This window comes from Salvelinus fontinalis, chromosome 6, assembly GCF_029448725.1.
Source record: "Salvelinus fontinalis isolate EN_2023a chromosome 6, ASM2944872v1, whole genome shotgun sequence".
Lineage (NCBI taxonomy): Eukaryota > Metazoa > Chordata > Actinopteri > Salmoniformes > Salmonidae > Salvelinus > Salvelinus fontinalis.
In genome coordinates this window covers 33737108-33807977 of record NC_074670.1, presented here as the reverse complement: position 1 = coordinate 33807977, position 70870 = coordinate 33737108, and the positions used below count along the sequence as shown (strand labels likewise).

Sequence of the window (70870 nt, the reverse complement as noted above, 5' to 3'; positions counted from 1 at the left end):
TGGTTAGCACAGGTGGCGGGAGTCTGAACGGATCAGAGGTTACCCTCAAAACTGAACCAATGGGTTGGTATTAGAATTTTGTCAATAAGAGGAAAGTGCTTTTAAATAAAAGTAATATGCAGTGTTATTTGAGGACTAGTCTCGCTTGCCAAACTCATGGCGCTCCACCCTATGTGAGGTCAGATACTGTATCAGGAAATTGTCTAAAACATATATCCTAAATCTAAATACATATATTTTCAGATGCCTTTGCTATCATCTTGGGAGTTATTTCCTCTGGTGGTGGGCTGTCATTGCTCATCATTATCTCAGTTCTGGTCTGCTTCTCAACACATGAACGGTGAGAACTCAACATTGACTTCATGTCAGTAAATACTTGTGTGTTTGTGCTATTTAAAAACAATACAAGTTTCTGTTCCCATCTGAAGGTTGAAAATGTGCTTTTGGCCCAAGATCCCTGACCCTGCCAACAGCAGCATCAAGAGGTGGACCGCGTTGGATTCAATACAGGTGCAGTATTAGGATTATCATGACAAAGTATGTATTCAGTGTGTGTTGATAATCCCTAAGTACAAGGTTTACAGTTTTTGGGGGCATTTATGCAGCTATTCTATTTAATGTTTCTGTGGTTTGACCAAGTTGATGCATGTTTATTTTTCTCTTTGAAGGATATTCATGTTGTGTTCATGTTGATCAATATTTTGTCTCTTCTGGTCTGTTGTAAATCAAATAAATGTCTGATCAATACATACAACTCTAAACATATTGTAATTTCTAATGCTAATACAGAAGCACCAATAACTTGTCCTGTACAGTTATTGTATGCTGTTTTCATATACATTCCTTTATGTCTAAGCTTCTAAGGCAGGGATCCCCCAACTTTTATTTGGCTCCTCAAGTTTGAGCAAAAAACGTATTTTTTATTTTTTTAAATTGCATTTTCATTGTTGGACATAAGACAGTAAAAACACCAGAAAATCAGCTCCATGTGATTTTAATTTGGAAATCTTTTCCCAAGTATTCCCATGCACAGGGTTGCAACTTTCACTGGGGACAGGGGGGTCATGTCCCCCCCACATTCTGAAATATAATTTTTGTCCCCCCCAATTCTATAATTGCAATGTGATACAAAAGAGTGGGAAGGCACGTTTTTTCAGTGCAATGTGAGTTTTTTTTAGTTTGGCAATGAAACGTCACTGATCTGTCAGTTTCCCTAGCTAATGATCTACTTTTCACACTGACACAGTAACAAACAGCTCTTGCGTTAAATGCTTCACTGCCATTGTGCACAGTAGAGGTCTGTGGGAACAATCTCGTCATCCCACTCCCACCTGCACCTGCTGGCTTTCAGTCCAATTCCCACCCCCTACCAGAAGAACTGGTCCCAAACCCAGCCATGTTCTCAGCAATTTTGCGCCCTATAGGCATTATCAAATGAGCAAAAATAACTTAAGAAAGAGGTTAAATTAACAGAAGTTCTCACATGGCCCTTATATTGTATTACAGGGCTATATCAGCCAATATGCTACATGAGGTTTGAAGAGAGCAGAGTTGGAGAGACTTGCACTTTCTCTTGAGCTATTTATAAAGCCTACCTTTTAGGAGTGGGAAGATTTTCAGACAAAGAAATATGGGAAATAAATATTTAGGCCTATTTATAGGAAATGGAGTAAACTATAGCCTAATCATAGGCCTATTTAGGAAGTACATTTCCCTGGAAAGATAACTGCTCCGTGCTTATCCACCCATGCATAGGCTATAGCCTACTCTATTTGAGACCACACGCGCACCTGATCTCGCAGGTATGGCTACTGAACTGAAAGCAGCAAGAATGACCGACAGCAACACTTGCTACGTTTTGCATAGGTCTATTGGCCATATTTTAGGAGGCCGATTTGCAGGCAAAGACAAATAAATGGGTAATAAAACTGTATTGAAAATGTTAAGGCACAACGCTCGTTCCCAATAGTAGCCTAACCTATATGCATGTTGTGCTCTTTCCTTTTCAATGATGAATACATTTTTTTAAATTGTACTTCGACTCACATTGGTTGAGCACCCTCCACACCTTTCCATTATCAATATTTATTTACAGACACTGTAGTAGACTACAGTCGAATCGTATTTAAGTTAATTTCATATTCATGTTAACTGCCACGTGATTCTCCGCCCATGTAGGCAGCATATTCTATTTCAGTTAGACCACACGTACTAGGAGCACTTGAACTCTCATGCCCAACTAGAAGAGGTAGGCTACTGAAGTTGAAGCAGCGAATTCTGAGTGTGTGAGTAATGCGAAAAATATGTCCTTTTAATGCAGTAGGTAGACTAACGTTTCCAAATAAGCTTTGGGACAACAACAATATTTTCGTCCCAAAGTCAGCTGTCTGACCGCCCGCTCCTGTCCGCAGCATGAAAAATGCAGACCGCGCCGCAATGATCTCTGTCGGGACCGCAGTTCCCGCAGGATGTAGCCCTCTAGTGCAGTCAGTACACAACACTAACCTCATCATATCTAAGCAGGATCAGACAGCCAGGGAAGACCAGTCTACGGAGCTCAGGAGAATTTTGCAGTATATTAATAATATCAGTGAATGATACAAAGTTCCATCTGGAATTGATGTGTAGACCTACAGCAGCTACAGGACAGCATTTAAAGCTTAAAGCTACACTCTGGGATCTGGTCATTTCAATTATTGAACCATTGATTCTATTCTTGGATAATATAATGTATAAATGTACACCAAGGTCATTGTTTGTCATGCCTCATTTTAAGAAGATCAGATGGTGACAGGAGTCTCAGCAGGGTCAGGCAGCCAGGGAAGACCAGTATGTGACAGAGGTGAGGTACATTTTTGCAGATACAACACTTTATTCTCTCTGTGCAACAAACACTGGACAAGCCAGATGCTATTTTAAGGTAGTCTAACAAACCTCCAACGTTAATTTCCAAACTGTATCAAGGGTTAATAGAGGCTTTTCTCGATGACACTAAACATGTAAAACAAAGATGTGAGGAAAACCTGGTAGAAGCTATTGATGATGATGAATGGATACAGATATGTTTGAATGCCCAATCATGTCCGTATCATCTCAGACATAAATTGCTGCGGTTAACGAATGTACTGTACGTCAGTGAAACTGAATTACATGCACTAAGAAATGTCATTCCTCCGCTGGAGGTGTAAAACACAAAAGGGGACATATTCAGCCAGCCAGCAATATAGGTATGTGTATGTATATATGTGTATATGTATGCATATGTGCATGTACGTGTATGTATATGGATATATATATATTTACCCCCAAGAATATAATGGGGGATTGGAAATGGTGCAGACAATTACATTGATGGAAGTAACAATCTTTCCGCAATAGGTTAAGCTGATCCACCCCTAAAGAAAAAAGTTATGTCCTGAAAGTAACCAGTTAATTTTTGGGTGCGGCGTTCAGACGTTCACAGAAGTAGCAGCAGCATAACACAATCATCCAAACCGGAAAATGTAGGCTACGTTAGTCCTAGAGATAACTGAGGAAAGATTTATTTAACACAAGCGGTCATATTTAGCTAACTCTCAGCTGACAGAAACAACAATATGAATTATCTAATAGCAATTACTATTTACAATTCATCACATCACGGGTGAGCTCCCCATTGATCAAAATAATTGAATAAGTAATCCGCAGATGGGTAGTTGGTGCGAGCCACCATGTTTTTTTTTCTTTGAGTCAACCAAAGATAATAAGAGGAGACAAGATGAGTTCGGTCTGTTTTCCATATGCATGTTGAAGGGGGTGTGTCGTCTATGATCATTCACTTCCCTTCATTCACTTCCGGGAAGTTTACTTGAAAGATGAGTGAACCATTTATTATTTTATTCTCTATGCTGGTTTGGTCGGGGTGTGATTTAAGGGTGGGTTATCTAGGTGAATTATATGTCTGTTGGCCTAGTATGGTTCCCAATCAGAGGCAGCTGTTTATCGTTGTCTCTGATTGGGGATCATATTTTGGTAGCCATTTTCCCATAGTGCTTTGTGGGATCTTGTCTAGGTATAGTTGCCTGTGAGCACTAATCTGAGCTTCACATTTCGTTTGTTCGCTTTATTGTTTTGCTATTTGAGTTTTCTCTTATGAATAAAAGGGATGGAAACATACCACGCTGCATTTTGGTCCACTCCTTATGACGAACGTGACAGTAATATAGTACACTTATCATAATTTGTTGTTAATCCAGAGAGGATAGCAAAAGTATCTAGATCCTCTATGAGGCCGTGGAGAGATTCTAATTGTGGTTTTAAAAGAAAACATGAATCATCAGCGTACAATGACACCTTTTTAAGCCATGGATTTTTAATCCCTAATATTATTGTTGGATCTAATTTTAACAGCTAACATTTCGATGACAATAATAAATAGATATGCTGATAGTGGACAACCTTGTTTTACTCTTCTAGATAGTTTACAACTTTCTGAGATGTAGCCATTATTTACTATTTTACACCTAGGGTTACTATACATAACTTTAACCCATTTTATAAGAGATTCCCCAAAATTGAAATATTTGAGGCATTTATATATAAACTCCAGTCGTACGTTATCAACTGCCTTTTCAAAATTAGCTATGAAAACCAGGCCTGGTGTCCCCGATATTTCATAGCATTCTATTGTTTCCAGTACTTGTCTTATATTACCTCCAATGTATCGTCCATGTAAAAAAAACTGTCTGATTAGGATGAATAATATTTGACAATACTTTTTTAATTCTATGCGCCAAGCATTTTGCTCGGATTTTTGCATCACAACGCTGAAGTGCAAGAGGCCTTTGATTTTTTTAAATGGACTGGATTGTTATATATAACACTTGGGTCCTGTTTCAGTAATAATGATATCAGACCTTCCTGTTGCATGTCCGATAATCTACCATTTATATAGGAGTGGTTAAAACATGCTAATAATGGTCCTCTGAGTATACCAAGAATGATTACACCTGTTTGTTGGTACATGTCAAAGGGTTAAACATATTTAATAATGATCGCTTACCAAGCTTGATGACTGGTGCATTTTTTCTTACTTTTTGTTCTAAATAGAGATGCCATATTGGATTGTGTAGAAATGCAGGAAATTAGCTTTAGATGCACCAAAAACTTCTGGGGGAGGATCCCCAGACCCCCGCCAAGTTAAGTTCCCCCAACTTCTTAAACCTAAGTGGTGCCACTGCCCATGCATAATAGAGAGACACGTAATCGTATAAAAATGTAAGTAAGGTTTGAAATTATTGTTTTTGTCAAACAATATATTAGTTTGGGCTTCTTGTAGTCAATTTTTAGTCTACAAATTATTTGTAATTATGTTCCAGCCCCCGACCATCCGCTCAAGAAAGAAATCGGCAGGCGGCTGAATATAGTTGATCCCTATTCTAAGCCGACTCGGGCTTTACTAATTATTGCGAACAAGTGTATCATTGAACTAACTGTATTCTGTAATTAGTTACAAAACAATAGAAATGCAATTGTGTATTGCTGCTGTTTGTCTGATGTCCAACAATCCATAATCAGCTCTGTTGACCATGAGAGCATTTTGCAGAGAAAATGGGTTGAGGTATACTATTTAGGCTTGGAATTACATGTGGTCTATTGTTTACCTTGTCATCAATGACATGTGGCAACGACCACAAGGGCGTTCAAAGAGCTGCCAGTTTCAATTTTTAATGTCACATGCACAACTACAGTGAAATGCCTTTCTTGCAAACTCAAAACAACAACAATGCAATAATTAATAACAATGTATTACTAGAAAATAAAAATGTTAATAATTGAAATACACAATAAAGTAAGAAAGCATACCATATACAGGAAAAATTTAAAAAGTCCATTCCAATACCATATTTACATGTGCATGGAGGTAGATAAGTATAGGGGTAAGGTGACTAGGCAACAGGATGTAAGATAAACAGAGTAGCATCATCTTGTGGGTGTGTAGAGTCAGTAGAAATGTATGTGCATATTATGTGTGAGTGAGAACATGATGGAGTGACAGTGTGTGTATGTACGGCCCTGTGAGTGTGCATAGAGACAGTGCAAACACTGAAATAAAAGGTCAATAAAGATACAAGGTAAACTCGGTCCATGTAGCTATTTTGTTTGCTATTTATCAGTTGTATTGCTTGGGTATAGAAGCTGTTCAAGAGCCTGTGGGTGTCAGACTTGATGCACTGGTATTTCTTGCCGTGCGGAAGCAGAGAAAATAGTCTATGGCTTGGGTGGTTGGGGTCTTTGACGATTTTCTGGGCAGTCTTTTCACACCGCCAGGTATAGAGGCACACCGCCTAATATAGAGGCGAGTTCATGAATATAATTATAATAAAAATGTATTTCATTTGTATAGCGCTTTTCATTACTGAAAGGTTATCTCAAAGCTCTACTGAGAGAAAAACAACAACATTCATTTAGAATCAAGGCAGGTAAAATAGCAATAGTAGGCTAGATGCTAAATCCATTTTAGATTGAGACTGGGACTAAGAAAAAGACAGTCTGTAGAAGTTGGTTTTAAGGCCCGGTTTAAGTAGGGAGTGGCTGGAGCAGAGAGTGCAAGGTGGCTCGCTAATTGAGATGAGATCACTGATGTAGGTGTAGCTCAATCCATTCAAGGCTTTAAATACAACCATGAGAATTTTTAAGTCGATTATGTAGTTAGTGGTGTTGGGCCAGGATTGGGGTAATGTGGTCTGACTTCTTGGTCCTGGTCAGGACCCTGGATTAGTTGGAGCCTCTGTAGTGATTTGGCTGGGAGGCCCCCGAAAAGCTCAATGCCGTAGTCGTTTCAAGAGAAGATAAAATAATATATATGTTACCTTTATTTAACTAGGCAAGTCAGTTAAGAACAAATTCTTATTTTCAATGACGGCCTAGGAACAGTGGGTTAACTGCCTTGTTCAGGGGCAGAACGACAGATTTTTACCTTGTCAGCTATGGGGATTCGATTTTGCAACCTTTCGGTTACTAGTCCAGCGCTCTAACCACTAGGCGTGAATGAGTTTCTCTGCATCTGGCTGGGAGAGTGACGGTATGACCCGGGCAATGTTTTACATATTTGTTTTATGTGGGCATTGAAGGACGGAGAGGGATCAAACTTGACTCCTAGGTTAGAGATGACAGAGGACAGGTGGATGGCCTGGCCGTTGATTGTAAGGCAGATGTTTCCAGCACACCTTTAGTCTTGCTACTATTCAACTGAAGGAAGTTCTCTTTCATCCCTGCCCTGGTTTCCCCTAGGCATTGTTTTACTAGTGCAGAGATGGTGTCCGGTTTGGTGCTAATGTAGACCTGGGTATCGTCAGTGTAGCATTGGAAGTTGATGTTAGGAAGGAAATGTCCCAGAGGGAGCATGTAAATTAAAAACAGGATAGGCTCCAGCACTTATAGGATGCCGCATGTGACTGCAGACTCCTCCGATCTGGACTCTCCAATAGTGATGTAGTTCTTCCTATTGGATAGGAAGGGAAGGTCGGAGATAGGCCTGTAGTTGGATAGGATGTTCTGGTCAAGGTTGGGTTTCTTCAGTAAGGGGGTGACTGCAGCTTTTTTGAAGATCTATGGTACCTCTCTGGTCAGCAGGGACTTGTTGATCAGGGTAGTGACAAACATAAGATGATGAGCAGCTGTTGAGTAGGGATAGAGTCAAGGGAGCATGTGATGACCCTCATTTTAGAGATTGACTGCACAACGGTGGATGTGACTTCTGTAAAGTTGCTGAAAGTAGGGGCAGTCTGGGCTGGGGGCTCAGGGAGTGGGGTGCAGGCCATCAGAGGCCATGATGTTTGTCCTGATAGTGTAAATCTTTGTCTTGAAAAAATCTGAGAAGCGATTGCACTGCTCAGATGAGGCTGCAGGAGAGCGGTAGAAAACATGGTTCTGGGGTTACATTTTATTGTCAATCGTGACAGAGTAGAAAGCTGGTCGAGCTGCTTTTAAGGAAACAGAGTATATTTACTGGTGGTCTTTATAGGCCAGTAGGTGGACAGTCAGGCCATCCTTCCTCCATGAGTCTTCAGTCTGCACAGTGAACCAAGGAGACGAGCATTGTAATGTTACTTCACATATTTTTTCAGTTGCAAAGGATGCTGTTACACAGATTGACCATGTCATCAAGGGCCAGCTCACTGCAGCTCAGACTCAAAGGTGGACTGGGTGTGTTCCTGAAAGAGTAATGGTTTAAGTTTCCACAGAACAACAGTGAGAGGATTTGTTTGTTTACGTTTAAAAGCAAGGCACTCAAAAGACTGAAAATCAGCAATAGTCAATGGGTTTAAAATAAAGAACTCTCTGTATAAAACAGCAAGGCCTCCACCGCACCTTTTCAAAAAGTGTCAGCCATAGTAGAACAACACCTCTGAAACAAATGAGGGTTAAGGCCCTTGTTCAAAGGCACATCAACAGATTTGTCACCTTGTTGGCTCAGGTATTTAAGCCAGCATTGTTTTGGTTACTGGCCCAACGCTCTAACCACTAGGCTACCTGGCACCCTTTGTATTCAGGCGGAACTGCTTTATTAAGATGGTAAAAGTCACCCTCTCTGTGAAATGTTTCAGTGAGGCAGGTCATGTCTAAGTTATTAATCTGAACAGCAGAAGTGATTGATAATAAATGTTTACGTTTTTTTCAGAAAGCATTATTGTGAAATGGTGTTAATAATGTTAAAAATTCTGAAATAGTGTTAATAGAAGTCACATTACTCTAAAATAATCGCATTTTCAACTGGAGTATAAAAATCGAAAAGCCCCAACTGTTTGCTTTTCTTTAAAAAAAATCATAACCATCCTTCTGGAGCAAGAAGGAAAGGAAAGAGAGAAAGGAGATCCATCATGCATCCAGTACATCAAGAGAGTTTAATTCTACTATTAATCAATCATTCACTACTATTATAATTTGATAGTCAGTAATTGAGTTAATCAGTTCCTTTATGTCCTCACCTCTGCGCTGCTCTCTCCTCTGACTTCAACTTTCTGGCCAATGTTAGATAGCTAGCTAGCTACATACAAAGCTTGAGACTAACTATTTACATCACTGTCCCAGAATCGTCCCAAAGTGCAATTTAAACCGTCCCAAACTGAATATGAACCAACCATTAAAATATATATTTTTTGATATGCCAACATGGGTCAACTCATAGGACCTAGGTCATTCACAGTGATGTAAAAATCTAATAAGAGTAGCCTACTACTGAAATATATACATGGGGCTGTCAACTGAGCCAGAAATTCACATTTAAAAAAATAAAATCCTTTAAAATAGCCAACAATGGAATAATATTTAAATCTATTTTGCATGAATGTGCATCAATAATTTGTCTACGTTTAAAAAAGTGTAATCTAGGTTATATGCATATTGGCTACAGCCTCTCATGTCCACACCGATGCTGACTGACATGAGGGAGCCGCTGGAAAATGTAGCAAAACTTTGATAATACTTTTAGTTACATCAATAGGCTAAACAACAGTCATGTTCGACAATTATAATGCAGGATAACTAATATTAAAGTCTAAAGGCTTGATTCTTTTGACAAACTCGAGGCACAGGTTTTTCAGATCAAATGGTCAGAAGAGCGAGAGAAAGGCCAATGCTGTTGTGCACCGCATACATCACACACCTTACAATCTGAGCGGAGGCAGACAGCATTTTGAAACTATTTAACCATAAACTGAATTGTTTAAAACCTGGATGCTTTATTTTGCTTTATGAGGCATGTCTTACCTTGTTTCAAAGTAGCCTAGCCAAAATCAGACCATATGTTGAGGGAACTTCCTCATGCCATTGCAACTGGCATTTTCTATTGTTCTATTGGTTTTCAGATGAACTTTCTTTCATTGTCCAGCAGGCAAAGACACAATCCTAGTCATATCAGCAACCAATGCTAGTTGCTGCATCTTTAGATCTCCCCTTTTTTTAGATTTCGAGCATATATTTTCATATCTGTCACATGAAACCACTAGCATATGTGGTGCACTTTTTAGAACGATGTGTTCTTTTTAGAACGATTGCATTTTGGAACATTTGAGCGTAGCCTACTGCCGTGTGCGCATTGTTACGATTAATGCGCCTATAATGTAAAGAAATAATAGTTTATCAACATGTTAAGCTAAACGTTCTGATCTGTTGCATTAGCCTCATTGCTTGAAAATGGTATGTACAGTACGCCTAGTATGAATTTTGGATTTATCCTCCCAGAACTGTCCCAGTCTGTTTGAACCCTACCAGACACAATGTGGTGCCCTTAAAGGGATACTTTGGGATTTCTCAGTTTCTCTCCCTTGCTGTGATGGCTCTAGTAAAGATGTCACGTTCCTGACCTGTTTTCTGTTGTTTGGTATGTGTTTAATTGGTGCGCCTTGGTCCGTTCATGCACCACAAGACGAACGTTACAAAAGATTGGTACACTCTTAGAAAAAAAGGTTCCTTAAAGAACCCAAAGGGTGCTATCGCTTGCTTCATGTATGGAAACCCTGATGTCTTTATGGAACATTACAGTGTGGGTTGTTTAAGCTGGTTCCTGAGAAGAAGAAAAAATGAGTTAATCTTCCAAAATGAAGACGAAATTCTATGCAGACATACATTGCCTTTGGAAAGCATTCAGACCACTTGACTTTTTCCACATTTTGTTACGTTACAGCCTTATTCTAAAATTGATTAAATAAATAAACATAATCCGCAATCTACACAGAATACTCCATAATGACAAAGTAAAAACAGGTTTTTAGACATTTTTGTAAATGTATTAAAAATAAAAACAGACATACCTCAGACCATTTGCTTTGCAGATGCCTCACAAGTCCTCAACTGGCAGCTTCATTAAATAGTACACGCTAAACACGAATCTCAACGTCAACAGTGAACTCAACAGTGGACTCCGGGATGCTGGCCTTCTAGGCAGAATTCCTCTGTCCAGTGTCTGTGTTCTTTTGCCAATCTTAATCCTTTCTTTTTATTGGCCAGTCTGAGATATGGCTTTTTCTTTGCAACTCTGCCTCGAAGGCCAGCATCCCAGAGTCGCCTCTTCACTGTTGAAGTTGAGAATGGTGTTTGCGGGTACTATTTAATGAAGCTGCCAGTTGAGGACTTGTGAGGCGTCTGTTTCTCAAACTAGACACTCTAATGTACTTGTCCTCTTGCTCAGTTGTGCACCGGGGCCTCCCACTCTTCTTTCTATTCTGGTTAGAGCCAGTTTGCGCTGTTCTGTGAAGGGAGTAGTACACAGTGTTGTACGAGATCTTCAGTTTCTTGGCAATTTCTCGCACGGAATAGCCTTCATTTCTCAGAACAAGAATAGACTGACGAGTTTCAGAAGAAAGTGCTTTGTGGCCATTTTGAGCCTGTAATCAAACCCACAAATGCTGATGCTCCAGATACTCAAATAGTCTAAATATGGGCTGTTTTATTGCTTCTTTAAGCAGAACAACAGATTTCAGCTGTGCTAACATAATTGCAAAAGGGTTTTCTAATGATCAATTAGCCTTTTAAAATGATAAACTTGGATTAGCTAACGCAATGTGCCATTGTAACACAGGAGTGATTGTTGCTGATAATGGGCCTATGTAGATATTCCATTAAAAAAATCACCCGTTTCCAGCTACAATAGTAATTTACAACATTAACAATGTCTACACTGTATTTCTGATCGATTTTATGTTATTTTAATGGACCAAAAATGTACATTTCTTTCAAAAACAAGGACATTTCTAAGTGACCCCAAACTTTTGAACATTAGTATATATATATGAATTAGCAAACATTTATAAAAACCTGTTTTTGCTTTGTCATTATGGGGTATTGTTTGTAGATTGATGAGGGGAAAAAAACAATTTAATACATTTTAGAATAAGGCTGTAACGTAACCAAATTTGAAAAAGGTCAAGGGGTCTGAATACTTTCCGAAGGCACTGCAATTTTTATGGTGTAGAAGAACAACTTACATGCTGTTGTTGTCAGCAGCAGCCAAAAGAGAGATCCTCTGCCTATGATAGTTGGTTACTGCCAGATTGAGCAAAACATACTGTGGATAGCATGCTAAAAGTCATGCAATGATTAAGTAGGCTATTGAATCACCAAGACTTATTATACATAATGTATTATAAATAATTTAGATGCATACCTCCTCTCAGTCAGCCCACTGCCCATCATGTACATTCAACAGAGGTCAGCAACAGTCTTCTAATGGCTTCATGAAACATAGTCCCCTCATCTGACTCCATACTGAAATCCCGAAATAAAAGTAAAAAGCTAATAGTCAATGTCAGGCTGGGTCTGTAGCTCTATTTGGCATATTCCATAATAAAAAAGTATGTTTATTTGTAAGAGTTGGCAGCTAGCTTGTAAAGTGACTAATTAAAGTCGCCTAGCTTTTTCCTGTGTAGCTAGCTAGCTATGGTAGCGTACAAACGGTGCTCAAATTCTAATAAACTTTATATATCTAGCCTAGCTCTAGTTTATCATATGACTTTGACTGCATATATTTGAATTAAACAATAAACTTTGCTTACCTTAATAATTTCAGAATTTGCTTATTGGTAGGCTATTTTCAACTTCAACCACCATCCTCTTGCATCATCATGCTGGAATGGCAGTTGATTTTTGAAACAGAATGGCAGTTAAAATTTTAATTGACCAAAATATTCTATATAGAACCCCTCAGAGTGCACTCTGGCCGTTCATAAATTCAGAGCGTTGTTTTACAGCTGCACCATCGAGAGCATCCTGACGGGTTGCATCACTGCCTGGTATGGCAACTGCTCAGCCTCCGACTGCAAGGCACTACAGAGGGTAGTGCATACGGCCCAGTACATCACAGGGCCAAGCTTCCTGCCATCCAGGACCTCTATATCAGGGGGTATCAGAGGAAGGCCCTAAAAATAGTCAAAGACTCCAGCCACCCTAGTCATAGACTGTTCTCTCTGCTACCACACGGCAAGCAGTACCAGAGCGCCAAACCTAGGTCCAAGAGGCTCCTAAATAGCTTCTACCCCGAAGACATAAGACTCCCGAACAGCTAATAAAGTGTCTACTCAGACTATCTGCATCTGCATCCCTATTTTACACTGCTGCTACTCTCTGTTATTATCTATGCATAGTCACTTTAATAACTCTACCTACCTGTACATATTACCTCGACACCGGTACCCCCGCGCATTGATTCTGTACTGGTACCCCCTGTAGCCCTGCTATTGTTATTTACTGCTGCTCTTTAATCATTTGTTGTTCTTATCTCTTACTTTTTTTGTTGTATTTTCTTACAACTGCATTGTTGGTTAAGGGCTTGTAAGTAAGCGTTTCACTGTAATGCTTACTTACAAGCCCTTAACCAACAATGCAGCTGTTGTACACCTGTTGTATTCGACGCATGTGACAAATAAAATATGATTTGATTTGATTGTCTGTTCATAAATTCAGAGCATTTTGCTCTCGGAGTGTACAGTCGTGGCCAAAAGTTTTGAGAATTACACAAATATAAATTTTCACAAAGTCTGCTGCCTCAGTTTGTATGATGGCAATTTTCATATACTCCAGAATGTTATAAAGAGTGATCAGATGAATTGCAATTAATTGCAAAGTCCCTCTTTGCCAAGCAAATGAACTGAATCGCCCAAAAACATATCCACTGCATTTCAGCGCTGCCACAAAAGTACAAGCTGACATCATGTCAGAGATTCTCTCGTTAACACAGGTGTGAGTTTTGACGAGGACAAGGCTGGAGATCACTCTGTCATGCTGATTGAGATCGAATAACAGACTGGAAACTTCAAAAGGAGGGTGGTGCTTGGAAACATTGTTCTTCCTCTGTCAAACCTGCAAGGAAACACGTGCCGTCATCATTGCTTTGCACAAAAAGGTCTTCACAGGCAAGGATATTGCTGCCAGTAAGATTGCACCTAAATCAACCATATATCGGATCATCAAGAACTTAAAGGAGAGAGGTTCAATTGTTGTGAAGAAGGCTTCAGGGCGCCCAAGAAAGTCCAGCAAGCGCCAGGACCGTCTCCTAAAGTTGATTCAGCTGTGGGATCGGGGCACCACCAGTACAGAGCTTGCTTAGGAATGGCAGAAGGCAGGTGTGAGTGCATCTGCAAGCACAGTGAGACGAAGACTTTTGGAGGATTGCCTGGTGTCAAGAAGGGCAGCAAAGAAGCCACTTCTCTCCAGGAAAAACATCAGGGACAGACTGATATTCTGCAAAAGGTACAGGGATTGGACTGCTGAGGACTGGGGTAAAGTCATTTTCTCTGATGAATCCCCTTTCCGATTGTTTGGGGCATCCGGAAAAAAGCTTGTCCGGGAGAAGAGAAGGTGAGCGCTACCAACAGTCCTGTGTCATGCCAACAGTAAAGCATCTTGAGACCATTCATGTGTGGGGTTGCTTCTCAGCCAAATCAAATCAAATGTATTTATATAGCCCTTCTTACATCAGCTGATATCTCAAAGTGCTGTACAGAAACCCAGCCTAAAACCTCAAACAGAAAGCAATGCAGGTGTAGAAGCACGGTGGCTAGGAAAAACTCCCATGAAAGGCCAAAACCTAGGAAGAAACCTAGAGAGGAACCAGGCTATGAAGGGTGGCCAGTCTTCTTCTGGCTTTGCCGGGTGGAGATTATAACAGAACATGGCCAAGATGTTCAAATGTTCATAAATGACCAGCATGGTCAAATAATAATAATCACAGTGGTTGTCGAGGGTGCAACAAGTCAGCACCTTAGGAGTAAATGTCAGTTGGCTTTTAATAGCCGATCATTAAGAGTATCTCTACTGCTCCTGCTGTCTCTAGAGAGTTGAAAACAGCAGGTCTGGGACAGGTAGCACGTCCGGTGAACAGGTCAGGGTAGCCGCAGGCAGAACAGTTGAAACTGGAGCAGCAGCACAGTCAGGTGGACTGGGGACAGCAAGGAGTCATCATGCCAGGAAGTCCTGAGGCATGGTCCTAGGGCTCAGGTCCTCCGAGAGAGAGAAAGAAAGAGAGAAAGAGAGAATTAGAGAGAGCATAGTTAAATTCACACAGGACACCGGATAAGACAGGAGAAGTACTCCAGATATAACAGACTGACCCTAGCCCCCCGACACATAAACTACTGCAGCATAAATACTGGAGGCTGAGACAGGAGGGGTCAGGAGACACTGTGGCCCCATCTGATGATACCCCCGGACAGGGACAAACAGGCAGGATATAACCCCATCCACTTTGCCAAAGCACAGTCCCCACACCACTAGAGGGATAACTTCAAACACCAACTTACCATCCTGAGACAAGGCCGAGTATAGCCCACAAATATCTCCGCCACGGCACAACCCAAAGGGGGGGGCGCCAAACCAGACAAGAAGATCACATCAGTGACTCAACCCACTCAAGTGACGCACCCCTCCTAGGGACAGCATGGAAGAGCACCAGTAAGCCAGTGACTCAGCCCCTGTAATAGGGTTAGAGGCAGAGAATCCCAGTGGAGAGAAGGGAACCGGCCAGGCAGAGACAGCAAGGGCGGTTCATTGCTCCAGAGCCTTTCCGTTCACCTTCACACTCCTGGGCCAGACTACACTCAATCATATGACCTACTGAAGAGATGAGTCTTCAGTAAAGACTTAAAGGTTAAAACCGAGTCTGCGTCTCTCACATGGGTAGGCAGACCATTCCATAAAAATGGAGCTCTATAGGAGAAAGCCCTGCCTCCAGCTGTTTGCTTAAAAATTCTAGGGACAATTAGGAGGCCTGCGTCTTGTGACCGTAGCGTACGTGTAGGTATGTACGGCAGGACCAAATCGGAAAGATAGGTAGGAGCAAGCCCATGTAATGCTTTGTAGGTTAGCAGTAAAACCTTGAAATAAGCCCTTGCCTTAACAGGAAGCCAGTGTACGGAGGCTAGCACTGGAGTAATATGATAAAAATGTTGGGTCCTAGTCAGGATTCTAGCAGCCGTATTTAGCACTAACTGAAGTTTATTTAGTGCTTTATCCGGGTAGCCGGAAAGTATAGCATTGCAGTAGTCTAACCTAGAAGTAACAAAAGCATGGATTAATTTTTCTGCATCATTTTTGGACAGAAAGTTTCTGATTTTTGCAATGTTACGTAGATGGAAAAAAACTGTCCTTGAAACAGTCTTGATACTGTATGCTCGTCAAAAGAGAGATCAGGGTCCAGAGTAACGCCGAGGACCTTCACAGTTTTATTTGAGACAACTGTACAACCATCAAGATTAATTGTCAGATTCAACAGAAGATCTCTTTGTTTCTTGGGACCTAGAACAAGCATCTCTGTTTTGTCGGAGTTTAAAAGTAGAAAGTTTGCAGCCATCCACTTCCTTGTCTGAAACACAGGCTTCTAGCGAGGGCAATTTTGGGGCTTCACCGTGTTTCATTGAAATGTACAGCTGTGTGTCATCCGCATAGCAGTGAAAGTTAACATTATGTTTTCGAATGACATCCCCAAGAGGTAAAATATATAGTGAAAACAATAGTTGTCCTCCCCAGCCAAGGGAGTGGGCTCACTCACAATTTTGCCTAAGAACACAGCCATGAATAAAGAATGGTACCAACACATCCTCATCATTGGTGATGAACAATGCCTTTTCCAGCATGATGGAGCACCTTGCCATAAGGCAAAAGTGATAATAAAGTGGCTCGGTGAACAAAACATCGATATTTTGGGTCCATGGCCAGGAAACTCCCCAGACCTTAATCCCATTGAGAACTTGTGGTCAATCCTCAAGAGGCGGGTGGACAAACAAAAACCCACAAATTCTGACAAACTCCAAGCATTGATTATGCAAGAATGGGCTGCCATCAGTCAGGATGTGGCCCAGAAGTTAATTGACAGCATGCCAGGGTGGATTGCAGAGGTCTTGAAAAAGAAGGGTCAATTGACTCTTTGCATCAACTTCATGTAATTGTCAATAATCAAGACAATAAAAGCCTTATGAAATGCTTGTAATTATACTTCAGTATTCCATAGTAACATCTGACAGAAATATCTAAAGACACTGAGGCAGCAAACTTTGTGGAAATTCATATTTGTGTCATTCTCAAAACTTTTGGCCACGACTGTACACTGGAAGCTAGGCGTACAGTAGGGTTAATCCAAGTGTTCTGACCTCACAAAGGTAGTCAAGCACCCAAGCTAACTGGCTAAAGTTGGCTACCTCGCTAGCTACTTCCATACACAAACGAGAGAACACCTCACTCTGACCATTTTACTTCCCCTAGCAGAGCTGGTTGGTCTATTTGTATGTTATGTAGAGCGTTGGTGACTAACTGTGCTGCTGGCAACAAATTAATTGTGTTTTTTTGACTACGTTTACTGATAACGGTCATATTCAACGGGTGTTGTGCGTTCGTAAATTCATCAGTTATTCTGCACTCAAGCAAACTCAGATGAGAGTGCTCTGAATCGGAGTAGATAGCCAGAGTGAATTTACAAACGCACCCTAAGAGTGTAAACTTGTCAACACATTATTTCCTCTTGCTTCTAGCTAGCATTTAGTTTGCAACAGCACAGGTTTATATGAACCTTGCTGTTTGCCACTGACCTCGGCAACAATGTTGCAAAATGCGAATTCGATCTCCCTCCTGCCATAGATTTGAAATGTCGAACGTCAACTAGCCACTTTAATGACCAGGCGAAATCATGCAACAGCCTCATTATTATAGATATGAATGTCAATGCAAAATCGCTAAAAGAAATTAAAAGGGAGCTAGTTCGCTGTCATTTCAGAGTTTGGTGTGACTGTGTTAGCTTAGCTGTTGTTTGCTAAAATCCACATTACACTCTGGGGTGGGGATATAACCTTCAAGGTTCTTTGCCTTCACTGGGTATATAGCACATTTTTAGTGGTGTTCTTTAATGTCGTCCAAAGAAGCAAAAGGATTATATATGTTACCCCAAATAACTCTTTTTCTAAGAGTGTAGGACTGGGGGGCGGTCAGGATACAACGAATGAGGCAAACAACAATTATGAGGGGAAAGTATGTAGCTAGCTAGTTAATTAGTTAGTTGTTCTCACATCACGTGTCATGTCTGATTGCTGCAGCGCTATCTCAACACAAACGAATGTGCTTAAAACACACACCCGTTCGGCCCTCCCTGACTCAGTAGCAGCCTGCCTCATTGCATGATAGTAAGCAGTAGCAGTGTGAAATTAATAAAAACAAAAATGTAAAGAGATGCCATGGTGGCCACGGTGCAATTTAGAAGTAGCCCAAAAACCTGCAACCCGCGACCAATACATTTTCACCCGCTGCAGTTTTCAAAGTAGCCCATTTTCGGGAAAACTGCAGCCATGGCAACCCTGCTCACTCAGCCTGTTCTTTCAGGCTTCCTGATAGTTTGAGATGAGAGAAAATGTACAATTTCTTAAATTCTGAGCATTTTAATAGCATGAAAATATTATGGGTGATGTTTTGATCATTCAAATGCTATTTTTACTAGGGAAATAGGATGCGTGTGCAGGACCTCGAAAGATTATTCAAGCATCCTTCTCATTTCCCGAATCGACTTCTCCGTCTGATTAGTTCTGTCTAATCAAAATGGCGATCCTCGTGTAGGGGACAAATGTTGTTTACTCGTTACATTTTGACCATTAATAGCTGACATACATATCAAATAATCTCTGAATCAGCCATGTTATCAAGTATGGCTTTAAGAAGTGCTCTTAAATCGACATCTGTCGTTCTGCGAGAATGTGGTGTTTTATCCAGGCTGAAAGGAACCTGTGCGTCTCTCCCATTGAGACATGGGACGTCAACCTCTGTCATCACAGGGCCTTCACACAGCAACAATGAGACGGTATTGACAGGTAAATAAATATATATATATATACCGGAATGAAACGTCTTGTCGATGCGCGCGCCTGTTCATTTTCTGCACTTGCTCGCATGCATGTCAACTAGCTAGCTGCACATGCGGAGCAAGAATCAATGAACCATTACTGAAAAATACGGAATGGGTAGATTTTGTGTGAAAACCCACTTATCATCTTAACACCTCGTAAAAAAGTGCTTTTCCATTAGTCATGTAACGAGTACAGTTCTTCCTTGGATGGGCCAGGAGAGGGCACTGCAGCAATTATCTAGGATATCTAGTGTACAGATAGCTAATCACAACAAGGACAACAACATTTATAGACAGGTACACAATTGTTATTCTCTTTGTGTATACAGTGACACAGGCTTTGTATAGGGACATCAATCACTACTCCATTGTACTTATCATCCTGTGTATACTAACTAGGCTAGCTATATGGTTTCATAAAAATAGATTACATAAAAATAGATCATTGTTGTATACTAATGTAGTGATAACGTTAGCTAGTAGCTACCTGTCTAAACAGCTGAAATGAATGGAATCATTTGTAACCAGACTGGTGCGAAGGTAATGCCATTTTAACCCAGACATATGACTAATACGTTTCTCATCATGTAATCAGTCAGTCTGCTAGTAAGTGGTTTTTATGAAGAGGATGTGGGAGCCAGAGTTATTTTCCCCACAGGCCCCCTGCAATGTGTCTGCAGCAGCTTTTCTCACTCTACCACTCTTGATCATGTATACAGAACATGACACTCCACTCTTCGTTTCTATGATCTCTGTACGACAGTTTACAAAATGTAGGCCAACATCAAAACAAGTACCTTTACAGTAAGACATCCTAACTCTTACTGCAAACCATGTTGCTGCTGAACATGCTTACAGACACTTTCTCATGCAGGCACATACACTGAGTGTACAAAACATTAAGAACATCTTCCTAATATTGAGCTGCACTACCTCCGCCCCTTTTGCCCTCAGAATAGCCTCAATTCGTTTGGGGCGTAGACTGTGTCTAAAAGCGTTCCACAGGAATGCTGGTCCAGGTTGAGTCCAATGCTTCCCACAGTTGTGTCAAGTTGTCTGGATGTTTTTGGGGTGGTGGACCATTCTACACACAGAAAACTGTTGAGCATGAAAAACCCAGCAGCATTGCAGTTCTTGACACAAACCATTGCACATACTACCATACCTCATTCAAAGGCACTTAAATATTTTGTCGTGCCCATTCACCCTCCAAATGGTACACATACACAATCCATGTCTCAATCGTTTCAAGGCTTACAAATCATTTTTTAACCTGTCTCCTCCCCTTCATCTACACTGATTGAATTGAATTTAACAAGTGACATCAATAAGGGATCATAGCATTCACCTGGTCAGTCTATGCCATGGAAAGAGCAGGTGTTCTTAATGTTTTGTGCACTCAGTGTAGTTGCAGGCATATATCTGGCACCATCCTATGGTTCATAAAGCAATGGACTAAGAGTAATTATGTATTGTTTGATCATTTGTTTAATTCTTACCAGGTATTGGGAGTTTCACCATTCAGCCTGGGAGAAACTATACCCGTGCCATAAGAAAGAAGAAGCCAGGTATGGAGGACCTAGGTCAACTATTTGATCTAAGACCACTTGGATGTTTGATATTTACTGTCTAAGTTTATTTCCATCAGTGATGCAAAGTCAGTTGAGTGATCTTCCTCCGACAATGCTGAAAATGGAATATGCCGCTGTTCCACTCGCTCAAACGTATGTACATTTCATTTGTCCAGACTTAAATTAAGTGTATTTTATGTCATGCAGACATGGCTCATGTATGTTCAACTCTCCCATGTCCAAACAACTACAGCAATGAGATGCTGTTTAAAATAGTTATTCTATGTCTTTATTTGTACAATATATAGGCATACTCAGCGTTTGTACTATACCTCTACTATACAGTACATCTCTTACTAATGCTGATCTGTTATGTGTTTACAGAGCTGATGACCTGGTCAAAAGACTTCTGACACTGGAACTAGCAAGCCATGTATGTTCTTTTCACCTTTCTCATTGTGCTCATAAGAATAACTACATAAGAGTATAACTACCGTTTGTGTATACCTCTGTTAGTTGCTATAGTTTACGTTATGATACGACCATTTTTCTATACCTATGCTGGATATTGCATAATCAAACCACCATGTTTTGTGTCACCAGAGCGAAAAGTTGAGATTGAAAATGGAGCAGCTGATTGCAAAAGTCCGGAGGGATGAAGCTGACCGCAGCTCTACAGAAGTCAAGGGTGGGTTCCTGTTTTGGACCTAGTGAACAACCGTGCTTTTCCTCTGAGGAACCACCTGTTCACTTCTTAACCCCTTTCTTGACCTTTTTAGTGGCCATTTTGACCTCCAAAATCCGAAACTACCAGGAGCACCTGCACAAACATACTAAGGTGTGTATGGTTGAAGGCTAAATGCAAGACTATGTCATTTTAAGTCCCTATAGTAACCATGACGTGAATGCATATTATTTCCACACGTTTAATTTCCGGTCCCCTCCCTGTCTGGTGTGAGGTTTGTCAACAGGATTTCCTGTGTAGTGCGTACACCCACCATGACATTTGACAGAGTAGTAGTGGTGCTGCTGCATGCTGGGAATTTACTGTCACAACGTATACACGTAACATTGTATCCAACATTTTTGCAGACATATTGCAAAATATAACTATCCTTTAGCAATGTTAAAATGTTAAAGCCAAGGTTTGGCAGTCTGTCACTATACTGTATCTCACTTTTAGACAGTTTGGTTTTGACAGTCTCAAAATCACTATGCTATTTTTAACAAGAAAAGCAACTCCTCTATTATGTAAAAGACATGTTCCCAGACTAGGTGTTCGATTCAATCTGTAGTCCTGAAGAGCTGCGTTACAGCACAATAGAAATGTAAAGGCAATGTTCCCGTGTTTGCGGAGATTTCATTCACAGTGAACACTGCATTAGTTAGCTCAATCGGAAATTACCTTTACATTTCAATCGCGCTACAGTGTCACTCTTCAGCCCCACGGTTTGAATCAAGCCTTAAATATTGTTATCGCTTTACACATTTTTTTCTCCATTTGACCTCTGACTGTGTTTTGGCCCCCCATCTTTGTATCAGGACAAAGCGAACAAGCGATGGATGCTCATGGCTATTGACCGCAGGAAGAAGCTGCTCAAGCACCTCAGGGTGACACGCTACGACGCCTTTGAACATGTCTGCCAGCAGCTGGGCATCACCTACACTTTCCCCCCGGAGTACTACAGACATGCCACCCGACGTTGGCTGGCCAAGAAGGCCCTGTGCATAAAGGTACACAACAAAACTCCATTCTCTTATTTAGTGCAATTTTCTAGCTTGGTCCCAGAGTGGTTTGTACTGTATGGTTGGCAAGACGGCACAAACAGATCTGGGACCAGACTAGCAATTTTCTTGTTAATCTTTCTGCTGTATACAGGGTGTTGAACCATGGTTTTTACCAATAGTCTAATGCATGACTTAATGTAAAAGTCAAGGCAAAGTTGAAGACTTTTATAATTTTGCTGTCATTGTTGTTGGGCTTTTTGCCGTATGTTTATATGACTGTGTCCTTTCTTAGGTATTCAAAGAGGTGCAGAAACAGAAACTGGAGCAAAGGAAGAACATTAAGCAGACCCCCTCCCCAAAACTGGCAGAACCAGCCAAGACAGCAGCTACAGGAACCCAATAAACTACTACAATATCCAATGTCTGTCTTACTCGATGCATTCAGTCTTGCGCTCAATGGGCAAATTAGTTTTGCATGGCACAGTGCCTCAGGTGGGTGGCGTTTGCTCTTTTTTGACTATTCCATTTGTCCTAAGGAGAAATCTCCACCCACCAATGCCACCAGGCCATGTAAAATACATTTTCCTATGTATTGCTATACTGTAATAAGAAACATTAATAACGTATTGTTTGTAGTACACTAAGTCTTCATTCTTCCTGTCCCCAATGCATGTTGATGCATCATCAAACCACATTTGGCCCATTAAATGCAGTGACGCAGATATGTGGTTTTGGTGTGGGCAATATCTATGTGCTCAGCATATGTGACCTGAAACTATCAAATAAACCCACAATTAATCATTTAATTTAATAAAATAGATTATACAATAGATTTGTTTGCTCTCTTTTTTTGTTTGTTGCGTGTTTCACTTTGATCACGTATAGTCACTTGTATGGTGATGTGTAACTACCCCAATTGAAAGGGATATAACACTACTTGATGCTGATTAAAATACTAATGAAAGATATGAGAAATAAGAACATTACGCCCTGTGGTTGAAACTGAAGTGCAAGATTAATCATACGATGACTTCCCTGAACATAGCTTGCAATCGTGTTTACGAGAACTGACAGAACATCAGATATTGGGTGTTTATCGACCTCATATGTTAAACCAAGGTTATACTCACAATCTGTCACCTGTGAATTGACCTTGAAACCTATAATTCTGAGGAATGGTGAGGTTATTAAACAGCTTAACTGTTCTACTGTGCATTTTTGTGTTTGCACTACTGTTGAGAGTTGTCTTGAGGAATATAGTAGGGAGTGTGTAACCAGCGCTTGTTCACAGCTTTAGTATCACAACTTCCTGTTAAAGTGTATCGACTCAGATCTGGAGATGTTCAGAGCTGGAGACAAGATAGGTGAGTGACATGCTCTTTCCTCTGCTCTCACGTATGTAGAAAAAGCTACAATAGAGTAACTACTTATCAATAAACTACCTCGAATGTTCAGGTTTACATCTTTCTGATAAACACTAAAAAAGGATGTACATCTACAACATTTGGCATATTTGTACACCAGAGTATACAAAGTATTTGAAGTAGTTTCTCAGAGTCTTAACGTCTTGTCCTTGTACAATTTTGATGATACCTAAGTTATATAACAGTTATTATTAGTCTTTAATGAAATGCCAATACAACAATATCCCATTTTACATATGCAATTATATTAAAACCTAATGCAATACATAATAGGGTTGCAGTATATGAAGTAAGATGGTGGTTCAGGGTATGAATGGACCTGTGTATAAACTTGAGTACCGAAGAAAATTACTTGAGTACCAGTGTATGGAACTTTTATGTGAACTTTCCTATATGCAATTATCTCGAAGGAAGGAAAAAAACAACAATGAACATTTCCCATCCCACAACAGTTTACATACTGCTAGTTTTGTTTTATAGCTGTATTGGAGAAAAAGATCAAACTTCAACCACTGTGCTCACTGTTGGATGTGGTTAGTTTTTAGGTGACTGAAGCTGACCCCATTTGATTGACATGTCGAACCCAGTCATCACCCACCAGCCAGGAGCTGGCTCTTATGGGACAAATGTGCAGACAGGCGAGTGGAGCACTGGGCTGTGCTCCTGCTGCAGTGACATCCTAGTCTGTGAGTATCGAGACAAATAATAAGACCTTAAATATCATCACTAAGTAGGCCTACCTGGTTCCATACTATAGGGTTTAATGGTTGTCAAGTGTTTCAAGTAAAACCTGTTTCCTGTTTTTTGGATTTTACAATAAGGTAAAATTTTGTCATACAGGTGCCTTGGGCTTCATCTGCCCACTAGCATTGAGTTGCTACACAGCTAACAAGTATGGTGAGAACGCATGCCTGGCCTGTGTTCCAGGAGGCATGACAGCCATGAGGACACACATGAGATTGACCTATGGGATTCAGGTATGTTACCCCTAGGAGCCTAAAGAAATTAGGAATGGTGAGGCATTCATGCATTCAGTATGTCATTTTAATGCACAATAGGGAGAACTGCAACTCATTCCTGTCCCAGACAGTCTAACCCTTTTATTATGAAAGACAGGGAGGAACCATTTCATCAGTACACATATTGACAAATTAGCCTAGTGGTTTTCCCTAGCTTGAGGAACTTGAACTGTCAAATATTTGGTTGATTCATTCTCATCATATTTGATTATCATATTTTCTTACAGGGGACGATATGCAATGATGCGTTGATGACCTGTTGCTGTGGATTCTTTGAGATGTGCAGGATGGCCCGTGAAATTCGCATCAGGAATGGGGACGTTTGACTTGTACAGTCAATTGAAGACATTTTCAAGTGGAAGTTAAATTAACCTCATGTCACATATTGTTGATAAAAATCGTCATTGTTATACTATGTACATTTTAACTTGTGTATTGATTAAATTTGACCCCCTACCCTCAAACAGTACTGCGCAAAGAATTCATAGCACCATGTATGAACATCATATGTACAATAAAGTTCAGTTTTTTCTTGTTTCCAATGTCATGTTGTCCTTTTCAGGATGATATACAGGCTGATGTATCAGGGACGTTCATAACACTGAGGTATACATTATCATGAACCGTTACGTCTCAATTTCTGATGTGAACAACAAAATAACAAATATTTGCACGTTAGCTTGCGTTCTACCTGATTGGTGCTTTTTCTTCGTGACCTGGTAACCAAGTGGAAGTTTACATACGTTTAAACAAGACAGAAAGGGGATATTTCGCTAGCTAGCTATCCAGCACAATACGACAAATATGTCTTCAAGGACGCTACCCCTGCTTTTTATTAATCTCGGTGGAGAAATGCTCTACATCTTGGATCAACGCCTAAGAGCTCAGAATATTCCAGCTGACAAAGCCAAGAAAGGTAACATTATAGTTAGCTAACCAGCTAACGTTAGCTAGCTTAGCTGTCTGGTTGTATTAGGCTAGAATTCAACTAGTTACCTGACCAACAGGTGAATCACTGACCTTGTCATGTTCACAACCTGCTTGCCATTCATTGGAGTACATTCATTTGTCTCCCTGTCTGTGTTTTAACCTGCAAATTCGTCATTGTACTTGTAGCTGATTGGATAGAGGATGACAGAAGGAGAGGTATTTTGATGTTTCACATGCAATGCATCTCTAGACCTACATGCTCTGCTTTGAGGCCTTCAAGGAAACCAACAGAGTATTGCATTGGTAGAACAATCTGGATGAAATCTTTGCCCAGAGATATTCATTCACTCTGCCCCCAAGATTGTAGAGATTTCAGCCATGGGCTTTATTACAGAGAAATCCGGTTTCTACCTCCCAATCAAATAACTTTGCAAGCTGCTGATGGTTTAAAAGGCTGTTGCTTTCTTAGGGCAATTGGGAATAGGTGGACGTTAAACCTTGCCTATAGAATGCACATCTGCTTGCTTAAAGGTAGACTCTTTTGAGCACGGGACTTCTTGATTTTAAAGGTAGACTCTGCCAGGTGTGTAATCATTACGCCGATTCTGTTGCAAAACCGCTTACTCCTAACGGAAAACGCAAACGAGAGTTTCTATGGGTGGGTATAATTTGTGGAACGTTCCAACAGGAATCTGTTCCAAAAACTTCATAACAAGGTTGCCAACAAACAAAGCATACAAAGCTGTAGGGAGTGGGCTATTTAATTACGTTTTTCGGCAGCTAATTAGCTAGGTGAACTGATCATGCTACTTTGTATGCGTTGCTTGTTGGCAAACCATGTACTTTCCATGTAAAGTTTTTGGAACAGATTCCTGTTGAAACGTTCCACAAATTACACCCACCCAGTTTCTATTGGACAGATTCAGGTAGATCCTTCTCCGTTTCATTCTGTTTGCTCAGTTTGCTTCTGTTTGGTTGAACAGTTTCCGTAATGAATACACCCCAGTTGTCATAATCATAAACAAGGGGGCGACTTCACATCTACAAACATCAACAGTTAAAACCAGGGCTCGGATTCATAATACATCTGAGTATGAGTGCTGATCCAGGATCCGTTTTGCCTTTTAGATTATAATTAATGGACAGGGGGACATGATCCTAGATGAGTACTCTTACTCAGAGACACTTGTTGAACATGGACCCAGTTCTGTCAAGACTGTGTTATATCATTGGCTCTTTCCAATTTGCACGCCTATGTTAGGAAGAGCCAATAATGACAGTCTTAGCAGATTTGGTTGTTTATGGGAAAAAAAATCTAATGTCTTTAAGTTGGAAAGACCTACTGTTTATGTTGATGATGCCATCTTGATGAGTCTAACTTTACAGACCGACATTATTCCAGTTCCCTACTTGTGACCTGACCTCAACCTTGTGCCCTCACTCTGCCAGTTATGAATGACATCATCACCACCATGTTCAATAAAACGTTTTTGGAGGAGCTGTTCAAGCCACAGGAGCTGTACTCCAAGAAGACCCTCAGGACCGTGTTTGACCGACTGGCCCATGCCTCCATCATGAGACTCAACCAGGCCAGCATGGACAAGGTATGGATGGAATTGTGTCACCTGGTTCATGTTCAGGACACGCTGTAGCAAAACATTTCAAAAGGTTTTACAACAGAAAACAAAAATAGGTGTTCCTTATTGGACAAGGATGTGTAATCTCTCCGTGTTTCAGTCTGTTTTCGTCCGTTTCATCCCTGATTTTAAAAGGACCCTTTATCGGAAGTGAAAGGCCATCGAGTTGTTATCCCCTTTCTGAGAAAGGGATTTATCTAACAGCTGAGTAGCTGTCATGACGACATTACCATTTTTATCATTACATTCTCAGAATCACATCCTCTGTACCCAGTGACGCTTTAATTGTCTTACTACTAGGTACTTGGTGAAATTGCCCAAGTCACTTAAAACCCCATGTAGACCTATATTTTTTAAAGCTTTCATCATTTATTGCACCATCATTGCTTGACTATTTTTGAAGAGTTCTATCTGTTGTTTATAAAGTGGTTTTATATAGGCTATCAAACATAATATCTTCAGCATTTTGAAGTATTCATTCTGGTTATAAACCTAAATGTTGCATAAATCCACCTGCAGAGCATAATCCTAGTTTGTGCAAGTATGCTGAGGGCTCCATCTGGTGTACATTATGAACTGGCAGCAGATATTTTTGAGCATAACAGTGACCCATCATCATCCATATGACTGTTGTTCATGCACACAGCTGTATGACTTGATGACCATGGCCTTCAAGTACCAGGTGCTCCTCTGCCCGCGGGCCAAAGACATCCTCCTTGTGTCCTTCAACCATATGGATGCCATCAAGGATTTTGTGAAGGACACCCCAAGCATTCTCAGCCAGGTTGACGAGACATACAGACAGCTCACAGAGGTACAATACACTTCCCTTCAATTGCTCAAACCTCCGCTGAGTGTTCAATATGATCTCTTATTCACTGCATGTTTTGTGTTCTTATTTATAGATGTACACACCCTTGTCTAGTGGCGAATTTCAGCTCATCCGGCAAACGCTCCTCATCTTCTTTCAAGACATGCACATAAGGGTGAGTTCATGATCTCGCAGAAGTTTGTGTAACTTTTTCAACAGAGGATGAGTGTGTTGGGAAGGGGGAGTGTGGCATCTTTTGATGGGTTTCAGAGATTAAAAATGTTAATAGTAGCATGACTTTGTGTCAACTGCTAAAACGTTAGCATTTGAAAACAGTGCTAAACCAGGAAGCTAAACCAAAGGAGGAATTGCTGTAATAACTTGTCCATAGACTGCTTACAAAGTAAGGAAACCAGTATTTCATTTTGTAATTTGGGTGAACTATCCCTTTACAATGCATTATAACCCCATCATAATGAATTATACACAGTGTAATCTCGGTTAACCCTGAACTAAATTCTTGCGTAATTGGTCAGATGCTAACACCTGCAAAATCTTGATTTGTCAAAAGCACCGGAACTAATGCTGTTCGTTATCTCACGCATCCCGTTGTATCAGGACAGATCTATGGTGTCATTTATGTTTTAGTTGTCTGTCCATGACAGATTATACAAAGTGTTACACAATTATCACTACGTTTTGCTCACCTGCATTTGCAGGTGTCCATCTTCCTCAAAGACAAAGTGCAGAATTCCAACGGACGTTTTGTCCTCCCGATCTCAGGTCCTGTGCCCCACGGAACACACATCCCAGGACTTATCAGGTACCACAGCTATAATTGTTCACACCCAAATAACATGGAATCCAACCAAGCCAAGTTTGTTGCAATAGAGCAAAATCTCAATTTTATTAGATGCGTTGAATATGGCAGTATCCATTGTTTTGTTTTTTTACTGTGTTTTGTGCTTTTTGATGGCATCTACTTGCTTTCCTTTTGCAGACGTCAGCTTAATTTAGACCTGCGTATCTGCAGGTAATTGCATTACTGAGGGTATTGAGCGAGCAGCTATCTAAATTTAGAAAAGCTTGCTTTTAGCACAGCTCCATTTGCCAAGGGATCGAGTGCAGCTGTGCTTAATTCATTTATTGTGTTTTAGGAACTTAAGCTCACGTGGCGAATTTTGAGATTGAACAATGTGAAAGTGTAGACAGATGATGTCAGACTAGTGACCACTCTGTTACAAGAACATTGCAACCGCTTAGCTAAACGTCTGAGACAAGGTCCATCTTGAACAGTATCCTCTTTGTATTTTTAGACGTGTCTTCTGGGAAATTATCTTTAGGAAATGATCAGTTGCCTCATGATGTTAAGTCTTTTTTTGTTACCATCAGAATGTTCAGCTGCAATGGCGAAGAGGTGAAGAGACTGCAGTTCCGTAACGGTGGGAACTACACCAGTGTTCTCCGCGAGGGCTCCTTTGAGATGTTTGGAGAGAGGGTCATCAAGCTGGGCACTAACATGTATGTGCTGCTCCACACTATTGACAACCATTGACGTTTCTGCACTTACCCCCACTGAGACTACTAAATTCTCTACTGTGGTCAATGGTCAAATACTGTAGGCCTAAATCAACATGGTAGCTCAAAGTCACTGCAAATTTTTGTTGTGAATAATTTACACAGTGACAGGTTTATTTGCCTCCCCCGTGATGGTACATTGTATTTCAGCTTGTCAAGTGCTTGGCTTCTGTTTACCCACAGGTACAGTGTAAGCCGTCCGGTAGAAACACACATGTCAGGGACATCCAAAAACTCTGCACAACAAAAGTCGGTGAGTTGGAATTTTGCGTAATCACTATGCTGTATTTATTTTCTTACAGGCATTTATCCTGCAAGGCCTTGCATTTTTGCTCATAAATGTCATGTTACTGTATGTCCTACAATATAATATTTTGACAAAGGGTCAAAATAGTATTGATATATGTGATATTTCATCATTGATTAGGCTACAGTAAGGACAATTTGTCCAAGTCGGACTAAGCTTCATCTGTAATTAAGCCTTAAACGTAATGGAAACCAGCCTTAAATTCAATGGGAAATGCCCTAAACAGCTAAATCATGCAATTCATGTGTTTATGTTAATGATTATGCGCACCTTCACTGTGTATACAGATCAACACAGCTCCAAACCCCCTGGCCAAAGAGGAGCTGAACATGTTGGCCAGGTTAATGGGGGGTATGGAAGTCCAGAAACCAGGAAATGCAGACAGTGGCTTCCGATTCAACCTCTTTGCCACCGATGAGGAAGAAGAGTAAGTCCTCTTATGTTATGAGCATTGTTTTGTTGTATTTATGTGTCATTGTGGATACATTTAAATATGGAATTACAACAGTATCGGGCCTCCAAAGTGACGCAGTGGTCTAAGGCACTGCATCGCAGTGCTAGTGGTGTCACTACAGATCCGGGTTCGATACCGGGCTGTGTCGCAGCCGGCCGCGACCAGGAGACCCATGAGGCTGTGCAAAATTGGCCCAGCGTTGTTTGGGGAGGGTTTGACCGTCCGGGTTGTCCTTGTCCCATTGCGCTCTAGCGACTCCTGTGGTGGGCCAGGAGCACACACACTGACATGTTTCCTCCGACACATTGGTGCAGCTGGCTTCCAGGTTAAGCGAGCAGCATGTCAAGAAGCAGTGCGGCTTGGCGAGTTGTTATTTTGGAGGACGCATGGCTCTCGACCTTCGCCTCTCCCGATTGGGAGTTGCAGCAATGGGACAAGACTGTAACTACCAATTGGATGTCACAAAATTGGGGTGGGGGGGGTAAATAAAAAAACATTCAAAAAGGAATTACAACAGTACTCCTCACAACATGATGAAACAAACTGAACCTGATTTTTGAATTATGTTAAATTAGACTAGTGTTAAAAATCACTGTCATTGTTAAGAATCAGTATCAGTGTTAAAGGTCCAGTGTAGCCGTTTTCATCTCAATATCAAATAGTTTCTGGCTTACAATTAAGTGCTTAAAAAAAAAAAAAAAACTAGCTTCTTAGCAGAGCAAATTCTCGGACTGTCTGGGAGTGGTCTGAGTGGGGAGGGGAAACTGAAAACTAGCTATTATTGGCAGAGAGGTTATGAACTGTCTTTCTTATTGGTCTATTAACTAATTTACGCTTGGTGATGTCACCAGGCAATCCAAAACTCCATCCCATCAAAACAGGCTGATATTTCAGCCAGTCTTTTCAAATGGCTCTTCCACTAAAAGGGCATTATCGTAATTTTTACAATATTACTGTGGAAATGTATACAAATGGTATGTGGACACCCTTCAAATTAGTGGATTTGGCTATTTCAGCCACATACCGTAGCTGACAGGAGTACAAAATCGAGCACACGGCCATGCAATCTCCATAGACAAACATTGGCAGTAGAATGGCCTTACTGAAAAGCTCAGTGACTTTTAAAGTGGCAACGTCATTGGATGCCACCTTTCCAACAACTCAGTTCGTCACATTTCTGCCCTGCTAAAGCTGCCCCGGTCAACTGTAAGTGCTGTTATTGTGAAGATGAGATGTTTAGGAGCAGCAATGATTCAGCCACGAAGTAGTAGGCCACACAATCTCACAGAACAGGACCGCCAAGTGCTGAAGCGCTTAGTGTGTAAAAATAGTTTGTCCTCAGTCGCAACACTCACTACCGAGATCCAAACTGCTTCTGGAAGCAACGTCAGCACAAGAACTGTTCTTCAGGAGCTTCATGAAACCTAATTTCACCATGCGCGATGCCAAGCGTGAGCTGGAGTGGTGTAAAGCTCGCCGCCATTGGATTCTGAAGCAGTGGAAACGTGTTCCTTACTGATGAGTCACGCTTCACAATCTGGCAGTCTGACGGACGAATTTGGGTTTGGCGGATGCCAGGAGAATGCTACCTGCCCCAATGCATAGTGCCAACTGTAAAGTTTGGTGGAGGGGGAATAATGGTCTGGGGCTGTTTTTCATTCGGGCTTGGCCCCTTAGTTCCAGTAAAGGGAAATCTTAACGCTACAGCATTCAATGACATTCTAGACGATTCTGTGCTTCAAACTTTGGCAACAATTTGGGGAAGGCCCTTTCCTGTTTCAGCATGACAATGCCCCCGTGCACAAAGCGAGGTCCATACAGAAATGATTTGTTGAGATCGGTGTGGAAGAACTTGACTGGCCTGCACAGAGTCCTGATGTCAACCCCATCGAACACCTTTGTGGTGAATTAGAACGCCGGCTGCGAGCCAGGACTAATCGCCCAACATCAGTGCCCAACCTCAGTGACCCGCTGCAATGTTCCAACATCTAGTGGAAAGCCTTCCCATAAGACTGTTATAGCAGCAAAGGGGGGACAAACTCCATATTATTGCCCATAATTTTGGAAGGAGATGTTAGATGAGCAGGTGTCTGTGTACTTTCGGTCATGTAGTGTCTAAAATACAGGGAAAAAATCATGTTTTTCACTGCACTGGGCCTTTAACAATAATGGCGATTTGTCTTCCAGGGAGGCCTTGATATCGAGACCAAACGAGTTTTCATATGACGTCATAAAAATCCAAGCGTCTAAGGTAAAGTTAATTCTAACCTGTATTCTTTCTGTCACAGAGGCTAGATAAATATTTAACCATATAACATGCTTTTATGTAACTTGAAGGGATGATATGGAAGCATTTCATAGATTGAGACTGTCCTACTGTACATGCTGTGGTGTAACCGTCAAAATGGTCCCCCATGAAAACCTGTCACAGAAGACTTACTCCCTCCGTGCAGTCATCTCTTAGCACTTACGAACAACCCATGATCAGACATGCTGCCCAGTTTGAATAGCTTCTGTAATTGACAGGCTAAGGATTGTAGGTTATCTGACATGCACTAGGATCATGATGGGCCAGTCGAACACGATGTACCGTAATCAAACATAAGCCCCTCCCCAAACGAGACCTTTCAGATCTGCCATTGGTGGCTTGCCTTCTCTTTCAGAACCATCAAGCCAATGCAGAGCTGGTCAAGATCATGGGGGACTTCACGGAGGAGGCTGGCGAGCTGTGCCCATTGAGTGCCAGCAGTAAAGGGGATGACCTTCTGGCCATGATGGACGGGCTGTGACAGTTACCGTGGTTACCAGAATCCGAGGGCAGGGCTCAAGGCTGAGTTGGTTAGGAACGGTGTGTTCTACTGTAGGACAGTGTCTTGTCTGCTCTGCTGTGCTGTGCCGTCTGTCTCACTGCAAATATGGCAGCTGTCTAACAAAAGCACACACAACACAAACCTCATCTTTGTTTGTCTGTCGAGCTTTTCGATGCTGATGTGACGTGAGCAGGTCAATTAATTTGTTCAGCAAGGACCAACTGTAAACTCTCTGCAAGACTGTGCATTTTGCAAAAGAGAGAGTTGGGAAACTTCATAAGCTTGAATATACACTCAGTGGCCAGTTTTTTTAGGTACACCCATCTTGTACCGGGTTGGACCCCTCAGTAGCCATGAAGTGATGCACCTGTTTAGCAACAATGTTTGGATACGCTCTGGCATTCAAATGTTGATCAACTGGTATCAAAGGACCTAACTTGTGCCAGGAAAATATTCCCCACACCATTACACCACCACCGCCCTGTACCGTTGACACCAGGCAGGATGGGGGCATGGACTCATGCTGCTTATGCCAAATCCTGACTCTGCCATCAATATGACGCATCAGGAAACGCGATTCGTCGGACCAGCCAATGTTTTTCCACTCCTCAGTAGTCCAGTGTTGGTGATCGCGTGCCCACTGGAGCCGCCGCTTCTTTTTGTTTTCAGCTTATAGGAGTGGAACCCGGTGTTGTATGGGCTGCAATAGCCCATCCGTGACAAGGATCGACAAGTTGTGCGTTGTGCACAGAGATGCCCTTCGCCACGTCACTGTTGTACTGCTCTGTTATGTCTGTTTGTGGCCCACCTGTTACCTTGAACAATTCTTGCCATTCTCCTTTGACCCCTCTCATCAGCGAGCTGTTTTTCACCCACAGGACTGCTGTTTTTCACCCTCAGGACTGCTGTTTTTAGTTTGTTGCACCATTCTTGGTAAACCCTAGACACTGTCGCGCATGAAATGCCCAGGAGGGCGGACGTTTCTGAGATCCTGGATACGACACACCTGGCACCGATGATGATGCCACGCTCAAAGTCGCTTAGGTCACTCGTTTTGCCCATTCTACCGTTCAATCGAACAGTACCTCGATGCCTGTCTGTCTGCTTTATATAGCAGGTCACCAGACTCACTGTCTGTAAGAGCGATCAATTTTTGTGAACTGGGTGGTGTACCTAATAACCTGGTTGATTTGTATTTTGTGCTTTTATGGTGGTAATCTCATGTTTTTTTTATTTTTAGTTACAGATAGTACAGAACTGTTGTATTTGGTCGCACTGAAACATCAAATGGAGTCGTTGGGACATATTTGTTCCAATTCAATCAATGGTTTCTGCTCTGCTGAGCCCGCTTCAATCAATGTATTTAAAGTTGACATTCCGTGAATGTCACGTTAAACAATATTTCTTGTTACTTTTCCTCCCAGATAAATAGTAACTTTCTCTTCGGGGCGGCAGGTAGCCTAGTGGTTAGAGTGTTGGGCCAGTAACCGAAAGGTTGCTAGATCGAATCCCCGAGCTTACAAGGTAAAACTCTGTCGTTCTGCACCCTGAACAAGACAGTTAACCCTCTGTTCCTAGGCAGTCATTGTAAATAAGAATTTGTTCTTAACTGACTTGCTAGTTAAATAAAATAAAAAAATACATTTAATTTATCACTGCGTGATGTTAATATAATGCTGTTTTATCTGTCACATATCTGCTGTAATACAGTATTTACAATTTTGATAATCTGATTTACTCTGTCTGACTGAGTAATTAAATAATGAACACGACCTAAACTAGAGGGTGTCAAACTCAATTCCTGGAGCGCTTTGTGTATGCGGGTTTTCGCTCCTCTCATCTAGTTCTCTAGGCTTTAATTTGACACACATTGAAAGAAAAAAGAAAAAAAACAGCAAACACACGACCTTCCAGGGATTTAGTTTGACACCCCTGACCTAAAGAGACTGGTGGAACTGAAAGAAACTCAAGTGCACTTGTCATTGTAATTCAAAACCATGGATCCCAAAACATATTTTGAGAAAGTTCTACTGTACCCTGATTTTCTTTTTTGGTATGGGATAAATATATACAGTATGTTTAGGGCGACCTTTAGTGTCTTCAAATAACGGAAGACAAATTATTTGTAAATATATTGTATGTGAATTTTTGCAATATGTCACCCTCAAATGGGATGATATAGGTTAATGGAGTAAGTGTGACACAACACTAATGTAACCACAATGTATCGAAACAGCTGATTCTTTAATGCAATATGACAGATGGTCCAAGATGTATATTTATGAAATTATTTATTTATCATGAGGTGTACATGTATTTTTTTTTTCTGGTGAAATATTAAAGATTCAAAAAAATATATATATACAGTTGAATTCAGAAGTTTACATACACTTAGTTTGGAGTCATTAAGACTCGTTCAACCACTCCACACATTTCTTGTTAACAAACTATAGTTTTGTCAAGTTGGTTAGGACATCTACTTTGTGCATGACACAAGTACTTTTTCCAACAATTGTTTGCAGACAGATTATTTCACTTATAATTCACTGTATCACAATTCCAGTGGGTCAGAAGTTTACATACACTAAGTTGACTTTGACTTTAAACAGCTTGGAAAATTCCAGAAAATTGTCATGGCTTTAGAAGATTCTGATAGGCTAATTGACATAATTTGAGTCAATTGGAGGTGTACCTGTGGATGTATTTCAAGGCCTACCTTCAAACTCAGTGCCTCTTTGCTTGACATCATGGGAAAATCAAAAGAAATCAGCCAAGACCTCAGAAAAAACAATGTAGACATCCCCAAGTCTGGTTCATCCTTGGGAGCAATTCTCAAATGCCTGAAGGTACCACGTTCATCTGTACAATACATAGTATGCAAGAATAAACACCATGGGTCCACTCAGCTGTCATACCGCTCAGGAAGGAGACACGTTCTGTCTCCTAGAGATTAACGTACTTTGGTGCAAAAAGTGCAAATAAATCCCAGAACAACAGCAAAGGACCTTGTGAAGATGCTGGAGGAAACCGGTACAAAAGTATCTATATCCACAGTAAAACGAGTCCTATATTGACATAACCTGAAAGGCCGCTCATCAAGGAAGAAGCCACTGCTCCAAAACCGCCATAAAAAAGCCAGACTACGGTTTGCAACTGCACATGGGGACAAAGATTGTACTTTTTGGAGAATTGTCCTCTGGTCTGATGAAACAAAAATAGAACTGTTTGGCCATAATGACCATCGTTATGTTTGAAGGAGAAAGGGGTGAGGCTTGCAAGCCGAAGAACACAATCCCATGGGGGTGGCAGCATCATGCTGTGGGGGTGCTTTGCTGCAGGAGGGACTGGTGCACTTCACAAAATAGATGGCAACATGAGGGAGGAAAATGATGTGGCTATATTGAAGCAACATCTCTAGACATCAGTCTGGAAGTTAAAGCTTGGTGGCAAATGGGTCTTCCAAATGGACAATGACCCCAAGCATAGTTTCAAAGTTGTGGCAAAACGGCTTAAGGACAACAAAGTAAAGGTATTGGAGTGGCAATCACAAAGCCCAGACCTCAATCCTATAAAAAAAATTGTGGGCAGAACTGAAAAAGCGTGTGCGAGCAAGGAGGCCTACAAACCTGACTCAGTTACACCAGCTCTGTCAGGAGCAATGGGCCAAAATTCACTCAACTTGTGAGAAGCTTGTGGATGGCTACCCGAAACGTTTGACCCAAGTTAAACAATTTAAAAGCAATGCTACCAAATACTAGTTGAGTGTATGTAAACGTCTGACCCCCTGGGAATGTGATGAAAGAAATAAAAGCTGAAATAAATCATAATCTCTATTATTCTGACATTTCACATTCTTAAAATAGTGGTGATCCTAACTGACCTAAAACAGGGAATATTTACTTGGATTAAATGTCAGGAATTGTGAAAAACTGAGTTTAAATGTATTTGGCTAAAGTGTATGTAATCTTCCGACTTCAGCTGTATGTGTGTATAATATATACAGTGGGGAGAACAAGTATTTGACACACTGCCGATTTTACAGGTTTTCCTACTTACAAAGCGTGTAGAGGTCTGTCATTTTTATCATAGGTACACTTCAACTGTGAGAGACGGAATCTAAAACAAAAATCCAGAACATCACATTGTATGATTTTTAAGTAATTCATTTGCATTTTATTGCATGACAGGTATTTGATACATCAGAAAAGCAAAACTTAATATTTGGCACAGAAACATTTGTTTGCAATTACAGAGATCATACATTTCCTGTAGTTCTTGACCAGGTTTGCACACACTGCAGCAGGGATTTTGGCCCACTCCTCCATACAGACCTTCTCCAGATCCTTCAGGTTTCGGGGCTGTCGCTGGGCAATACGGACTTTCTGCTCCCTCCAACGATTTTCTATTGGGTTCAGGTCTGGAGACTCGCTAGGCCACTCCAGGACCTTGAGATGCTTCTTACGGAGCCACTCCTTAGTTGCCCTGGCTGTGTGTTTCGGGTCGTTGTCATGCTGGAAGACCCAGCCACAACCCATCTTCAATGCTCTTACTGAAGGAAGGAGGTTGTTGGCCAAGATCTCGCGATACGTGACCCTATCCATCCTCCCCTCAATACAGTGCAGTCGTCCTGTCCCCTTTGCAGAAAAGCATCCCCAAAGAATGATGTTTCCACCTCTATTCTTCACGGTTGGGATGGTGTTCTTGGGGTTGTACTCATCCTTCTTCCTCCAAACACGGCGAGTGGAGTTTAGACCAAAAAGCTCTATTTTTGTCTCATCAGACCACATGACCTTCTCCCATTCCTCCTCTGGATCATCCAGATGGTCATTGGCAAACTTCAGACGGGCCTGGACATGCGCTGGCTTGAGCAGGGGGACCCTGCGTGCACTGCAGGATTTTAATCCATGACGGCGTAGTGTGTTACTAATGGTTTTCTTTGAGACTGTGGTCCCAGCTCTCTTAAGGTCATTGACCAGGTCATGCCGTGTAGTTCTGGGCTGATCCCTCACCTTCCTCATGATCATTGATGCCCCACGAGGTGAGATCTTGCATGGAGCCCCAGACCGAGGGTGATTGACCGTCATCTTGAACTTCTTCCATTTTCTAATAATTGCGCCAACAGTTGTTGCCTTCTCACCAAGCTGCTTGCCTATTGTCCTGTAGCCCATCCCAGCCTTGTGCAGGTCTACAATTGTATCCCTGATGTCCTTACACAGCTCTCTGGTCTTGGCCATTGTGGAGAGGTTGGAGTCTGTTTGATTGAGTGTGTGGACAGGTGTCTTTTATACAGGTAACGAGTTCAAACAGGTGCAGTTAATACAGGTAATGAGTGGAGAACAGGAATGCTTCTTAAAGAAAAAATAACAGGTCTGTGAGAGCCGGAATTCTTACTGGTTGGTAGGTGATCAAATACTTATGTCATGCAATAAAATGCAAATTAATTGCTTAAAAATCATACATGTGATTTTCTGGATTTTTGTTTTAGATTCTGCCTCTCACAGTTGAAGTGTACTTATGATAAAAATTACAGACCTCTACTTGCTTTGTAAGTAGGAATACCAGCAAAATCAGCAGTGTTTCAAATACTTGTTCTCCCCACTGTATATATGAGAGAGAAATTTCATAATACATAGATTGAAAAGTAAATAAATATGAAACTCTCATTAGCTTTGTGTAATTCATGTACTGTGTTCATGTATATTTAAAGGGGCAATCTGCAGTTGATACATCCAGTGTTGGACTTATAAATTGATTATATATACCCATTGATTCTAAATTTCTCCTGGCCCATTCCTCAGGTTTTTACCAAAGCAGGTGGGGTGCCTTCTTTGTTATTGTTTCAATTGTGGATTGGCCCTTTAATGTGCCCTTGCTGATGCAATAGAGTGCTTCTCTACAGCTGTTTGGGTACTAATGGGACTCCCGAGTGGCGCAGCGGTCTAAAGCACTGCATCTCAGTGCTAGAGGCGTCACTACAGACACCATGGCTCAAATCCAGGCTGTATCATAACCGTCCGCTATTGGCAACGCACAATTGGCCCAGAGTCGTCCGTGTTTGGCCGTCATTGTAAATAAGAATATTGTTCTTAACCTGACTTAGTTAGTTCTAATTAAATAAAGGTTACATTTGTTGTTGTAGTAGAGGAGTCCTGTCGCTAGAGGGAGCTGTTGCTTTATAACTTTTTGCATTTAGTCGTGTCTATACTGCTTGACTAGCAGTATGCGAGTGCAGAAAGAGTAAAAAAAAAATCATGAGTTTTCGTTACCTTCAGAGTACAAACAGTTTGCCTTGAGGCAAAATCATGATTCAGCACATTCATTCAATCCCTCCATGTAATTTCCAAGGCAAGAGAGAGGAGAATATTGCTCCTCATTTCTTGTCATCTAGTTTATTCTCGCCCACACTGTGACCTCCTTGCCCACACACTGCTGATACATTATTTTTTAATTAGTTTTGAATCGAGCAATACTTAAAAAGTTGTTCTCGTGACAGGGGTGACAAGTCTACTCCCACTCCCTGGATTGTGATTTTATCACTCATTTACCTTTGCATAAAGACACCCACATTGCCCATCTAAAGTCAGTCAACTCATAATATTGGCACCCAGAAACAAAACTGTCACGAAAGACTGTAGTCAACTCGTCTCTATAAAAACATCACAGGATTATGGGATTAGCCATCATAACATACAAACCTAATATTTGACACACACACTGTCCAACACTGTTTAACTCCCTCCTTGTCTGCACCTACAATTAAGATTGCAATGGAAACAGCACAATGCTGTACCTGCATGGGTTTGGGTTAATTGAATGCCTCCTCAAATCAAGTCAAAGAGAAACAGATAGTCTGGGCATGTCTCTGAAGAACCCTCTCCCTCAGTCAACTACTACCCACACATTCTCTCTTTCAATCTCACACTCACACTCACACACACACACAGAGAGAGAGACACAAGATCAGTGCATACCAAGCAGTCAAAACATGCTGAGACATGGCTGTGCTGAATGGACCTGTGGGTGGGGGATTCAGGTGAGGCCTTCCTAACAGTCTGCTGGGGAGAGAGACGTCAGACCAGTGCCTTACCCAAGGGCATGGTTTCTTTGGAAAACAAAGTCACTGAAGCACTCCCTCTCCTCTGCTACTCATCTCCAGGTTGTTCCCGTAAATGAGAATGTCTTCTCAGTCTGCTTATTTTCTTAAATAAGGGTTAAATAACAAACAAACCAAGAAAAATATACATTATATTCCTAAACCAATCATTCCCTATGTTTCATGTTCTAATTAAAGCATGTAAAGAGAGAATGTGCCATATCCATGGATGCAAATTGCACTCTTACAAGGCAGGGTGACTTCCCACAGAATTAAATAGAACACTAGAATGATATGGTATGTCCCTCTCTACCTCTAAGCTCTCTTAAGGTATGATTCACAGTTTCCTCATCAAAAGCTGTGGGCTGGACACTGTTAACCACACAGGCTGACAAGTGTTTCATGTGGCCAGGGGCATACGCTGTGCTGAGTCAACACAGGAAGACTAGTGCAGCCCAAATCACTTGTGCCCTTTATATCCCCCTGTACCTACCCACTGGATCGAAACTAGTAGGTGGGGGAGGGATTATTGTTCCAAAAGAGGGATGCTAAATTTGGATCAGCATGGGAGAATCTGCTTGTAGAAGGATTATTTTTTGGGGCCAAAAGACATGTTAGTCAGCATAACAGGTCAGGGAGGAAAGGGAGCACATTTCAGACACATGGAACTATTATTTTTTCAGAGTGGATCTACACCTTTCATTTATGCTTCTAAGATTGCTAATCAATCAAATACATGTACTGTATGTATAACTGTGTAATACTCCAATTATCTCGTACAATATGTGCGATACATACGATAGGCATGCATTACAATGAAGGTGTAGATATGTTTGGGAGTTAAACCAAAAGCCTGTTATCCATCTGAGTAGAGATGAGGATAATGAGTATAAAGTTATTGTAGCCTATTTCATTCTCAAGGGACATTCCTCTCCCTTGCTAGATCCTTTCTCGTGAATGGAGGAATTGTTAGCAATCAAGGATATAACGTTAGAATTTCACTAAGGCACCAAGATATCACAGCATGTGAATGGAGTGTAATGCTGGACTTTTTGTTGCCACTGATTAGTTATGAATGGATACAATATTTGCCTCCTAGCTCACAATTTACTTTTTCATTTTTGTAAAACAAAGTTATGAAACCATGTGTGCATTTTGAAACTATATCGAATTGAATTTGACACATAGTTGAACACTGAACCTCTGCTCAACGTCATGTCATTCCTAGTCCTATTATCAAACAAACACATTTCATCAAACGCTCAATCAATCAGCTGCATCTGCTAGACAAACTACTAAATCAAATTATGTTTTTATTTTTATTGGCTGAGCAAGTCTGTCAGTCATGCAACTTGCGTCATTTCCGTTGTCAGGTGGCGCTGCTATGGAAAGATGCGATCAGAAAGCTGACGAATGGAAGCTGTTCCTGAGTGGTCATTTCGGTAATAGTGGCTAAAACAAACATTGCACGATATCAACCCTCCATATACGGTCTCCTTTGGTTGGGGCAACAAACTGCTTATGCACCGAACAAATACTTTTAAAGAAATGTCCATGCTGTAGCATTACAACGCAGACTTTCCTCGGCGTTTTCAGCTCGAGGTAAGTTGTTAAAGAAAAAAGACCTGAGTGAGCGAGGTGGCGAAAGAGCTTGCTCTAGCGGTAGTAACGTTAGTAGTAGCTAGCATGTACTTTGTTTAAATGGCCTCCCCGGTCTGCGCAATGTGTATTGTTTAGCAGACAATGGGTAAATTGTAAACCGAACATATTAATTAACACATACATGGACATTTGTCATTGGGGTCGTTCCGATGTGTGAACGGTGTGCATTGTTGTAATTCGGGCTATCTTTGGGTTGCTCGTGCCGAATGGAATTTAGCAGATTAAGCTAACGTTAGTTAGGCTACCTAACATAGTTTCGCTGACGCCGTGTATCGTACATTATTTTGTAATTAACATAACCACCGTTCCCATACACCGTATATGCGCTGTGTTTTACTAATTTATATTCGTTTGAGAACTTATTTTGCTACAACATTGCGTTCGGGCGTGGGGCTCGTTTGTAAACGCTCGTGGGTTGTCGGTACTATAAATGGTACCTAGTTATATTTTACTCATGTCATGACATAAGATCACGATGGCTCAATGGCTTGTGGACAAAGGGTGATTGTTGGCACTCGTCTCCGTTGTGGGAGTCAAAAGGGGTCGTGTACACTACACTTGGGGGATTTCATCCCTGCGATGCGTGCTCCTTTCATTTGTTTCAAATGATAGCCTGATACAATGTTGCAACTGACACCCCCTTGCAACATGCTGTCGTCGTTCCTATGTCTCTATTTTTTTGGTGACCTTGTATGGCCAAGTGCATTCAAAATGTAACAATAGGCTGCAAGATGGTGGGTAACCATAAGAGCGCAGAAGGCAGTTGGGGTTTCATCCAGGTACATTAACATGCCCAGTACGAGCTAGCTAGGTATATTTATCATGATGTCCAGGGTGATTGACTTGTGCAACCTCAAGTCAAGAATTCCATTGTTCAACTTCAATCGCACGTGATTTGTATGAATCATCTCCTCTGACAACATTGTGATAGCTTGGACTATTCCTTTTCAATTATTTATCAGGATATAGCCTAGGTTCCAGGTATGAACGTGTAAAAATGACATTTGGTAATATTAGATGTATTTAGGGATGGCTCCTTTAGCTAGTGCTTTTAGCTAATTATTTTGTTTTGCAACAGAACACTGTGTGAAATGCTTGATTCATGCTGCTATAATAGGACGTGAGTGGATTTCCAGTCATCTATGGTGGCCGTGTGTGCACTCTCTAGCTATTTAAAGAGCGCATGTTCCCGTGGATGGCGTGGGAGATTCTCTCTGGTACCTTGTGTCTGATATGATTCAGTAGGCTATGTTCCTACTCTCTCTCAGTACAGTCAGCATCAGATAAAACTGCATCTTAGCATGCCATTGCGCTGAAGTTATTCTTGCCAATCATTGTGCTTTCCTCGGGTGGTTTGCCCTTTTAGTTCTTGAACTATTGGTAGTTGGCTTACATTCATCAAATGCCAAACTAATCTGAAGTCATGTTGTGAGCTGCCCATTTCAGGCAAGCCTAAGGTGCATGAGTTACAGAAAGGTAATTGTTTTGTCAAATGGTTTTAGGGCAGTACAGTGTTCTTGTAGAAATGCACATCAGAACCTGTCTGCTCTGATTCAGTCTCTAATAGTTCTCTTGTTGGACAGTCATTTTAGCAGCATACCCTGTGTACTATTCCATCTTTGCAAATGGCAATGGCTAACATTTAGTTTAGATGACTCGTGTAAATAAATGGTATGCTAATTGATTGATAGAATATGCTGCTCTCCTACAGTTGCACATGTGACTGGGAGTCAAGAAAAGCACTGTTCATAAGCCTCCCTGGGTGATTGATGACTGGTTGAGATGGCGAGAGTCATGATTACGACAGTCTGCTGTTTGGGATCTGAACAAATCCTCATAGAAGTGAGAATTTGTGTAGGCCCACTGTGACTGCTGCACACTGTCCTGTCCTCACCAGAGCCAAACTGTGGCCTATGGTGGAACAGTTTCAAAATGGAATGATGTCTTGTTTTCCATGTGTTGGCTAATGTGTGAGCATTTTGACTAGTGTTGCCAGTAATGCATACTTTGAGTTTTTTGTGTGTGTGTCAGTTTCCAATGTCTACTCATGCAGGTAATTCATTGTTATTGGCCTCTATGCTCCCACTTTTATCAGCCCGAATCTTCTCGCTCTGGAACATCTCTAGTCGGGTTGAACTTGTACTGGCATGTGTCCACTAAAGATCTACGGTCACCACAATCCTGTCTTCAGGCACATTGACCTATCACCTTTGTGCTGCAGTTTCACTACAAGAAGTTGCACATTGTTTTCACTCTGAAACGATGCCCCCTTTTTACACTCTAGTTCATGTTTCAGTTTGCGCTCTTATTGGTGTCATCCCTCTGATATTTTGGCATTATTTGACAAAACCAAGTCCATGATAACCCTGGGGTGACTGAACTGAGTGATTCCCCCCCACACACAGTTGGTTCTGGGCATTACTTTCCTGTTATGGGAACCAGAGCACGTTTCATCACTTAGGAACTCATTATCAACAGGCAGCAAAAAAGTAAATACCTCTCAAAGATAGAATACCGTAGGTCCTATAGAGGTAGGCATGTTACTGTAAATAGATGTCACGATGTGTCACACACAGGTTCCCCTGGCATGTGCCTTCAGTTCCTTATCGGAAATGGTAGGGTTGGTATTTATTTTTCTGTCATGAAAAAAGCCATGAGCCCAACCTTTTATGGGAAACTGTCTTCTGAGAGGAAGTCGTATCCTTTTACTGTCAATGGTTATAACTCACCACATAGCCTAGGCCACAGATTTAGATAACCGCAAACCAGTGCAGATTAAGTTTCAAGTTTTAATGTCACGTGCACTAGTACAGTGAAATGCCTTTCTTGCAAGCTCCAAACCCAACAATGCAGTTATCAATGTAGTACTAAAAATGACAAAGAAAGAAGCTATATAGAGTCAGTTCCAATACCATATTTACAATGTGCAGGGATACTGGAGTGATAGTTATGTATAGGAGTAAAGTGATTTAGGCATCAGGATATATAATCAACAGAGTAGCAGCAGCATAAATGCTGAGTGAATGTGTGTGGTGTCAGTATAAATGTGTATGTTGGAGAGTCCTGTGAGTGTGTATAGACAGTGCAAAAATAAAAGGGTTAACTCAGTCAATCCTTGAAGCCATTCTGTTAGGTATTTAGCAGTCTTATGGCTTGGTTATAGAAGCTGTTCAGGATCCTGTTGGTGTCAGACTTGATGCACCAGTACCACTTGCTGTGTGGAAGCAGAGAGAACAGTCTATAGCTTGGGTGGCTGGAGCCTAACAATTTTCCGGGCCTTCCTTTCACAACACCTGATATAGGTCCTAAGAGCTGCTGCAGGATTTTCAGAAAGTAATTGCGAAGGATAAAATGAAAAGGCATGTATGCACAAAATAGAATTCAGCCTAGCCCTATTACATGTTTTTCTATCTTTAGCATTTCACCAGAATTCCACCCTTGCAGGATTTGATGTTGCAGTAATCCTACTGCGTTCTGCATCAAGGCATTTGTCACTCAATGTCAGTACATGGATGTTTCGTTTGCATGCCACATTGTGAGGATTTAAAGCTGAGGTGCCATCTCTCTCACCAGAGACTACATCTGAATGAACCTATAATGGCTAGCCATTCACACCGTGTTAGTAAACTTGTGGGAGGGGTTTTCTAACGTGGTTGGGAGGGGTTAAACCCTCTCCTCTCTCATACCACAAGACAGTCTGCTGCATTAGTCAAGTCAATAGAGAACTTCTGGAGAGACCCAGGTATAGTCATGCAGTTTCAGGGATTATTGAGAACTAATGTATTTTCTACTGTATGACAGAATTTTGTTCAGAATCGTAGTGTCGGAATTATGCAACTCAAGATGTATATTTTGCTAGTGGCCTGGAAGAACATCAAGACCATATCAGTTTGAGAGTCTTGCGTCCTTGTGGTCACATTTCTGTCCAACACCACTTAACGTGCCTATCGTGATCTGATGTTATCTGATTCGCTTATTGTCTCTGTGTTCTTCCTGCAGAGCTCCAGCATGTCTAAGCGGCGCTCTTTGGAGAGGGGGGCCGGAGAGACCTCGGGCAGGGCCAGCAAGCTCCTCTGTCCTGGAATAGCTGGAAGCAACGCCAAGAGGGCCGGTCCTTTTGTCCTGGGTAAGAGATGGGGTTTACTCAGGGGCAGAAAAGGGAGAAGGTTGGCCTCTTACAACTGTGTGTGTGCAGGAAACTAGGGAAGAGGTGGGGGGGATTCAGTTAGCTTGAGGCAAGAATATGAAGATTTTTTAACATTGGGTAGATGGCTCAGAATCTATTAAGCAAAGTTGCTGTTTCTTCAATCTTTTCAGAAAATGTAAACTGTTTACTTTGTGAAACGTTAGCATAAGACTTCTGCTGTCTGCTTGATGACGTGTAAGAAAACGTTATGTTAGGGGGGGGTTGAAGTTTGCATGCCTCCTAATGGTTTGCATTAGGGCACACACACTCCTTACCTTTTGGTCATGCAGCTGTTGCCACTGCTTCCTTACAGGGCCTCGTTTGGGGAACTCGCCCGTGCCAAGCATAGTGCAGTGTCTGGCCAGGAAGGATGGGACGGATGACTTCTACCAGCTAAAGGTGAGTGGACACACTCGCACTGTTTCTTTTGAATTATTTATTTTCACTGTTTGATGGAGATGAATTAGTGTCTACAAACAGCTAGTTAGCTACAGTGTCCCAATAGCCTTTTGAACTTTGACCTTCCTAAACAGACGTCTTTGTTGGTGTTCAGTTATTCCTTTACGGCCCTATTTGAGTGGAGCAGCCTGCGCTTGCTTGGGCAGAAGACAAACTGTAGAGGCAATTTGTTTATTGGGGCAATCCAATAATCTGTTTTACACACCAGGTGTTTTAGGAGGAAGAGTGAAAAAGTGGCCTGTCACCTGAGTGTGTTGACTGTAGTATGTAGGGATGTGTTTTTGCGCTGAATAAAATGAAACCAGCATGAAAAAACATCAGTTTATTTTAGTAAATACTTAATTAACTTTTTTATTTATTTTTTATTCTTAAAACTGCATTGTTGTTTAAGTGCTTGTAAGTAAGAGTTTCACTGTTGTATTTGGCGCATGTTACAAATAAAATTTGATGTGCCAAATATGCAGGCCTGTTTTGTCCCCTCTGGCTCTCAACCCCCTCTTCCTAAGTTCTTTCCCAAGGCCTAGATCAGCTGCTGGGGTCAGCTGTTATGGTACGTCTTTAGGCATTGTTGTGGGGTGACGACTTCATGTGGTTCATTGTTCAGGGATTTCTCCCCAGTCCCAGAGCGTCTGTGCTCGTGACCTCGGGGTCAAATTCATTAGGCGACACAGTAGTAAGATGTTTTGCTATGGGAAACCAAAAACCAAGTGTTTCTTATTGGACAAATCTAGGTAGGCCCTCCCTGTTTCAGTCAGTTTTCCTTTTGGTGCCTAATGAACACGACCTTGCTGCTGCTTTCTGTTGTAGATCCTGACGCTGGAGGAGCGGGCAGACGCGGCCGGGGAGACCCAGGAGGAGAGGCAGGGGAAGATGCTGCTGCACACCGAGTACTCCCTCCTCTCGCTGCTCCATAATCAGGATGGAGTGGTGCACCACCATGGCCTGTTCCAGGTAAATTTACTTGATGCACCACAAACGTTCAGGTACATCGCTTGGCGCTGCAGCCAATTGTAATGTCTTTCAATGATGAGAACTTCACAGACCTGTACTGAATTATTGTGATTGTACATTATTCTTTCTGATGAGAGACTTGCATAGTTTTCAAAGAGCCTCCCAAAGACACCCCTTCAGGGAAAAACATTCTATTCACACCCCCTCCCTACCAACCGCACTGCACAATTCAAGTCCAGTGGAGCTTAGAGATACTTCTGTAGAGATATTGAAGCACTTCTTTTTTTTTTCAAGCATTCACTTTCCCAGCCGTCCACTCTCACAGTGACTCAGCCCTCCCGCCCTTCCCATATCTTTAACTTTGTTATTGTTCCATCTGTCGCCTCTCTTTCACAACCCTATTTCTCCTCGACACGCTCTTCCTAGAATAGCTACATTGAGCCGTGCGGCTGCGGCGTGATTCATTCAAGGCTACAACGGTATTGATTGGTTTATTATAGTTCCGTCTCCAAGCGGACCAGTTAATAATGATTTGTCTCAGAAAGCCTTTAGAGGCCCAGCCATCTAAATCTGGACAAACCAATACCATTGGGGACGAGGACAGTGGCTCGCTCTGAGGTGAATAGAGAAGAATGACCTTTGTTTTTCATCTCAACCCCCCCCCCCCCCCCAGATTGTGTTCTATTCACATTGGAGATGGGATGGTTGTACACAGATCACTGAGTCCTGTCATCTCCTCCACTGTTCTGTCTCTCTCATAGCTGATTGAAGTCAGTGTGCAATTTCACTCGGCAATGGAAGAGGTGATGGCTTATGACACATATGATTTGGAAGCCGTTCAATTGTCATGTCTTTTGTCAGAATCCATATTATTTCTTACATGCTTCTAAAGAGATGTCCCAGAGTTGTATTGTTCATGGCACACCGTAGAAAAATGTTTTGCAAAAGAAAACCATTGTTTTATTGGACAACATTTAATTCTGTTTCGTGGCCTTTTGTTTTGTGCTTACTGAACACTACCCATATCAACAGATTGTAACACGCACAGATAAAGGATACGGTCTCCTCTCTAATCACCCTAACCAACCCACTCTCTCTCCCCTGTCCACTTTAGGACCGGGCGTACGAGATTGTGGAGGATCCGGAGGCCAACAATGGAAAGGTGCGCCGACTGAAGAAGCGGATCTGCCTGGTGCTGGACTGCCTCTGTGCGCACGACTTCAGCGACAAGACTGCGGACCTCATCAACCTGCAGCACTACGTCATCAAGGAGAAGCGGCTGAGCGAGCGCGAGGCCATTGTCATCTTCTACGATGTGGTGCGCGTAGTGGAGGCCCTGCACAAGGTGAGACTGACCAACAAAACACGTACAGCACGTTTGAGGGGATCAGTTTGAGGAAGACAAGGTGCAGAATCTCTAATCATGATCACAATGCGTTTGCCTAATTATTTGGAATGTGAGGTGATTTGTAGATCAGTGATTCAACTCAGCCCGACTCAGTAGCTGTTTTGAACATGTTCGAAACAGTCTAAATCCATCTGCTTCTTGACTAGTGTTCAGTCTGCTACATACTTTGCAGATTTCCCAGACGTTTCATTATCTGGTGGCCAGTTGTTTTGGAAGTTTAATGATTTGTAGATCAGATTATCTGGTCAGTGCCTACTGCCTTCACAGGCTGACCTTCATGATCAAGTAATTGGTCACTGACTTGACTGTATAGTCCTCTAGAGCTAAGATGACGCATAGCTTTGACAATTTGTTTTTGAAAGATGTATTATGTAAGTGTGTTTTCTTTACGGTCTCCAACTTAAGTCTTGGGCATGTTCAGACAAGTCAAAATGTTGTTACATTTTTGTTATGTAGCCCCTCCGATGAGTCATCATCCAAGCTAAACTGCTCCTATAGAGCAGTAACAGCATTGACTTGAGTTGCTTTTGTTCCAGTGCTTCATTCAACAGCAGTCTGACGGTGACATATTTGATCCATCTCTACCTCTTTCACCCTGCAGAAAAACATTGTGCACCGAGACCTGAAGCTTGGAAACATGGTGCTGAACAAACGGTAAGGACTCAGTCACGCTTTCATATTTGGTTCAGCCTTGCGAGATGCCCCATTCAGTGTGCAACTGGCCTTCAACCTGAGCAGGGTCAATACCTCACAGCCTCAAGGAAGAGACAGATATCCCAGCCCAGTTCCCCTTCACCCATCTTTCTTTCTCTTGCTCTCTACATCTTTCTCTCCCCCCTCTCTCACGTACGAGTCAGTGACTCATTCCCTGTGGTCGGGTTTTGGAAGGCAGTGATGGGAACCTAGCGAGGAAAAAGAGGGTGAAGAACGTACCCTCTTACTTTGTTCTCTCTGGAAGAGAGGGGGGGGGTGGAACTGCACATGGTTGGAACTCTGGCTCGAGTGCACATCAGGTCACAGTGTTGTGCTGCCGGGATCTGATAGACCCTGCAGCATGCAGCCAGCTCCTTATCCATAAACCCCCCCCCCCCCCCCCCCAAATCTCTTTTCGGTCTCATGTCTCAAAATTTGAAGTTGTATTTTACATTGAATAAAATTATAGACTGAGCTTCAAAATGGTACATCATACACTGTAGTTGGAGAAAACATGGAAGTAATGCTGGTTTAAGTTAATAACCTTATCCCGTTTAGGAGAAAAGGGCATTCAAACATTTAGCTGCGATTTTCACGTGCTCCACATTAATCCTTGGAAAACGTATATTTAGAAAAGGAACACTTTCACCAAATTGCCAAAATGAATTCTCTGTACATTATCTCACCAAGTTCCCTGATTAGGCAAACCATTAACAGTATTAAATTGCCTATTGTTGTATAATAAAACACTTTTCACATTGAACTACAGTGCTGCTTTGTTTTAAACCCGTTAAGCCTTAAGACCAACCAAGAATTCACGTGACTGTGAAAATATTTCAAGATTAAAATATTTGATTAAATTCAAGTGCTAAAGGTAGTAGCCTAAAATCAGAGACCTTAACACAAGGGCTTAGGTAAAACACTATCTAGGCTTTTATCATGAGATCCTTTGAGTGACTTTTGTTCAAGTTATGATATGAACAAACTGAACATATTTCTATCTTGCCCTTTGGAGCAGGACGTGTAATTGTCTATGGCCTTTTCATTGCAAAAGTCCTGATCTTCTCAAAAATATGTTTGCCTGGTTTTGTCCAGTCCAAGGGATGCTTGCTCATCTCTGGGAGGAAGGACATCATCATTGCGCAGCAGCTGAAATCTAGTTCCATCAGAGTGAAAACTCCATGGCCACAACACCAGGCTCCAGACAATTTTAAGCTGTAAAGGAGAAAGGCAGACACAAATAGATGAGGCATTAAAACCTTGCATACCAGCAATTACATTCTTTGAACCCCGAGCAATAAGCTCAAGTACAAAGAAAAAATACCTGAAGTGCTGCTTGTTCGTCTCCTTACCATGCTGAAAGACAAATTACAGAACAATAGGTAAAAAAAAACTAATGAATTCATCTCCTATAGCTTGTTATTGCCTGTTACTAAAATGCCCTGTACACACACAACTGGTTTCCAGCGAAACAATGGCATTGCAGACATTACAAGATAACCAGCTAATAATTAGCAGTAGGCTATATGTATATGGTATATATCTTGCCTAAACAGACTTACCATGGTTACTCCATTGATTTATTGATTTTTGTCCGACTCTAGTCGCCCTAAAAAACAATGCAATATTCTCTACAAGCCAGAATGTTGAATGAAATTATATTTACACTTTACCGGTTGTATATGCTGTTGATAGGAGATGGGGTATCCGCAGGATAGTGATGTGTACCTGACTATTTGCTGTGCCGGTAGTTTCTGTCACTTGTAACGTTATTTTCAATCTCTTGACGCATTACACGTTGGTTAGTCATGGCCATATTGTGCAAGTGTTTCATGTGCGAATTGCATCCGTTTTGAAAATAACAACTGGAAATACAGACAGCGTACTAAAGGTTGGGTTGATAACACTTCTCTGTGGATATTATGTATGAAATTACCTCTGACATGGGGACAACATCGGCGGACAACCGGTAAAGTAAGTTGAAATAAAGTTGGTTCATCATTCTGACTTTTTAATGGGACTGTTCGGGAATGCTGAGCCTACATGTTAGAGATGAGTGTGTAACTATTTCACTCTCGAATTCTAAACGAGGCTAGTATTAAGCTAGTTGAACATGTGTAGATAGCTAGTTATTTAGCCATTTAATGTGTCCCTGTCACTTAACTTGTGGTTTGATTAGCTTGCTATTCGATTAGCATTCGCACCACAGTGGCTATTTTCGGTAGCTAGTTAGTTAAACATAATAAACTGACAAACATATTATCGTCATGACGTTGTACACCAGCAATCAACTAACTGCAGAATGCAACTGGCCATCTCAGCTAGCTAGCTGCCTATTACGTTACCTGTATGCAACTGTCTAGCTAGCTAACAATGAAAAATGATTTTTTTTTTATACAGTTGAGACGATAACTATCTCTGTATTTTAACTGTAAGCTCTTAACTGTTAGAATATGATTCACGACAGACATAATTTTAAAAAATCCTTCCCACTCTGTTTAAAGCAGACTGCTTTTGCCACAGAAGAAAGAGCTGTGTCGTTACCAGCAGCTGTATTCAGGACCACTCTATTTAAAGCTGTAGCTACACTTAGCAAGTTGTCATTGATGAAAATGTGTCAATCTAAAGGAGTTTACAAATATCTGCCGTAGCAGAGAGGACGTGCCATGTGACAGGGAAGCCTTGAGTGACAGAATTTGCTATTTCTTGGGAATGACCCACCCCCTCTATCTCAGCCAATCATGGCTAGGCAATATCCTGTATTTTCTCCAGGGCGATAACGCTTCGTGATTTCACATTTTATATATATTTACAGGTTACGTACGAGTTTCTTATTAAGAAAGTAAACATTTTCAAAAAGCCATTTCTGCGAGAGAGAAATGCATTTAGAAGAAAAAAAAAACCGAGATGTTTTACTTTTGAATCCCTTTCCTGTGAAGTAGGAAACTGTTAAACGCCCAGCTTCAAGAATCGGGGCACATATGCGCGGAGTGTGTGTGTGTGTGTGAACGGAGTGCATGCTAGTGAGGACGTGGGGGGGTGAGCACTTGTGATCTGGGAACAAATCAATAGTTGCATATCGAAGACACATTTCAGTTGAATCCCCCTTTCCATATAAAAAATATTTGACGGTATTGTATCGTTTTGACAATATCGCAATATTGTTTTCGTGCTAGTTTGCTGTACCTGCACCAAAACGGAAGCATTTTTCCTTCATAGCTAGTTATCCATTTTGTAAATAGGGAGACAATTTGTTTTCAGCACTTATTTCCATGGCTGATCAGAACTCATACTCATCCTCTCGCTTGTCCCTCTGTAGCAGATATATGTTTGGAACATTGAATTGCAATAAAATCACAGTATTGAATCGCAATACATATCGTATCGGCACCTAAATATCATATTGTGAGGTCCCTGTCAAATCCCAGCCTTATTGTGCACCCAGAGCCTCTCAAACCCCTGCTGGAATTATTATTATTATTAGACAGGTTTTATTTAAAAAAATATTTAAGAGTGAATGTGTATTTAGCTGTTTTTATCTTGAGCCCATGAAATGTAGGAGTATGCTAGTGACTGTTTTGTAACTGATCAACGGTGCAGGCTTTTTCAATTCCTCCTCTTGGCTCCACGTGCTCATATAGTATGTCTATGTGTAGACTATTAAACAATTGAGTGTGGCATATTCATGGGTCTGAATGAGTTTCATTCATGCATACACATTCATATCTAAATACTAGTGCCCATACATCACCTAAAAGCATATTAGCCACTGCAAGGAAGTGTTTACTACCTCAATTCCTTCTCTCTCCCTCTCCCCCCCATTACACACGAACATACTGTGCAGCAGTGCATCCCAATCCTGGTCAATTTTAAGGATTGATGATTAGTTGAATTAAGCCAAAACAAGTGGGCAACCCTTTGGATCCTCAGGACCAGGATTGGGAAACACTGCTGTACTCACTGGGAACTGAGCCGGCCGGTGCCCGTAATGGTGAGCGCTGCAAAAAACATCAGTGCAATTTTTGTACCATATATTGCTATTTTGTTTGTGCTGTATGGATCAAACACTTGGCTCTGCTGTTGGCATCACACAATTTAGAATGACCATTCTATTTATATGGTTGGAATACAGTGGGCACTTGGAATGCGGTTTTGTTTGGTATGACAACTAATGGAAAAAGGGACGAGTTGGTTATGACAGTAGGAACCAAAGTGTTGGTCAGGGTTTCCCATGGGACCCTAATTAGATTTAAATAGGTACATTCAGACAGAATTTAATATTCTTCGTGTTTTCCTCTCTGATTATGAGAACAAGCTGTTGTACAACCAATGCTGATATACTCCAACTGGGACAAGGCTGTATTAGAGCAAAAGTTTGCCTAGTGGAGTTAGCTAAATTCAGCAGCTTGGTAAGACCAACAAACTAGTGTTTTGCAGAGAGCAAGTTACACAAATGAATAATAGAAAAATGTGGATTTATATAAGTGAATAGCTACATCGTTCATGTTTGGACAAATCTGAGAGCTTTCTGTTCTGTCAATGCATGCATAGATTGGTTGGTTGTTTAGCAACATAATAAAGGCGTGCGCAACTATGGAGGGGGGAATAGAAGGGGTTGGCTTAGGAATGACAACATGTAAGCTATATTTCGTCTCTTATTACAATTGCTGATGGTGCAAATTTTATCTCAAATACTTGTTAGTTATTGGTTAGCTAGCTATTGAATTTTATTTTTTATTTTTACTATATTAGCATTGACATAAGTCAAGACGTATCAATAACAAGATGAAACGAGCCACTTACGATTCCCCACATGTCAGTTTCTTGTTCTTTCTAGCAATCTGGCCATCCAGAATTTCAACAACACGCTGACTTCTGCACTATGGCAGCGTGCACATCATTTTCGTGACGTTGTCAGCTAACCCATCTATAGTGAATCTAGAACGGTATCGCAGCCTCTTGCGATGTGGATGTCAACATCCCTAGTGAGCACCATTCGGCAGCCGTAGTGGTGATGAAACAGTGTTTTGTTCTGGCCGGTGGGGCTGCTGCACGGAATGGAGCAGACGAGTGGAACACTGTCCCAGCTGGAGACAAAAGGAGAGGCCTGCCAAAGGCCCTCCATAGCTCAGGGCTGACTCACCATGGACACACACGTCTCAATCACTCTCTCTCTCACACACACACAGCCCTCTATTTACTTTCCCTCCCTCTGTCTGTCAGGAGCCTTTTTTTTCTTCTCACACAAACTGTCTTTGCTCGTTACTCTTTCTGTTTTTCATGATTCCTTTCTTCCATTCCCTGTCATTGTCTTCCTTTTTTGTCTTTCGCCTTTGCTCTACATGTTTTGCGTGTCCTCGCTGAGTGTGCATGCATACTGTATGGGGGATGGAGATATGTATGGAGGAAGGCCTCATCCAGATTTGGGATATGCAACAAACCATTTTACACCAGACACTTGTACATGTGTGAAACAGGACAAATGAAAGCACCCCCTATTTGATCTTGAATCACTGTGCACTTTTACCACCCTGTGAAGTTCATAACTTATTTCATCTGTTGCCTAATAAACTCCATGCTTTCCCCAGTCCTAGTGGTAGGACGACACAACATAGCCTATCATCGTGTGAATCCAAGTTTACATCGATATGATAGGTAAAGTCTGCCATTTCTCGCATAATTAATTTTAGACACAATAAGAACCAACCGTGTCGAACAAACAAATTGCATGCCGACATTTAAAAATGTACCTGCATTTCCTGTTTCCATCAGCACGGTCGTTACTTTAATGTTTTATGGTTCAGGTCAGTTATCTGTTTGAAATGGTAATTTATCCACTTGAAATGGATGGAATGAGGCTGTTATTGCATCTTGCCAGCAAGTTGTTTTAAATAGCTGGTGTTTTGTAGGTTAGTAATTCTTAAATTAACTGTTGCATTGCGGGTGTACTTTAGGGTTGTAAGATGTTTGGTTGATTGCAAACTAGACTTTAGAGGCTGCACTTGTCAGGTCATCCCTCTCTCTCTCGCCCGTCTCTGCACAGTCTTTAGACTGAGTTGCGAATAGTGCTTGTTTGTCAGCATGCTTCAGTCAGCTGACACTTGACACTGACGGTGACATCAACCTCTGCATTTATTCCCACTGACTGTGCTGAAGATTAGTTTACACCTGTACAATCTTCTTCCCTTCACCAACTTCTCCCCGTCCTGCAAAGTTCAGTGTGCTGTATCATTGTCAGGAGTTTGCTTATGCTGGAAATAAACTTTGCAAATCAACATTTTAAAAGGGTTTGTTTGGTGGTGCCGGGCTCAAAATGATACTAAAAGCTGTTCCTATTTTTGTAATGTTGCTTTTTTACTTATTTGTGAAGTCCATCTGTGTTTAAAACTGGAAAGCGAAGGTGACTTTTTTATAATGTAAATTGTGTTTGATGGGACAGTAGTCATGCACAGGTAAATCCCCCAAAATGTTTGAGAGAAATCCTTGACCTCACCACACTTCTGTTGTTTTTCCGAAAATATAAATATATCATCTCAAATAGGGCTTCAATTGAGGGACACTCCTGCTGAATTTTTAAAAATGTGTTTGTAGTTTATTTTTTGTGCAATTTGTTGAGCTTCATGTGGAGCCAGCGGATGCCATATTCAACCCCTTTTCCCATCAGTCAAGTTATTTTGGGCAGGATTGGGGGGGGGGGGGGGTCACTGGGGATGTGGAGGTTTCTGGTTTCCTGTCTCCTGGGATCACATGACCAGAAAGTGGAGACTGTGGGGTTCTTTTGGTCCCTCCAGTCCTAAGGGTCTCTCTCACGAGGCGAACACGCTATCTCATTCATGGAGAGGATACAGAGTAAGAATAGCAACCGCAGTTGTGTGATGCATGCAGGCAAAGAAAGGCCCCCTTCATAAAGTAGCTTTTTATCGAGAGCCCTTCAAGCGTCACCTCCTGTCATTGAGAATTTCAAAAGGCTACTGTATTATAGACGACTCATGTTCACAAATCATTTTGAACAGCCTCACATGGTAGACTGTAGACAAAGGTTTCCTCTTCAAAAATGTTTTTACAATGTGCCATTTTTTTCACATCAATTAAACTTAGCCTAAATGTGGCCTTCTGTCTGTGTGAGCAGAATGTGAACTGCATACAGTGTGCAAGTGAGAGAGAATAGGGGAAGCTGCATTGCCCTCGGTCCTTGGAGAAAGGGGATGTGGGTGAGAATGTGATCTTGAGTAGACCAAGGTTCTAAATTGCAGTTGTGATTGTGTGCATGCTTGCGCGTGTGGGTGGACTTAAGCTTGTGTGCACTTTTCCTTATGTGCTTTGCATACACATTCGTCAACCCAATGGCATGCCGGATTAGTCATCGAGATAATTATCCCTAACCACAGGTTGACTCACATGTTTGTCAGTGTAGCCTTTTTTAAATGTCCTCTTTCTCTCTACATGTTCTGCAAAGGATGGAGATACTGTATGAAGGCCTACCATTAAAACCTGCATGCCCCCCCCCCCCACACACAAACACAGTTTATCTACGATGACTCATGCAAACATCTGATAGGCCTATGATGTTTCCACAGAAACCAATATGATGTCCCTAGCAACGGTGCTTGAGTGCCAGACTGTCTGGAGTTTACCCTGTCTCTAGATATCACTGTCCTCCTGGTTTGGAGTTGTCCCTTCAACTGGTGGTGGTGATCGTCTTGCTTCTTTGAAACTTCCTCTGGTTTCTTTTAAGATGATGCAAAAGAGTCCATAATGCTTTGGTCAGATAACTGTGATAGTCAAATTAATCAGTGAGTGAACTCTGCCTCCCACGTCAGCCAGCATCTATTTAATTATTTCACGAAGCATCGTGTGTCTCACAGGCCTACCAAACACTTATTTTTTTTTGTGATGACGAGGCAAACTTTAACAATCAGGAAGTGGAGTAGAGTTTCCTGGGTCATATTCATTAGGGCAGTGGTTCCCAAACTTGTTATAGTCCCGTACCCCTTCAAACATTCAACCTCCAGCTGCGTACCCCCTCTAGCACCAAGGTCAGCGCACTCTCAAATGTTGTTTTTTGCTGTCATTGTAGGCCTGCCACACACACACGCTATACGATACATTTAATAAACATAAGAATGAGTGAGTTTGTCACAACCTGGCTCATGGGAAGTGACAGAGCTCTTTATAGGACCGGGGCACAAATAATATAATAATTTTGCTCTTTATTTAGCCATTTTACATAAAACCTTATTTGGTCATCAAATTGTGAATGATGCGCCACAGGTTAATGAAGAAGGGTGTGCTTGAAAGGATGCACATAACTGCAATGTTGTGTTTTATTGGAGAGAGTCTGTCTTAAATCATTTTCCACAGTCTGTATTATGTAGTTTTCATGGTAGTGAGGGCTGAGAATCCAATCCAAACTCCTGTGGCTTATTTTTCAAATTGGCATGTTTTGTTTCTAAATGTCTGCGCAAGAGTGAATGTTTAATCGTGTTGTGAGAGAGTACTTTTGCGTATACTGTATAACACTGTGGCTGAGGAAGGGCACTACTCCCAATATAAGTGAACCCCAAATCGATGTAGTTCTCATCATATTTGCGCCTCTTTGATGGTCCAACGTCCCTGTCTGTTCGGTGGAGGAATTGATGCAGCTCCGCTACATCAGATTCACAACTGTCTGTGTCCATGCTAACTGGGCTAACAAATGTAGAATTACTGATGCTAGTATTGGATGTGCTCATGGAAGCAGAACAACTTGTCGTCGACAGGTGCAGTTGTAATACTGCTTGTAATATAGTACTACCATTAGAGCTGGTGGTACGTGTCTATAGACGTGGGCCTTATTTTTATTTATTTTTACCATTTTCAAGCAAACGGAATGAGCAGCAGCTACGTTTGGCTACATACGGACTGTTAGTGGAATTCCCGCGAGAGAGTGACGGTTAATGTGATTGGATGTTAATTATTTGACTAGACTACATGTATTTGACATTGTTATTTCGCTGAACACTAGATGGTTTTATTTTGGGTAGTGAAACGAGGCTACTCAGGCGGGGTGGAATATAAATGGACTGTTTGAAAATGTGACGAGAATTTTGTAATTTTTTTTGTGAATGTGAATCACATTTTTATTTGGCGTACCCCTGTTTGGGAATACCTGCATTAGGGCATACTGTGCTGCATTTTGGTCTTTCGCTCAGTTTCTGACTTATTTATTTAAAAAAATGTATCTACTGAATATGATCCTGCTGTGTGTTGGTGTCTCTACCCTAGAACTCATCGGATTACCATCACCAACTTCTGCCTGGGCAAGCACCTGGTGAGTGAGGACGACCTGCTGAAGGACCAGCGAGGAAGTCCAGCCTACATCAGCCCTGACGTACTAAGTGGTGAGGACACACACACAGACACACACAGATGGCATGTGAAGGGAAAGGAGAAGGAAGTTCTCTATCAGTCTGTCACGAATGCTACTGACTGATGCCAAACACAATCGCATAACAGTTCAATTGAAACTTCCATATCTCCATGCTTACTTTATGTAACAAGAGGATGCAAATCATGTCGGCCTTTTGATTTCCAAGGGTAATTCACATGTTATTTTTGTAATGTGGTTTGACTGAAAAGCTCCTGTTATATATTTTACTGTTCTGTTGAAAGGAAGGGTCAGCCTAGTTTAATCTGGGTCGAGCTGGGAATCTGCGAGTCAGTCAGGAGGTTTGTGTAATGTTTGGCAGTCCACTGTTGTTGGTTTTTCCGGTTATTAGGCAACACAGCCTATTTTGCGAACTTGGAACATTTAGTGAAGGCTGAAAATATCTCAAGGCATTTTTTAAATTTGATTTATTGACTTGATCATCTCAGTTGCATGATGTTCTCTCGTGATAAGCCATGTATTGGGGTATGTGGTGTTGATTTGTTTGGTTTTATTGCAAACATGTTACTGTGCTACATTTTGTTATTAGTTTAATCGCTTGCTGCAGAGACGGCACACAATATTCCGTCACTCAGTAGTTTGTGCACGAACTTCATGCGTACACTGAGGTTCTAACCATTTGAAAAGTTATTCTCAGCCCTACGGTCTAGACACGATTGGCGGGAAATGTGTGAAAAGAGCAGATTTGGCTGGTGTTTGCTTCCCCTCTCTCCATTAAAACACAGAACCTGGGCATATATGAGCGGAACATTGACAAGTTGAAAGCAGAGCAATGAAACTGACCTCCAGTGAGTCACACTGATGACTCACCGAGAGGGGAAACTACTCCCAACCCCTCCCCCCCCTGTGTGTGTGTGTCAACTGCATTACCATTATTGCCCCATGGGCGGAGGGAGGGAAGCAACTGCCGCCACCTCTTTATAACAACACTTGCCTTTTGTTTTAAAGCAGAGCACCATGCTCATTGCTCCTCCCTTACCATCACTGGCTTCTGACTCATCATGCCTTTACTGTTTTCATAGGTTTAAGAATAAATGAGGTACCGTATTGCCAGATGTGGTTGGGAATTTCTTGGAAAGATGAGCCGAGATCTGCAGTTGGAGAGTGATAGTCACATTGTCTTCTGTTTGTGTTCCATTGGTTAATCATTTGTTTTGTGGTTGATAATGAGTTTCTGGGTATTATGTATGGTTGTAGAGGAGGACAGTTAACCACATTAACCAGGTTTCCATCCAAACTTTTTATGCGAGTACGTGTCAGATACAAAATGTCATAACAGGCCTGATGGAAACGGTAAACTTTCAAAATGTCAACGTGTTTTTTTGGTCAACTTTCCAAATGCCGGCAAAACAAAAAATTTGTTTTTTTTTCAAACCATTTTTTGTCAGGAAAATGAATTATGTGTGAAATGCTGGTTGAAATGCTTTTATGCTCATTAATATAATAACGTATCGATAACTTGGGTGAAGACGTGTGGTTCTCCCACTGACTTCCCACAATGACCGCATGCAGTTTATTAGGCTACAGGTGAAATAAATGATTAACTTCACAGGATGGTGAAAGTGCATAATGATGAGCTTGATGCTCCTTTCCAAAAAATATCAAGTGTCTTATTCTCGTGTCAATATTGTCGATGCTTGGCTGCCGTTTGACAAATAAAAACTCACGTTATTTTTTGTTGTTGTCCAGAACAATAATCTCATGTAGGCTGTCGCCAATTGTATAGAGACCTAGCTCGTGAAACATTTTAAATGAATCTATGTTTCTTTTGCAGGCCGGCCATACCACGGTAAGCCCAGTGACATGTGGGCCCTTGGCGTGGTGCTGTTCACCATGCTCTACGGCCAGTTCCCCTTCTACGACAGCATACCTCAAGAGCTATTCCGCAAGATCAAGGCTGCAGAGTACTCCATCCCAGAGTAGGTCAACATACAACCCCCCCCCCCAACCAATACAGTACCACACATCCCATACAAAACCACACAAGCATTATTGCTCCATGCACCCCCATACAGAGTTGCGTGCTACATGTCGTATGACACCTTCCATCCCATACAGCGCCACACAGGCATTTTTCAAGGCCCTTTTTATACTGCGTTGGTGTGAATTGGAAGTCGCTACAATGATGCTTATCATGACAGTTGGTCTACTCAAGGACTTTGGCAGACTTGCCCAGTAGTTCTGAACTAATAGTAATAGATGCCGTTTAGCAGATGCTTTTATCCAAAGTGACTTAGTCATGCATGCATACATTTTACGTACAGGTGGTCCTGGGAAATCCAACCCACTATCCTGGCGTTGCAAACGCTACGCTATACCAACTAGGCAACAGAGGACCATGCTCTTGTTGGTTCCTCCTTGTATTATTCAACAGTTTCTCCTTCTGGTACTGAAGACCATAAATATAACCCTTCCCCCTTTCTCTTTCCTCCCTCTCCCCTCAGGGACGGGCGTGTGTCAGAGAACACTGTGTGTCTTATACGGAAGCTGCTGGTGCTAGACCCCCAGCAGAGGCTGACCGCTGCCGAGGTCCTGGAGTCTCTCAGCGGCATTATTGCCTCATGGTGAGTCCCGCCCCCTGGTGGACAGGGAGAGAACTGTAAATATTGGCAGTAGTGATTTATGGTTGAAAAGGTGCTTAACAATATATTCACATCTGGTGTAAGAGTATCATCTATAATGCCATCAAGATGTTGAACTTGGTGCAACATAGCGTAATAGGTTAATTTAAACGCTGCACAATAGAATCATCAGTCAACCCTTGCTGTGTCGGTAAACTTGAATGCACCAATTTGTAAGTCGCTCTGGATAAGAGCGTCTGCTAAATGACTTAAATGTAAATGTAAACTCTATTTTGTGTGTGTGCTTTGTAGGCAGTCAGTATCCTCTTTGACCGGACCTCTTCAGGTTGTACCGGACATCGATGACCAGATCAGCCTCCCAGAGCATCTCCAGGAGGTGAGATCCCTGTGGTCAACAACCCCTTGACCCTCCTTCAGCCTTTAGCATTAGCGCATGGCTAATCCTCAGAACTTCAGCTCACCCAAAGCCTTCTGGGGAACAGAGCCAAATGCTCCTCCCTTACTGACTGGTGCCTTGGTGTTTGTTCTCACTGCGCCACCATGAGGCAAGCACTTTCATTACATTTGAATCCAATCTTTTTCAACCGAAAGGTGTTGTAAGAAATACAAAATGGGTACAAGTATGGCTTGACAAATGTTCTCAGTCATAAAGCTGTATTTTCAAATCACAATCAAATTTTATTTGTCAGACGCCCCGAATACAACAGGTGTATACCTTACAGTGAAATGCTTGCAAGCCCTAACCAACAATGCAGTAAAAAATATATATTCATAAATAAAAGTAACAAATAATTAAAAGTGCAGTAGAAAAATAACAATAGCGAGGCTATATACAGGTGGCACCGGTGCAGAGTCAATGTGCGGGGGCACCGGTTAGTCGAGGTATTATGTACATGTAGGTAGAGTTAATTAAAGTGACAATGCATAGATAATAACAGAGTAGCAGCAGTGTAAAAGAGGGGGGGCGGCAATGCAAATAGTCTGGGTAACCATTTTATTAGATGTTCGGGAGTCTTATGGCTTGGGGGTAGATGTTTAGAAGCCTCTTGGACCTAGACGTGGTGCTCTGGTACTGCTTACCAAGCAGTAGCAGAGAGAACAGTCTATGACTAGGGTGGCTGGAGTCTTTGATAGTTTTTAGCGTCTTCCTCTGACAGCGCCTGGTATAGAGGTCCTGGATGGCAGAAAGCTTGGCCCCAGTGACGTACTGGGCCGTACGCACAGCCCTCTGTAGTGCCTTGCGGTCAGAGGCCGAGCAGTTGCCATACCAGGCAGTGATGCAACCAGTAAGGATGCTCTCGATGGTGCAGCTGTAGAACCTTTTGAGGATCTGAGCAACGATGCCAAATCTTTTTAGTCTCCTGAGGGGAAACGGGTTTTGTTGTGCCCTCTTCATAACTGTATTGGTGTGCTTGGACCATGTTAGTTTGTTGGTGACATGGACACCAAGGAACTGGAAGCTCTCAACCTGCTCCACTACAGCCCCGTCGATGAGAATGGTGGCGTAAGTTAAAGAGCTCTGATTTGACAAGGATGCTGATCTCTTGATCATTAACCAGGCTCTCTAACTTGTGTTGATTGTGTAACAGTATCTCTGTGTAACAGCAGGGTCATGTTCAGTGGGCACCAAACAGAAGAAAACTAACAAACTGGGAAAGGACTACCTGGACTTGGTAGACCTGGTCCAATAAACACAATTTTTTGTTTTCTGTTGCAAAATGTTTAAGACATTTTCCATGATGTCCTCTAATGCAGAGGTTTTCAAACCTCTCCTCAGGGACCTCCAGCCGTTCCATGTGTTTGAGCTATACCAGATCTAGTACACCTGATTCAACTAATCAATAACAAAATTGTAAAAGGTCTGGGGGTCACTGAGGAGAGTTTTGAAAACCACTGCCCTGATGAACACGACCCAGTGTGTAACTAACTGATAAGCATCTGTCTCTCTATCCCAGGTGAAAATGACGGAGGAGTCGTCGCAGTACGAGTTTGAGAACTACATGCGCCAGCAGCTGCTGCTGGCCGAGGAGAAGAACACTATTCACGAGGCCAAGGCCAGTTTCCTCGCCAAACGCCAGTTCAGCGCCATCCCGCCTGTGCGGCGCCTGGGCCACGATGCCACACCCGTCAGCCCTCTGGACGCAGCCATCCTGGCCCAGCGCTTCCTCCGGAAGTAGCCCCTTCACCCATCACCTTGCCCTCTGGGGGACAAGTGGGTTGGGGAACACAAGGGTTGTGTCGGGAAGGTACCCTGAAACTGAGAATATCTATGGGAGCTTAGCCCAACCTTCCCTTGGGTAGAGGGGTCCCTAGCTGTAGGGAGTTAGGTAGGTGGAGTGGGAACAGACATGGGGGGAGGGAGGAGGGGGGGGGGGGCAGAACTGATCACTCACCTGACAACCTCTCATAGTTTTCACACTTCAAGTCTGGGTGTCGGTGGTGTGCACAGCAATGGCTTAGATGGAGAATCTGAAGATCTCAACCAAAGGCTCCCACTGAACCCACCCCCCCCCACCTCAGCCAGCCAGCTATGGGCACATATGGACTCAGCCAGCCAGCTATGGGCACGTATGGACTCAGCCAGCCAGCTATGGGCACGTATGGACTCAGCCAGCCAGCTATGGGCACGTATGGACTCAGCCAGCCAGCTATGGGCACGTATGGACTCAGCCAGCCAGCTATGGGCACGTATGGACTCAGCCAGCCAGCTATGGGCACGTATGGACTCAGCCAGCCAGCTATGGGCACGTATGGACTCAGCCAGCCAGCTATGGGCACGTATGGACTCAGCCAGCCAGCTATGGGCACGTATGGACTCAGCCAGCCAGCTATGGGCACGTATGGACTCAGCCAGCCAGCTATGGGCACGTATGGACTCAGCCAGCCAGCTATGGGCACGTATGGACTCAGCCAGCCAGCTATGGGCACGTATGGACTCAGCCAGCCAGCTATGGGCACGTATGGACTCAGCCAGCCAGCTATGGGCACGTATGGACTCAGCCAGCCAGCTATGGGCACGTATGGACTCGTACAGGCCAGGGGGATACCAGACACGCATGTGTGTGTTTGGACATGAAAAGCCCCCCCCCCCCCCCCTCCCATTTGTTTCCCTCTGCTGAGACCTGAGCAATACAGGGCCAGAAGAACCATGTAGCAACCTTCCTCTAACCTCCCCCTCAACTCTCCAAACTGAGATCACTTAATCATGGACGTAATTCACTCTCTTTAGTTTCCTCATAACCAAAATTATCTGGACTAGTCCCGTCTCTAAACTGACGACTTCAAATCTACCTCTCTCAATCTTTATTATTATTTTTTTGTGTGTGCATTTTACACCATTTCCACCATTCTCGGAAAACAAGGAATTGTCGGGGTAGTGTTGTCACCGTAGACAGAAAGCATTACTATGTTTTGGTGCATAAAGGTTTGGAATGTGGAATATGAATAAGCTTTTTTCCTTATGACTAATAAGTAGCATTCTACACTTCTATCTATTCTACATTGAAAATGCTAACTATCAAAGGGTGGCCAAAATCGCCTACTTCTGTCTTTAAGTCTAGCAGATTGCATTGTTTTCTTGCTTTTGCTCTCACCCCCCGTGGAACCATTTTTTTTGCATTTAGGTGTCAAGTACCTGGAAGAGCTGGATGGGGCGGCGTTTATTAGATGTTTCATGTTGATCCTCTCTCGTTATTGCTGTTCTAATTGGCATCTTTGATTAATAATCACGACGTGGACACTATCTTTTTTTGGGGGTGAGAAATCATGGCGAGTCTTAACTGATTGTTAGCCAAGGAAATGATACCTCCCCCACGTTCACCACTGAACAACTTCCACGTATTCAACTTCCCATTTATCCTGTGACATCATCATTGTGAGACAGGTATTGGGCATGAATGTGAATGAATGGTAATGCCAGTGATTGTCAGTGTGTAGATAAGTGTGGTTTGGGCCAGGGGTGTATTAGACAAAGCCAGGGCCTTTTCAGTGGTAGGTGCAGACTAGAGCCACGTTATTTAAGCCCAGTAAGTCAGTGCAGACCCTTAAACAGATCGGGAAGGATGGCTAGTTTATCTTGCCTGCCTCAGTTGCTTGCACACACTGAGAACATACAGGCTTTTCTAAGACTGGCTGGACTGAATGTGTCCGCTATGAAAGATGGGCATCCCTCATTTTGCCCCAGTCTTCGTCGTGAATGCTCCAGTGCGTAGCAAAGTTTAAAAAATCAAACAAAACCGCGATGATCATAGCTCTCAAGCCCGTTTAGCTGTTGTAAGTTATATTGTAGTAGCTGATCATGAAAGACTTACTATAATGTTGATAGTGATAATTGAATAGTGTAATATTTCATAGAGAAACTCAACAATGAGGTTGTCTCAGTCGCGTTACGCACATTCTTAAGCTTCCCTCTGCTGGCGGTGGCGTAGTGGTGCCAAACGTGATCAATCCAATCATTCTGCACAGAGGCTAACGGCTGTTTCGTCTAAAGTGCACTAGTGTCCTGGAAATACGATGACATTGCTAAAGTAGGCAAGTAGGAAAAATGTTTGCCATTATGTCCGCAAATTTACTTTAGACAGATGGCAATGTTGTCATTTGTTAGCAAAGTTTGTCAAAAATAGCTAGCAATGCTGCTAAGCTACTAACTCGTGAACAATATTAGTCATCTGTTCACATAAGCTTGCCCATCTTTATGGGTATTCGCATTGCTTAGACCTTCACTCTATTTATAACCAAACTGATCACATGGGTAGAAACTTGAGTCAGTTTCGTCCTATTTCATTGTATATTGTCTTTTTCCTCAATTTCATTTATGTTTATTTTGTTATTTATTCACTGTCCATTTTCAGGCATCAAATCTATTTTCCATTTTAGCTTTAAGCAAGAAGTTTTCTGGTTCCATTTGTTTCTCCAAACTTGAGCCGCCATTGCAGTTTTTTCTCTCTCGGCCCATCTTCATTAAAGATCTCTTTTTATAATTGTTTACCATTGCCACACACTCGTGGTCGATTTAAGCTACACTAATAATGAAACTGACTCTGCATAGTTCTATTTTTTACACAAATAATCGTGCATTATGAGGATTTATGGTAGTGATCTGTTTATTACCCGAATCCCAGTTCTGTTTGTGCAGTTTTGCCAACTCCTGTTGCCTTGACAATGACTAGCACAAACAGATCTGGGACCATGCCAACTGTTTATCGCCCCATACCAGACTTTTGGTCAGTATGTAAATATAAAACCATCATTACAGCGACAGCACCAGTAGAGCTTCCATCTAGTGGAACGATACCAGCTCTGATCAGGGGTACATTCAGTAAGGTGAAATGTTGCAGATAGGAATGTGTTGAATAGAACTGACATGATTCCAAATTCAACATGACAGGAAATCATATCTTCATCTGAACGTTTTGTAACATTGCACACTCCTGAACAACCCCGCTTTAACACAAATTCTATATAGACATGCATTAGAGGCAATGCTAGCCACCACATTTGGGAAAAGAAAAAATAAATAAATGTAATGAGATTTTGAGATGTTAGCTTTTTTCCCACCTCAATGTGAATTTCTGGGTATAAAAGCAGTATTGTAGTTGATAGTGTGTCAGTAGTTCATAAGAAAAGGGTATTTTGTGAATACCACAGCCCTTGCTGAAGTTCAAGGCAAATTTGTGATCCCGTCGTACTTGAGGGTGACCATAACCCACTATTGGATATAAATATGTAGGTTTATTAGGTATCTGTAGCATTATCAAGATAGTGTTCACATTTGGCTGTTAGAATTGTCCCATTTGTCTATGAAAGTTGTCCCCTTCATATAAGTTTTGTGGACTGAAATCACCATACGAAGCATGATGTTGAGCTCTTTGTAAAATGTGATTTTGCATGATTTTTCTTTTTTTTTTTAAACTTGCAGTGGTCCCACAATTATAATTGCCTGAAATCAACCAACCAGGAAGAATTGGGAATTTGAGTCTTACAGAAAAACCTAATGTTTTTCATAATACAACCAATTTTCATTTAATGAACATTTAACTTAAGTTTTCATTTTTACTACAATTCAAAAATATGGGAAATGTCTGTCAGTTTAACGATGTATTTGATTTGCTGAATATTTCAACTGGAAAATAGATGATGGTGTATGATGTGGTGGTAAAAAAATGGTTGAAAACCAGCAGGATTTGTTGTAAGCTGCTTTGTTGGATATGGGCATCTAATACAAAAACCTGGCTAATTGTATAGAGATGAGAAAAAAAGTTTGTATAAAAGACATATTTTTGTACTTCATCAAATCTCTACATGCATGTCAGCAATAAACTTTGATATGGAAAAGTACACTATTCCTAACTTTTTTTATTATTTCATGTGAAACTTTGAATGTTGACAATACTTCCTGTCATTGCCAGTAGGTGGAGTACTTTCTCAAAGAATAGAAATGCATTTGCTCTATGTATAACCAAGAACACCAGATATTGTGTAGTAATGATGATAATGACCCCAAGTGTTGAATCCTAAATCGTCAATGAAACCCTATGTATTCAGTTCACCAAATGGAAAGGAATGGTTATCTTCCTATAGTTATTACTCTTCAGTCTGTCTCATGCCGTTACAGAATGTGTATCGACTCCCTGCAGAGAGGTGTGTGTGTGAAATACTCCATTGAAACCGTGTCTTTTCTCTCTGAGGGAGTTTTGGACCATGGGTCAAAATAGATTTGCTCCAACAGGAAGGCCCCTGCTGGTCCCCCTGCACCGCGGTCATGTGCCCCTACTCCGCTGCCTCACCTCAGCCCTTTAAACACACATCCTTGTGGGGATTAGTTTCTTTACACTTCTTTGCATCTGCTAACGCACACAAGCTCCTGATCAGTCCTGTAACATGGATTCTGGTGAGATAATTTAGAGTTATGGATGGGCCTTTTTATTTTATTTTTTATCTTATTCATAGTGGCGGCTGAGCTGGTCTCTGGGATAGTGCGCAAGCTGTGGCTGAAGACTCCAGTGACAAAAGATTGTTACTACCTTATGTCCCCACGAGATGAAGAGGACTCTAAAGTAAATTATTAATACACTGATTGGATAGCTTATGTTTTTCAGTTCCTGTCTGTACAAGAACTCCACCGTGATACTGCTTTGCTTTCAACTTGCTCTGACGTCAGATGGATTTGAAACCGAGGTCACCTAAACTCCTGCCAAACGGCGCATCACTCAGTGACCTAGCAGTCTCTCGGCAACGGCACAAATGTATGTGTGGACGGACGAGGGGTTTGACACGCTACAGAGCCTTGCCCATCCCTCAGAGACCCCTACAACTAGAGTATGTCATGGTTGGCTGGGCCTTGGCCACTGAAGGCTTGGCTGTACCCCACCCCTTCATCCTTAGCTGGGGGAGAAGAGTGGTCTCCACGAGGGTCGGCTCAATAGCTCAGAGCCTCCAACCATATTAATAGAATTACTAGAATGGTCGTCCCCGTTCAAGCGGACATTCTGAGGGTGCAGACAAATTTGTTGTATGAAGATCTTTTATCCCTCAATTCTAGTAATTAAATTGTAATGTTTCGCTATGCAGATTTTCAATTGAAGTGTGTGTGTGTGTGTTTCAGCTGTGTATCCTGTATCCAACGTCAACAAAGAGTATCTCATTTTGTGGAGTCTTAAAGATGCCACAACTGATCATGTTGAAGTCTATTGTAAACACTTCAGTGTCCAAGGTTGGAAATAAACAGTCAAGTAGTTTAGATTAGAATGATTGACTTATTGATTATGGCACACCGTTGAAAATCAAAACAAGCATTTCTTATTGGAGAAATTCAGGTAGTCCCAACCTGTTTCAGGACATTTTCTTCCTGTGTGTCACCCACTCATCTCATAGTCAGTGTTTTGATGACGTTCCTCTGAGCATCTACTTTGTTGCGGAGGGTCTGTTGCTCTTCGAGGCATCTCTTCTTCGCTCAGGATGTGCATAAGGTTTCCATGTGAGCGTCCAGGGAAAACACTTGGAGAAAAGATTCCTGCCCTTCAGTTGTTGTTCAAACAACTATCCCTCTAGTTTGATATTTTTCTGTCATGAACCCAAAGATCTAAGACTGGATTAAGATGCAAAAAACTGAAGGATTCATTGACCACAGGGGAGTTTAGTTGTACAGTCACTACTGTGACTGAGTGACTATGTACGCATTTGTTTTCATTTGTTTAGTGATGCAGTTTAGCCACAGAATGACAACTTCCTGTTGATTTAATCAGACTTAGATGGATGGACACAGAACAAGTCATCACTGCTGAAGTTGATACCACTAATGGAGTTCTGAATTCCACATTAAATAGGACCTGTAAATCCAGCTGGGTCTCTCATCCAAACCACACGGGCTTGTTTCTGTCCCCACATTAAAGGGGACAGACAAATCCAACAATAGTTACTGACTTTCGACACATTTGTAAAGCTGGTGCCAGCTAAAATAAATACTTTGTGGCATTGGAGTCAGTTATGGGATGTAGACATGGGGAGTGTCCAATCTAAAATGAATTAAGACAATTGCATAGGCCAGTGTTCACCACACATCACTGCTCTCAGTGAAAGACTTGCTCCGCACAAGACAAGTAGGAGTGGAAACATTTTGACATGTAAAAGTGTGTTTCATTGCCCGGCTTCCCAAACTCCTTGCTCCGGCCACACCACGCTAGTTCCTTCTCCGCAATGAGTCTGGATCTGAGTACCTCCCCAACGATTTCTAGAATGCAAACACAACATTTTAACTATTCTGTTTGATCCCAGAAACCAATGGGTTCGGACAGAACATACGTGGGTAAAGCAGCGTTTTGAAAAAATCACCATTGGCTTTGATACTCTGATTGGTTAGAGATGATCCAATCGCTGATGACTTTGTTTTGTACAGCAGCCCTCATTTTGATGTCACCACAAACGACTTCAACAATGACAGTATCAGAATGAAGTGTGTAGCAAACAGAGCAGAGGAAGAATTCAGTTTGAGTCGTCAGGCAATGGTTTTGAAGGTGAATTCCTAGGATTTTACATGGTCGCTATCCAGAGTGAGTTTTTACCTATTCCACCCCTGATTACAACTGTCTCTAACGGTGTAATTGACGTAATGTGATACAACAACATTTAAAATAGGAGAATGTCCAGAGAATATCAAGTGTAATCAATCCAAATTTCTGATCTGTTTTAGCCGCTCATGTCCAATCACAGGCTGATCTTCTCTTCCTGACACATGAGTCCAGCATCATCCCCACCAGCCACCCACCTCTGACTGAGACCAGGGTCGT

The 70870-nt window shown here is 41.9% G+C and overlaps 5 protein-coding genes and 1 long non-coding RNA gene across 7 annotated transcripts in view; 5 read left to right on the top strand and 1 right to left on the bottom strand.

Annotated features, from left to right (window-relative positions):
- Positions 1-701, top strand: part of LOC129858603 (interleukin-31 receptor subunit alpha-like) — a 5928-nt gene extending 5227 nt beyond the window's left edge. Inside the window, exons 11-13 of the mRNA XM_055927923.1 lie at positions 1-63; positions 244-340; positions 429-701. The exon at positions 1-63 is cut by the window's left edge and continues 117 nt beyond it. Of these exons, the coding sequence (XP_055783898.1) occupies positions 1-63; positions 244-340; positions 429-522 (254 nt within the window). The 3' untranslated portion in view covers positions 523-701. The remainder of the gene's footprint in view (positions 64-243; positions 341-428) is intronic.
- A 17604-nt stretch (positions 702-18305) lies between these two features.
- Positions 18306-22985, top strand: LOC129857721 (28S ribosomal protein S15, mitochondrial-like). The gene is made up of 8 exons (XM_055926234.1): positions 18306-18821; positions 20359-20424; positions 20505-20580; positions 20812-20860; positions 21031-21115; positions 21207-21265; positions 21970-22161; positions 22448-22985. The coding sequence occupies exons 1-8, from the start codon at positions 18647-18649 to the stop codon at positions 22556-22558; spliced, it is 813 nt and encodes a 270-aa protein (XP_055782209.1). The 5' UTR covers positions 18306-18646; the 3' UTR covers positions 22559-22985.
- Positions 22986-23075: 90 nt separating this feature from the next.
- On the top strand, positions 23076-25135 carry LOC129857722 (cornifelin-like). The gene is made up of 4 exons (XM_055926235.1): positions 23076-23519; positions 24118-24265; positions 24420-24556; positions 24826-25135. The coding sequence occupies exons 2-4, from the start codon at positions 24154-24156 to the stop codon at positions 24922-24924; spliced, it is 348 nt and encodes a 115-aa protein (XP_055782210.1). The 5' UTR covers positions 23076-23519; positions 24118-24153; the 3' UTR covers positions 24925-25135.
- Positions 25136-25181: 46 nt separating this feature from the next.
- On the top strand, positions 25182-35481 carry LOC129857720 (protein OSCP1-like). Its single transcript, XM_055926233.1, has 10 exons — positions 25182-25514; positions 26978-27132; positions 27812-27979; positions 28071-28151; positions 28696-28799; positions 29369-29497; positions 29738-29807; positions 30149-30288; positions 32503-32566; positions 32979-35481. Exons 1-10 carry the CDS (start codon positions 25403-25405, stop codon positions 33102-33104), a joined length of 1149 nt encoding a protein of 382 aa, XP_055782208.1. The 5' UTR covers positions 25182-25402; the 3' UTR covers positions 33105-35481.
- Positions 35482-41596: 6115 nt separating this feature from the next.
- LOC129857718 (serine/threonine-protein kinase 40-like) lies at positions 41597-67922 on the top strand. 2 transcript variants are annotated; one of them, XM_055926231.1, is made up of 11 exons: positions 41597-41820; positions 45880-46006; positions 46380-46465; positions 47333-47476; positions 48591-48821; positions 49486-49538; positions 58842-58957; positions 60779-60923; positions 61449-61568; positions 61878-61962; positions 63542-67922. In XM_055926231.1, the coding sequence occupies exons 2-11, from the start codon at positions 45889-45891 to the stop codon at positions 63761-63763; spliced, it is 1320 nt and encodes a 439-aa protein (XP_055782206.1). In that variant the 5' UTR covers positions 41597-41820; positions 45880-45888; the 3' UTR covers positions 63764-67922. The 2 variants fall into 2 exon arrangements, with proteins under 2 accessions (XP_055782206.1, XP_055782207.1); XM_055926232.1 differs by having other exon boundaries at positions 41623-41660.
- Positions 49986-54708, bottom strand: LOC129857719 (uncharacterized). Its single transcript, XR_008759939.1, has 3 exons — positions 54381-54708; positions 50902-50933; positions 49986-50792 (listed from the first exon to the last, which is right to left on the bottom strand). It is a non-coding gene; the product is annotated as an uncharacterized LOC129857719 (long non-coding RNA).
- Positions 67923-70870: the final 2948 nt, after the last annotated feature.

What these genes read in the sequence shown, in the direction of transcription:
- LOC129857722 (XM_055926235.1), top strand. Translation starts at nt 24,154, where the DNA reads ATGTCGAACCCAGTCATCACCCACCAGCCAGGAGCTGGCTCTTATGGG. An exon ending in CTGCAGTGACATCCTAGTCT is followed by an intron (nt 24,266 to 24,419) that starts GTGAGTATCGAG and finishes TTTGTCATACAG; the next exon opens with GTGCCTTGGGCTTCATCTGC. An exon ending in GATTGACCTATGGGATTCAG is followed by an intron (nt 24,557 to 24,825) that starts GTATGTTACCCC and finishes ATTTTCTTACAG; the next exon opens with GGGACGATATGCAATGATGC.
- LOC129857718 (XM_055926231.1), top strand. Translation starts at nt 45,889, where the DNA reads ATGTCTAAGCGGCGCTCTTTGGAGAGGGGGGCCGGAGAGACCTCGGGC. An exon ending in GCAGAGTACTCCATCCCAGA is followed by an intron (nt 60,924 to 61,448) that starts GTAGGTCAACAT and finishes CTCTCCCCTCAG; the next exon opens with GGACGGGCGTGTGTCAGAGA. An exon ending in TCCCAGAGCATCTCCAGGAG is followed by an intron (nt 61,963 to 63,541) that starts GTGAGATCCCTG and finishes TCTCTATCCCAG; the next exon opens with GTGAAAATGACGGAGGAGTC.
- LOC129857721 (XM_055926234.1), top strand. Translation starts at nt 18,647, where the DNA reads ATGTTATCAAGTATGGCTTTAAGAAGTGCTCTTAAATCGACATCTGTC. An exon ending in CAGCTCTACAGAAGTCAAGG is followed by an intron (nt 21,116 to 21,206) that starts GTGGGTTCCTGT and finishes TGACCTTTTTAG; the next exon opens with TGGCCATTTTGACCTCCAAA. An exon ending in ACCTGCACAAACATACTAAG is followed by an intron (nt 21,266 to 21,969) that starts GTGTGTATGGTT and finishes TCTTTGTATCAG; the next exon opens with GACAAAGCGAACAAGCGATG.
- LOC129857720 (XM_055926233.1), top strand. Translation starts at nt 25,403, where the DNA reads ATGTCTTCAAGGACGCTACCCCTGCTTTTTATTAATCTCGGTGGAGAA. An exon ending in ACCAGGCCAGCATGGACAAG is followed by an intron (nt 27,133 to 27,811) that starts GTATGGATGGAA and finishes TCATGCACACAG; the next exon opens with CTGTATGACTTGATGACCAT. An exon ending in CATACAGACAGCTCACAGAG is followed by an intron (nt 27,980 to 28,070) that starts GTACAATACACT and finishes TCTTATTTATAG; the next exon opens with ATGTACACACCCTTGTCTAG.